This window comes from Anoplopoma fimbria, chromosome 8, assembly GCF_027596085.1.
Source record: "Anoplopoma fimbria isolate UVic2021 breed Golden Eagle Sablefish chromosome 8, Afim_UVic_2022, whole genome shotgun sequence".
NCBI classification, from domain to species: Eukaryota; Metazoa; Chordata; class Actinopteri; order Perciformes; family Anoplopomatidae; genus Anoplopoma; species Anoplopoma fimbria.
In genome coordinates this window covers 28,007,452-28,073,691 of record NC_072456.1, presented here as the reverse complement: position 1 = coordinate 28,073,691, position 66,240 = coordinate 28,007,452, and the positions used below count along the sequence as shown (strand labels likewise).

General features: G+C 39.0%; 1 protein-coding gene across 1 annotated transcript; it reads right to left on the bottom strand.

The window, feature by feature from the left end:
• Positions 1 to 8,684: 8,684 nt before the first annotated feature.
• On the bottom strand, positions 8,685 to 59,700 carry oca2 (oculocutaneous albinism II). The gene is given in 24 exon segments (XM_054603283.1): positions 8,685 to 8,772; positions 19,944 to 20,037; positions 22,256 to 22,349; positions 25,064 to 25,168; positions 26,667 to 26,726; positions 27,123 to 27,250; positions 31,010 to 31,118; positions 31,244 to 31,301; positions 32,211 to 32,358; positions 34,825 to 34,957; positions 40,865 to 41,003; positions 41,980 to 42,104; positions 43,906 to 43,962; positions 45,577 to 45,642; positions 46,638 to 46,709; positions 49,955 to 50,108; positions 50,684 to 50,766; positions 50,856 to 51,010; positions 51,850 to 51,922; positions 52,224 to 52,281; positions 53,628 to 53,825; positions 54,471 to 54,566; positions 59,469 to 59,598; positions 59,601 to 59,700. Coding segments are annotated over 24 exon segments (2,523 nt in total).
• Positions 59,701 to 66,240: the final 6,540 nt, after the last annotated feature.

Sequence of the window (66,240 nt, the reverse complement as noted above, 5' to 3'; positions counted from 1 at the left end):
CAAGTGTCTCTGGTTTGGAAACGATGAGCGTAACAGAAAATAATTAACCTAGATGTGTTTTTTTCACCCACAGTTCTATTATTTGTCTCACTAATTGTGAACTGATTGTATTCCAACAATGGTGAATCCTATATGTTTTTGTTGACATGTATTATCTCCCATATAACTCACTGTAAACTCTTCTTCTTCTTCTGTTTTGTGTTTTCATTCATGGCTTCAGTGTGACTTAGATACCTGATTGGTCCAGTCAGTGTTGGGATGTTCTCAGAAGTCTGGAGTTGTTTTTATTTATTTATTTATTCTTCAATCTGTTTATGATGCCTGTGCTATTTTCATACCTTTGGTTCTTTTGGAATAAAGTTTTCTTTATATAAATGTAAATCCTTGCAGTCATTTTAAATGTCTTTTCCTTTATTTAAATTGAAGCTAGATGTTTCCTCCTCCTGATAAACTATTTTAACTCAGCCGGTGTTTTGTCAAAATCTATTTTTGGACTGAGTGAGAAACATTATGGGACATTTTTATGGAACTAATTAATTCATAAACTGTTAACAACCCTCAACAAAAAAGACAAAATGTTTAAACCAAAATATTTTCTGCAGACCTGTGAGAGAAACATATTCAATTAACAATCCAAACAAAAGGTCTTTAAATGAAATCACTTTAAATCCAATAATGAATGTGTGTGTGTGTGTGTGTGTGTGTGTGTGTGTGTGTGTGTGTGTGTGTGTGTGTGTGTGTGTGTGCGTCCGTGAGTGAGTGACTGTGCATCTCTGTGTCTGTTTCCAAGGAGCCCCTCATAATTATAATACTGATAAAACATAATTACTACCATTTGCTCTCTTCTGCTACTCTAAAACCTTTCAACTTTAATTCTTCAGACCTGTTTCATTGTGATGAACGGAAACAATTTTGAATCATTCTTAATACAACTTATGTACTTTTAAACGGAGGATCATTTTAATCAAATTGCCCTTCAAGTATTAACCTTAACACTTTTAGAAATTTACAGTTGACGGTATAGTTCTGATAAATCATGATATTTAAATTGAGCAGTCTAAAGCTGACTTTTATTAAGTGCTTCATCTTGAAAATAATGAACTTATTGCTGTTTGTCACAATCATTTTAGAGTTTCTATTGGCCCAAAGCTAACATGGGAGTAACGGAAACAATATGTTTGTTTTATTTGAACAAATGGTCCCAATCTGTAGATATGCACTTTTTTATGATGAATGAATCACTGGTCTAGACGGGGTGTTTGCCAATAGCGGGTTGTATCTCTGTTTTTGTCTCTTCTTGCCAAAACGACCGGTCTTTTTGCAAAATGTTCCTCTACCTTCATCAATTACTAACATATTGTCTGACAGTTGTTAGGGGTGGAGGTAAAGGAGAGTAGATGGTGGAGCAGGTTTCCCTTTAAGGCATCATCAGCAGATGAAAGAGTTACAGGTCCTACAGAGGAGATCCAGGGGTCTCCTGTGTCAGGCGTCACAGAGCAGACTGTGGAAACAACCGAAGGTAGAGTAGGACCAGCTTCACTGGAGACACTGATAGATTCTTAAGTTCACACGTTCATTCCTTCAGGAGACGCTCTGACTGAGGAGTCATTAAGTCTGACGCTGCAGAATAAACCAAACATAAGTAAGTCCTTCTCATTCATAGATTGTTGTTCGTCCCCTTGGCTGCCTGTACTCGCCACTACAAATGGTCAGTTGCCACGGTAACCGTACTCTCTCTGACATAATGAAGTGTGACTAAAGACCTGAATTGCAGGCGGCGGTTGGGGGGGGGTTTGAGTCTGCTTTGTCAGCCGGCCTTCACAACATGTTGCCTTTTTAAGCAACTCCTCCTTCCATTGTTGTTCTAATGACTCTCACGTTCTCCTCCACTAATGCCTGAGGGTTACACAATATTGTTTTACATTTTCCAGCACAAAACAAAGCAGGTATCGGGCGCTATGATTCAAACTCTTAAGGTCGGGGTTTTATGAGTGGAGCTGATCGAAGTAAAAGCACAACTATGATAACTGGTGTTATTTTCGTGGCATACAGCTTCACTGTGATGTTTCTGTGGATGTCTCTCCATCAGATTGTTTTAATAACCAAAAAGAAAACAAAGTTTGGCCTAAAGAGTTGAAAGTAAAACTCTTTGCATGGATCATAACTTCAACATTCACACACAGTCTCCAGTTCATCATGCACACAATGCTTAGATAAGAAATCCAATTAAGTCGATGCTACACAGTCTTATTTCTCATTTTGCAATCATCTCATAGATGTCTATAAACAATAAGCCATTGAAAGTGTAATACATTTTTGTCATAGATATGCAAATGCTCTATTATTAGGAGATGTGACGGTAACAAGGCGAGTTTTTGATCAGCTGTGATGACAACCGCGTTTCAACCAGGAAGAGACGCTGCAGCCTTTTACTCCGTTAAATCTCTTGTCTGCTGCTCTGAAAGGAGAATAAAAGGCCCGACGGCTCCTGTTTGAACCGTTTGTGCCTTCAGATAATGATCGCATCCTAACCTGAACATAAAGGAGCTCTGCTCAGTCTGAATCGGGAGCGTGAGGCCTTTGTGCGTTAGTGGTCGGACAGTTTGTAGGTTTGAGCTCCAGCAGCTGATCTGTCTGATGACCTCCTCCTGTCTGGAGAAACCTGCTGTGTCTCGACCCTCCATGACAGCCGGCTTCTTACTGAACCGAGCGGACTCCCAGAAAGCCTCAACATGTAGCTGCTCCTTCAACCAAGGTTTTAACATTTATGTGTCTAATCACGTTACATATGCAGTATGAAATAACAGATTCACCATTGGTGGTAATACTGGAATTCTGGATCTTCTTTTGGGATTTGGGATCTGCAAAAACAACAGTGTCAAAGCTCCAGTTAACATAGACTCTCCATACATCACTGTATATATTCAGAACAGACGATGCGTTTAAAGACCAGATTTCATCAATAAAGCCCAGGACCCCACAGACAATTTCACACAGTTATACACCCCTGCAAATGTTTCTTTTAAGATAAGATAAAATAAGATAAGATTATGCTTTATTAGTCCCGCAGCGGGGAACTTTGCAGCATAGAGGATAGTGCAAACTAGAGACATTGTAAAAGAAACATGTATTATAAATAAGTAAATAAGTAATAACACAGTAAAGAATATTAAATAAATAAAAATGTTAGAAATCCATTATAACTAAAAATATTATATACATACAGACAGAGTAATTATTGTATAATTATTGTATTGCTCAGTTGATTGCACAGATTTTTGATATCAGTTTTTAGTGATGTTCACTTTGACACTTTAATTGTTTACTTGTTTTAACGTACTCTTATTTGTATGTTTATTACCATATTTTATTGTAAATTTTCATATTTCTATTTTTAAACGATGTTTTATACATGCACTGTCTACTGTTTACTGTTACGCATCAAATGATCACTTATCCAAATTCCTTGTATGTGTAACGTAGTTGTCAATAAACAGCTTCTGATTCTGATTGAAGAGTCCCTACAAAGTCATTCTGCACTAAATCCTTTAACACTGAGCAGCAGTTCAGACAGGTCCGTTCTTAAGTTCACCCAAAGAGAACGTTCTCTGCTGCACTGTGTTCCACTGAAGCCCTGCTCAGACCAGAACCAACACTCTGCCTGCTGCTGCAGCATCACCAGCCTCTTTCTAAGCATAGCTTAAAGTTCACTGGTACCCGTACGCTGCACAATACAGTCATTTATTCTTCTCTCTCATACTTTGTTTCAACTTGTTTTTCTTCTGTTTTTCATTCTGTTTTTAAAACGTTGTGTTTTTCACAGCTGTTACAGTTCCAATCATCTGTAAATGTTAATCCAACAACAAGATTTCACATAAAAGGCTTCTCCCATAACGTATTTAATAATGCACTGTGTAATTCTCCCTCTCGGACTAATTAAAAAAGAGAGTCCTTCTATGAGGTCAGTTCTGCTGTTAGAGTGATCAAAGAAAGAAGTGTTTCTATCACATGACTTTGTCTTGTAACGGGAGGATCAGGCTGTTTTTGTTTAAATAGCCTTTAGAGTGAATCCTCCTAAGCTCCCTCACTCCGGTTCTTAATTACAGAGGGCAGAACACATTTAATCCCTTCTTGATGAATAAGAGCATTAGCCGTGGAGAGAGCAGAATGAATTCTCATTGAACCGCTGTAATTAATTAGTTCATATGGTCACAGGAACACAGCCGGCTCAGAAATAAACAGATGATATTGATTGACCTATTTACCGCCATGAAAAGGGAGTTGTTGCTTCATAATCATCATATTTTCTATTACTGAATGCTAACATCTAAATTCTGAAATATCATGTTTTAGTACTAGTGCGCTGGCTTATTCAGAATCGGTTGGATGTATGAAACTGTGTGAAAGTTATGTCATGTTTAAATAAGAGCGTACATTTATGACAATTATGTAACACACGGAGACGAAAGCTTTCCTTTACAAGTTATGATATAGTATCCAGTAACTATCATCACAGTTGTTGGAATATTGAATGCTGATTACACAGTGTCATATAAAAAGCATTATTTAAAGCTGCTATAATCATCAATCTTCTTTTTTCAGTTCGTCTTTATTGTCACATGTGGTTCCCCTGTAACCTGCCTGCTGTTCCTGCCTGTTTTTTTACTTGTAATTTTGAGCCTAATATCAGTATTTTTACATCCCCCACAGCAGTTCTTTATGCTGGGGTTCCTGAGTCTGCAGACCAGCAGTCCTGGGCTGGCTCCGGACCCAAACCAGTTCCTGTGAACCTGCATGGCCCTGAGAGGTCCCAGGCTTTGTTTATAGAAACCCAGTGTTTCTTTTGGACATTTGCTTGCTTCAGATCTGCTGAGCCGAGGAACCCCAAGACAGTTTCTAGTCCATGCTCTGACATTTTTATGACATACTATACTAAGACTTCTTATAGATTTTTATGATATAATATACTTTTTTATCACTGTTTACGAGTAACGATTCTATGACATTTTTATAGCTTTCACTGACTTTTCATGATATACTATTAATTAACTTTTTTAACATACTATACTATGACATTATATGTTCATGACTTAGTATATTATGAGTTTTTATGACATAATATACTATGACTTTTTATGACTTTTTACGACAAACTATACTATGTATTTTTTATGGCTTTTTTTCGACATACTATACAAAGTCTTTTTTTATGACTTTTTTTTAAATTCTTTATTACTTTTTATGACTTTTTACAACATCGTACACACTTACTTTTTATGATGTTTTTCATGACATACTATACTATGACTTTACCATAACTTTTTATGACATACTATACTATGACGTTTTTTTACTTTTTGCGACATACTATTTTTATGACAAATAATACTATGACTTTTATGACATACCAACTATCACTTTTTACACCATGAATTATTTACGACTTTTTATGAAATACTATTCTATGACTTTTTTATGACATATAAAACAATGCATTAAGTGCAAAGGAAACTGATCGTTGACTGATCCTCATCACCTATGTCATGAAAAATCATGATTCATGTAACTTAAAAATCACTACAGCTTTTACGAAAGAGTTGGAAAAACAGGTCATTGTTGTTGTTTGAGTCTTTGTTGATTCCTAGAAACAAAGACTGAATATTCAGTGGACGGTCTTCAGGGAGGCGTCTGGGTCAGTGACCACCATAAATATTCTCCTAACTCTCACTGAGGATGGACAAAGGGAGCAGATAAGTGGCTCACAGAACTGTTGGATTAGCTCCAGCCCCAACAAAATGTCAGCAGTTATGCTAAAGAGCAAAGCAAACAAGGCAGAAAACTGTGCAGAAGCCAACTCATTTGTTTTTTCAGACTAAGTACAGAGACAGACAATATGGCAATCGTCAACAAAACAAGCCTCTGCAATGACAAGAAGCATTTAGAATATCAAATATGTCCTTTAACTACAAATGATTGTTCTATTTCTGTAAACAATAGAGAGCTGCAGGGATCTTCATGTTGGACTTTAGTAGACTTCAGTTTACAGGATTTGTAGGTTTGAATCATGAACGCACCTTTGCAGCTGTTGACCAGTGTGCTCTCAGGCCAGTGGGGCTCTGGGTGCTGAGACGTTATATATAAAGTCCATATAACTCTATGGAGTATCCACAATATAGAGTGTGGATCCGTTATGGAGAAGAAAAACCTTTACCTTTACTTTAAGTTACTTTTGTATGATATGAAGGCAGAAAACTGCCATTATTGAAATAAAAACATACATTATTTTACAATAAGAGGATTAAGTTTAATCGTTAAATCTCAAACATGTAAAATCTGAATTTTATAGTATAGTGCAAAAGATTTCCAACCTCCCAATTTGATAAGTTTTCAACGTATGGAATGAGAGTCACAGTTCATTTTACTGCAGAGGAACAATCGAGGGTTGAGGCTTCAGCCATAAATGACATTAAATACATTGATGATGTATAACGATGTGGACTGCCCTCAGGGTGGAAAGCGTCTTTAATAAATGAGCTGCTAATTAATGCTGCGTTCTGTAATGGCACAAACAGATCCCTGATGACTGGAACACACACGTTCTTCACTTCCAGCTGATCCACTGGGAGGAACGTTTTAATGTGAAACAACCCAACTACGAGAGCTTCACATCGATCTGTGCTGTTGGGTTCCAGCCGGCCTGGAGACGGACTCATTAAAGGGAACAGGAGAGTCAGTCACTCTCAGACTCTGACGATAAAAACAGGAGGAGAAGAGAAACAGAACAACAGAGCAACTTCAGAGGAAACAACGTGAAGAACCAGAAAGCTTTTAACATGAGAGGAGAACTCTAAACATCCTCAGTGAGAGTTTTTTTATCATGTTGTCCTTTGGTTGTGTTGAGGATCCACTGAACTCCGTCTCTTCTACTTTCCATTTACAGATTTTCAACATTTTTAAGATGTTGAGGACTCCCAAAGCTCCAGTGGGAAGGTGTAGGTGGACAGAGCAGTAATACAGCTGTCACAAGAGGTAGAAAATACAATGACTGTGTAAACTAATTTCTCAAAATGAACCATTTAGAAAGAGTTAATGCTTTATTAAAGACTAATAACGGCTTTATTAAAGACTAATAAATAATTTACTAATGCATCATAAATAAGGCCATTAACCAGAGATGTTGGGGTTCCCAGCTTGTATATATATTTACAAAATAAATAAATATAATTTAGTTTTGCTTTTTATTTCTTACTTTTGTTTGTCCTACTTGACTTTGTTCTTGTTTAAAGACTATTTTATTGTCTTATTCAAATTTAAATATCTTGAATATCTGTGTTTATATATTTTCTATATGTGTAGCGTGGAGGGAGATCCAATAAATAAATACAAATTAGGAATAAGGTGGATTTTTCTGAGCTTTCGCACCGTGAATAAAGTGATTTTAACTGTGTAGAATGGACATATTCAAAACGTACACTATAGTGTTCAACAGCACAGAGGCTACATAGTCTGAACCCCAACAGCAAGCCGTATTAATCCTATCAACCTTGACAAAGGCTGCACAGACCAGAGCCACCTTTCTCTTCTTACCTTTCACAATAAAAGCCCTAGACAATGTACAGTGAGGGAATTGTTCACTCAGAGCATTTAGCTAAAAGGAAAGTCAATAAAGTATCTTAGATTAGAGTAGATATATACCACTTTACCTCAGAGAGACTGCCAAACCTGGTCTGGTTCAATATGACCCAGGTAGTTAGTCCTCTGCCTGTAATAATCTTTTTACAATTTATTTTAAAAGTGTTGCAACTAAAAACTTACAAACCCTTCCTGAAGGGGACTTTATTAGAAAGTGGTATCCAATACTCATAAAGAACAACAAACTGAAACTGAGCCAAATGAAAAGCAGAAACATCACAACCTTTATTGTTCATGTTATAAACGACGCTGTACAATAAATACAGGCGATGTCCATCCATGTAACAGCATTTTCTACATTAAATGTGTTCGACTAAATCATTGTGTTTACATGACATCATTGTGTACACAGTACAATAGATAATATATAATATTTAAAATAACAGTCTACATCTGTTTTATTTAATCACTCCGCTACGCTCCAAGGTCATTCATGCCACGTTGAGATTTGGCCGTCTGACAGAAACATGAACACATTAACCGTTATAAAATAAAATCCCTTTCATGGGTATTATGGTTCCTTTAAAATGTCACCGTGAGTGAAACGTTTGTGAGGGACCGGTGTCCTAAATGTCTCTAAAAGCAAATCAGAGTAATACAATTAATCAGGGAATCGGTCATCGTTGTTGCTTTTTTGGTAAACAGGTAGGTTTCTAAAAGAATGAACGGTCCGACACCAAGGGAAGTAACTGGAAAGACACCAGTTACACCAGTAGAGGCACCAGTAGCACCATGTACAGCTTTACAGACCAGGACCATTTCCTCCAGGAGACTTCCCTTAGACTCTTGTGAGGACAAAAGGTTCGAGTTTGTGACCTTGTATTGTTGGGTGTTGGGTTCAAAGCTCCTAGCTGCTCTTTTTGAACTTAAGTCAAAGACGATTTTTTTTCCCAAAAAAATATGGCAGCTGTGCTTCATTTAGTGCCGTAATCTGATTGGTCGATCAGGTTACTCATCACATTGACAGCGAGCTGAATGTCTCTTTGGATGGATCACATGGTCCATCCGAGTCCGATGATGGTCGCCAGCAGGTAGCACATCCCGATCACACACGTCATGATCATCATCGGGAATCCCAACCTGTGAGGAGAAGAGACACAACAGATGTATAACATTCATTTAATGCCAGTCACCAAGCATGTGCTATCTATTAAACTTATAGAGGTTCATTGTCCCCAGACGATGAATCCTTTATGATCCACAGACTTTTCATAAAGTCACAACCAGCAGTTCTGAAAAGTGAAACCAGTTCTTCATGTGTTAAAGCTGCATTCTCTCTCCTGTCCACCAGGGGGCGACTCCTCTGGTTGTATAGAAGTCTATGAGAAAATGACTCTACTTCTCTCTTGATTTATTCCCTCAGTAAACATTGTAAACATGAGTTTATGGTCTCAATCTCTAGTTTCAAGTCTTCTTCAATACAGCATGATGTTCATTTAGTAAATGATGCTCCATTTAGAGTCAAACAGACCATAAAGCAGGGGATGCTTTAGGGCGGGGCTACACACTGATTGACAGGTCCACACCAGAGACGTATACGGCGTCTCTACGTCACTCCTCCTCAGTCCATATATGGTCACTTCCTGTTCACTGGTTGCTAAAAAAACAACATGGTGGCAGCCGTATACCAAGATAAAAGCATACCCTGGTTTATGGTCTGTTTGACTCTAAATGGACAAAAACATGTCTGCTTTTATTCTTTAGTCATTGATGCATTATAATGCAATGCAGACACACAAACCATATCATTACCATAACACGCAGTAGAAACAATATAAAGCCTTAAATGACTGCTGTACCTACACTTACTCCATAATGTGTTTGACAGAAAGATAATCAAATCTCCACCAATGGGCGACTGCAGACACATTTGACTCAGTTTCTCTACATCAGACAAATGGAGCTGACGGCCTGAAGCGACGTGTTGATGAATAAAGGTTTGATAAGGCTGGAGGGTACTTCACAACGTCAGCTCAAATCACAGCTCCCCTCTTCCAACATCTCAGTCAACCATTAAGACTGTGATAAATATATATATGTAAATATCTCGTTTCCTGTTCTTTGGACAACTCGTTAACTTCACTACAGAAATAACAAGTGGAGCAGAACTCCACGTCTCTACACAGCTGAGCTGACATTTACAAACAGTCATTTTCAGAAACTCATTCTCTGGTGTGAAGTTAAAAGAAATGACAAAGAGTGGGAAATAAAGGTTAATTTTAGAGAACATATGTCTTTGAATGCTACACCATGAAGAGACCTTTTGCCTCATGTTAACTCAACTAAAACGTCACCCGTCTGCTTCTCTTTATTGAACTAACTTCATTGACTTTCTTTGTGTTTGTCTTCTTTTTAACTGATGCAGACAGAGAAAACTTTCTTGGTCATTGACTTCATTAACATTGACACTTTCATTCCACTATTATCTGAATAAGACAATATTCTCGTGAAATGAAGTCAGTGGGCAAGAAAGTTTTCTCATATGAGGAGTTTGAGCGTATCTGTCTGCATCAGTTTAAAAGAGGACAAACACAAAGAAAGTCAAGGAAATTAGTTCAACAAAGATAAGCAGACGGGGGAAACTGAGTTGAGTTGAAATGAGACAAAAGCTTTATTCTTGGTGTAGCATACATTTACATCTACATGAACCAAATATTCAGTTTTTTTTGTGGGCTTTCTTTTTGGACATGCATCTCTGCTCCAGCTTTACAAACTGTTGGCTTGTTGGTTTGTGTTCAACGCACAGAGCTGCTGGTAAACAGGAAAGAGACGTAGAAACCTCTGTAGAGACTCTAAAGAATGATCCTAAAACCTGAAATATATCAACATATCACAAATGTTTTCATCTGGAAATGATCCCTTATGAATAGGAGCTAATTCAGAATATCTAAACAGAATTTGATGTATACATGATCCATATCAGATTAAGAATGTTGTCATATTTGGAATAATAGTGACGTGTAAACTACTGACTGGTCCGAAATGGACACATGTGACAGTAAAGTCTGTTGTGAGGCCTCAGGGAACATAGATATTTTAAAACGCCAGCCCAATTCTCATTATAACATCTGAAATCTAGTTAAATAAACAGCAATGATCGCTGCCATTTCAGTATTAGTAACCATGTAACACTGCAGACTGCAGGCACACTGCTCTCCATGTTTCTGGGTTCCACAGTTGGTGTCATATTTAAATGGTGTCCTTAGATGACTCCAGACCTGCAGATGGTCCGTCTCTTGGACGTCTACCATGTCCTATATGGACACATGGCTGCTCCCAAGGCCAGAGATCTGTTTGCCTCCAGTCTCTGACACAGATCCATGTTGGAGGACAAAATAATTTAATCTCAGTCAAAGCAGGAAAGAAGTATTTAAAATTATAGAACCCCTACTTAAAAAATGTAAGAGAATGCATATTGTTAAAATATTGTTTAGAGCAGATGTGTCTTACTAGACTAGAGTCCATGATCCACTTCATAAAGACGTCAGGACCAAATAAACCAGAAAATAACCACTAACCGACTGATGATGGTTCACATTATGCTAATAATTCATATTGAGATTAATGACCAAGTGATAACAGCGAGTCATTTCTAATACATGGCCGATTATTAAGGGTAATGTTTGTTTGTCCACTGGAAAACATAACTTAATCTTCTATCTTAAATGTAGTTTTACCAACAGACATTCCTTTATCTTGTCAGTGTTGTCATAACGATAACTGCTGTAGCACACTCCGGTCAGACAGGGCCTCCAAGACAATCATGTGAAATGACAAGAGCAACTGTGCAGCTCTGGTTCTGTGTGAGATCTAAAAGGTTAAATGTCTTTTTGCTGCGTGTTTTTTCTGTTTGCTGGAGCAGAATTCCTGCTCTGAGGATTGGTTCAGTAAGCATTGTTCAGTGTTCGATGGGCAGTGAGTCATAGGAGCCCACGACTTGTTTGATTGTATTCCATATGAATATGTATTTTTATGGAAATATGTTTTTACTACCAAAAATGTGACTTTTTGCATCATGATTGATAGCCAGATAGATAAATGTCAAATGAAATGCACTGACTAACCGATGTTTTGGTGATTGTGACCTGAATCCTGCACTAGAATCTAACTTCTATCCATCATCCATTTAACCTGGTATCCTGCTCAGGGTCTGTGGGGCGCTGGAGCCGATCCCAGCTGACACTGAGTGAAGACAGAGTTCACCCTGGACTGGTCCCCAGACTGTTACAGGGCTGACATATAGAGACAGACAGCCGTACACGCTATGGGTCATTTAGAGTCATGAATTAACGTAAAGCTGCATGTCTTTGGACTGTGGATGGACCAGGAGAGAACAGGCAGACTCCACACAGAAGGCCCATCCAGCCTGGGAATCGAACCCTGGCTCGTCTTGATGAGACCACACCAAAGTGAAGCACTAGAATCTAACTCGAGTCACTGAATTACTTCATACTTAGTGGTTAGTAAAACTATAGATGTATATTAAGGGACAGAGGGGAGATAATGATCTGATAACAACGCTGGCTAGTAGGTGTTGTTGGCTTGTTTTTTAAATGACCAGATTCTCTCGATACGTTCAGTCAGTCACTCTCCAGGACGGCAAGTTTTTCTTGAGAAACGTAACATGAACCAACACTAGGAACTACTACACCGAAACGAGAACAGACGGGTCATGGAGAGGACTGCTGGCTAGCTTGTACATCTCCAGAGCTGGCTAGTTAGCTAGTTAGTCTCTCGCTCTTCTTCTGGTGAAGTAGTGTCCAACAGGGGCATCAGACCACCGGCCTGCTGGGCTCATTTTCTGTAACCAATGTTAGCATGAAAGCATGGTGGAATTAGCAAGATAGCTAGTCAGTTGCTAAATTAGTAAAATATAACAAATGCTTCATCCACACACTCTTGTCCCAGTGTAGGATATCACGTTGCTATAGAAAGATTAGGGAGAAGTTTATTTGGATCATTTTCTCCAATCAGTGTTGCATGAAAGCATGGTGGAATTAGCAAGATAGCCAAGCAGCCAGTTCTCCACTAGTTAGTTCTCTCCATCTCTGAAATGTTTCACCATTACTGTAGCTCTCTTAAGCCCTGAACCACAGTAATGAATGTGATATTGATTCTGTCACCCAACAATACTTCAAGAGGACATTTTCAATGAGTAACTTTTATTTCAAAATGTATTTCATTGATTTTATCTGCATTATGTAATGTGCAAATTGGTCTAGAGACAAAACAGAACGAGTGAAAACATGTTGGCAAAATGAAAGAGAACACTCAGAGAATGTGAGCACCGAGCTTCACAACAGAGCTACTGACATTAATGTGGTCAAAGTCTGAGCTTTAATTAAAGATCACCCAAGTGACTAATTAAGGCGGTTTATCACAAGTTCCTTATGGAAGATGTTTCTGACAGCTGGGGAAAGTTAAATGTTTGGAGGATTTCATGAGAGTTTAGGCTCCTGTTGTTATTCTTTGTTATGCAACATCACAAACAAGCCAAATGAGAATTGTCTAATCAAATATCAATACCAGAAATGGAAAACAACAACAGATAATAAAGGCTTTGGTGCATTATTTTCTACACACACACAAATGACATTACAGATAATGGTTTCTATCAAAAGGCAATAAGGAATAAAAATCATTTGAAAAGCTATTTATGTGATTATGTGTTTCCTTTTCAAGTAGTTGGAGAGAGTTGCAGCTATCGTCCTGTTGTATCTCTCTCTCTCTCTCTCTCTCTCTCTCTCTCTCTCTTATATAAGTTCCTCTGAGCCGTTTCAAAGCCCTATTTTAAGATGACCTTCTCTACTGGAGAAGCTGCAGCATACAGGAAGTCCAGAGGACCTCAAATTAGACAGTAAATGTTGGAGGTGTGTGTGTATCTGATAATTGTGTGTTGATGTGTTACTCTTTATTGCTACAACTATTTAGTCATTCAGATGAATAAAATTATGCCGTTTCCATTTAATATGCATGTGGAAATGTCAAATTAGTACTTGAACTAAGGATTAATGAGGCTAGTCAAGCACTTAGGCTCATTAATAATGATTTCAGCGTGGCGTGGCGCTGCATTTAAATGGTGACAGAGTTGCACTCTTTCAGTGGCGCCTGAACGGAGTTGCAAAGGTCAGGGTGATTATCATTTTTATTTACACATCAAAGGTTTAAAACAGGATGTGAATAATGAGGTAAACCTCAGAGAACAAAACTCAGATAACAGAGAAAGGTAAACGTGTCAGCGACCTTTCACTTCCTGTTATTTAAGAGGTCTGTCCCATTCATCACCAAACCTCCTCTACTGAAACGTTTCAGACGTTTAGCCTCCTGTTAAGATTTGCAATTAACTCCATATTTCCACATTTACAATAATTCTAGACAACACATAGAGGGATATTTGAATCATAGACTGTTTATAAGAAGCGGACGTCACCCACATTGTGGACTGATGTTTAAAAGCCTTCAGTCCGTTGTTTTGGCGGTCACCATATTGTTGTTTTGCAACCAGTGAACAGGAAGTGACCATATATGGAGTGAGGAGGAGTGACGTAGAGACGCCGTATACGTCTCTGGTGTGGACCTGTCAATCAGTGTGTAGCCCCGCCCTAAAGCATCCCCTGCTTTATGGTCTGTTTGACTCTAAATGGAGCATCATTTACTAAATGAACATCATGCTGTATTGAAGAAGACTTGAAACTAGAGATTGAGACCATAAACTCATGTTTACAATGTTTACTGAGGGAATAAATCAAGAGAGAAGTAGAGTCATTTTCTCATAGACTTCTATACAACCAGAGGAGTCGCCCCCTGGTGGACAGGAGAGAGAATGCAGCTTTAACACGTGAAGCACTGACTTCACTTTTCAGGACCAGATGCTGGTTTGAAACTCGGTAAATGTGAAAAAGATTAACAATGCTCATATTGATGGACTTCAACCTCTTGAATTATTCTGCACCAGTTGTGTGAGAGCTTGTTAACAGATGTTTTATACAGTTGTTTTTATTTGAATCTTCGTTCACTGTGGAGGTGTGAAAGGAAAAGGTTTTCTTCAAGAGTTCAAGGTAAAACATTGAGAGTAACTGATGTACAGATGGTGATATAGTGGGTGAAGTATTCCTTTAAAACCCATCAACATGAGGCCGCTATGATTTTTATCTTTGTTGAATGAGTGTCAACGTTAAGATGGATGGAGGGGAGGAATCTCTAAACTCTTCTCAGAATCAGACGAGCTGAGGTCACCTCTACTGGAGGGACTCTGCTTCTGCTGAGCAGCATTTATTTCCCCGTCAGAGTCACAGCGTGACGGGACAGAGGGCAGAACACAGAGCTGTCATGATACGGCACAGAGAGGACCAGGGTTCACCTGTCAAAACATACCTTATAATGTACCACAGGGACTTAATTGAATGTGAAAGGAGCTCTTTGAAAGCACAGATACAATCTCAAAGACTTCCTTTAGATAAACGAGAGGGACGCTCCGGTCTGTCTGAGCAGAATGAATGTTTGATCCCAGACAGCACAGCTCTCTGTGACGGAGATCGACCTGTTCAACGAGCAGCAGGACAAACATGCAGCGTTTACGGATGGTACAGAAAACATTACACCATCTTTTCCCCCGATAACAGTACATGCTAGATTTCTTGCAAATAAAGGTAGAAACCATTGTTTTCAGCACAGGTCTCCTTTGCAGATGCAGAGAGCTGCATACGTGGGAATAGCATTCCTTCACATGTGGAAAAACAGAATAATGGTCCTCTCCTTCCAAACAGCTCACATAATTACAAATGGTGTCTGGTGGTAAATGCACAGTGAACGGCGGACCAGAAGCTCCACCAAAGTGAAATACAAAGTGAGTATTCAACGTATCCTCATACAACAGTTTGTATGATATCTTATGCAAAGTTTCTTCTCATTTTCCGTGTGTTTTTCTACTAAAGTCCAACAAACACGTGTTCATTTCCTCTTGTTATTTAAATACAGTCTTTTCAAAATAAACTTGTCTTCACAGGAAACAAAACTTCTTCGGTTAGCTAGGTTAGGTTTAGTAAAAGATGGTGAAATACTTAGTTAGGTTTAGGAAAATATATCTTTTTTGGGTTAAAACAACGATCAGAAGTGTCATTACTAAAGTACGTGTAAGTGAAAAATAAATCAACGATGAAAGATGGCTGCATGTTGGACCGATCCACCTCGCGTCCTACCGACTCTCTGTGTGCTACCTTTATACTTTCTTGTTCATTAATACGTGGATAACATATCGCGGGATATCTACGAATTAGGGCGAATTATTCTTCGTATAGAATATCTAGAAACGCTGGAGACCAGTCTGTGTTATCATATTTTTGGTGATTTTCTTCATGATTGTTTTACAAGACCCTGAAGGCATCCTGACACTGAAATGACCTCAACTAACGAGGGTTTCAGGTTGTTCCCCGTAATTAACAACTTCATATCTGAGGTGGACAGTACATTAAGTGTGAAGGAATTTTCCTTATTGTATGTTAAACTTCCCTCATGTAGGTTAAAGGTAACGGCCTGTAGGTCAGGTCAACTGTCTCTCTTTGCTTGTCTCACTCTATGTGCCTGATAAGGCCGAGCTGGCTATGGCAGCTGGTAGGCCAAGGTCAGCTGGAAACCTTCTGTATTCGGTTTAGACTCAGCAGTACTCTGTGATTCACACGTGGTGTTTCCCTGTTCTCCTCGATCGGGAAACAATAAATGTTACTGCTTAAGACATCCGGGTCTGCTGAAACTTCTTCTGTCTCGAGGGAACTAGCTCTAAGATTTCCATCACATTAAGTACTGAACTTTTGGAGGGAACTCTAAAATGTCTTTAGTCTATTTTGACAGTTGTAGAGTGGAGGAGGTGTCCCACATAATAAATCATTTAAGGAGAGGAGGATGACTCCCTCTCTCTCCTCTGTGATGGACGATCAAAAAGGCCTCCTCGTCTCTGTGGGCTCATCTGGACCCTGAATCTAACGCCGCAGACAGACAGTTACCTGTCTCACTGAACAGCTGTGACCCTTCGCCACAGACAGACAATTACAGGCTTCAGCTGAGAGCGACGCTTCCATCCAATAAACTGTAAACACATCTACAGCCAGAGACGAGGAGCTGGCAGGCTGCTTAAATCTGTTTCAGTGGAATCCCATGCAGATGGAAAATCTGGAGTCTTTTCAGTTTCATAACAAATTCGTAACAGCAGAAGAAATAACTGTGATGACATTTACCACTAATTATATCTTTTGTTTTTGCCTGAACAGAGTATAAAGGAAACACGTATAATCAGGTTCCTCTGTAATGGTGCGTTTGCTTATCTTTACCACACTAAAGGTCAGCGGTAGTTATTGTTTTCTCTCACAAACATCAGGAACAATCTCACTTCCTGTCCTCTGCGCCTCCTGCTTTAGATGGAGACGTGGAAAATCCTCAGCAACCAAAAAGTCCAAAAAGTCAAAATGTATTGAAAAAAGATTTTATAAATCTTTATAAATCTGTGCAATATAAAAATATTTGCAATACACTGTACAATACTACAATTATTCTGTCTGTTTATATAATATTTTAGTTTAGTTTTTTTTACTTTAATATTCTTTACTGTGTAATTACTTATTTATAATACTTGTTTTAATCTTGTTTTTTACTATGCCTCTAGTTTGCACTGTCCTCTCTGCTGCTGTAATCCTGCAAATTTCCCGCTGTGGGACTAATAAAGGATTATCTTATTTTATCTTAATTTCCAAATCATTTTTTTTCTAACTAAACAATCTGCTTTAATCTATATTTGTTGGCGTTTAGCCTTTCAATGAAGAGAGGACGCACTGACGAGTTATATTCATTAAAGAAAGTTGATTTATTCAAAAAAAGAATAACTACCTTAATCTGATTATTCATTTTATTCAATTTGAGGATTTTGTTTTAGGATTTTTTTATGATGGAAACTTTGATGAGAGACATTTGAAGCTTCATTAAAACCTCAAAAGCTTTGAACGTAAAAATAAATGGTATGAGCAACATTTCCTTCACTAAAGTCATACGGCTAAAAGAACTAAAAGACAGTAAATGGATGGAAAGGACGGCAGAATGGCAGAAAAAGAGACAGCTCATCCATGAGGACTCTCCATTAGCCAGCAGTGACCCTGTCACTCGGTCCAGTGGAAATGTTTTCAGGTAACCTTGACGTGATCCTTTAGTGTACATTTAGAGACAAACGGCCACAAAAGCTGCCTTAAATAATGAGCATCTTGCTGTGAGACGTTCTGTCTGCACACAGAGACACAGAGCTTCATGTGGAAGCCTCCTGCAGACGTTCACAGATATCATCTGCTGCAGGAACAAAAACTAAAAAGTGAAAGTCCTCCTCTCTCCTCACCATCACACACTGTACACTTTACATAAATAAAATGGAACGCTATTACCAAGCCGTCGCACGTTTAAGCCTAATCAGACAATCATCCGTCTTTCAACTATAGAGAGCATTTTGCACCACCAAACACATTTCTCAGAGTCAGTGGACACGAACTGAAACTACCGCCCAATCCAGAGGTCCACATGCTATAACAATCCAAAGAAAGGTCAGCTGGTCACCTTTAAAGAAACCTGGTCCTGCTCAGATAGATATCAAAGAGAGCAGCTTCTGCTACATTATGATACACATTGAGGTGTGTAAAATATCAAACAGCTTATCCTTAATTAATACCCAAGAATGTAACTTTATTAAAAATAAAATGTTGTCACATTTCCTCAAACTGTCACTTCATCCTGAAAGTAGAACATTTAAATATCAGGTTCCTCTTATTCCTTTTTCTTCTCCTAATGGCATCTGCAAGAATCGGCTGTGGCGTAGTGGAGAGCAAGGTAGTTCTCCAATCAGAGGGTCGGTGGTTCGATACCCGGCTTCGGCAGTCGATGTGTCCTTGGGCAAGACACTTAACCCCAAGTTGCTCCTGAAGGCCATCGGTGTGGACTGATGATGAATGTTAGTTAGAGTCTGATGGTGGCACCTTGATGGTAGCCTGTCATCAGTGTGTGAATGGGTGAATGATATGTAATATACTACTGACTGTAAGTCGCTTTGGAGAAAAGCGTCTGCTACATGACTCTAATGTAATGTAATGTAATGTAATCCATCGAACTTATAGAAAATGCCATCAGAGCATTAAGAGAGGGAGAGGAACCTGTTTGTTCACAGAGTCTCTGTCTCATGTACTACTGTCGGGATAAAGTGATAGTTTGAGTAAAATAACAATATATTATTAAAAGCTTATTTTTACTAACAGCTTAAACTTTAGTTTCAACGATTGGAAAAATTCTACTTGGAAGCAATCCTTAAACTCATGTCTGTGTCCTCAGACCTCTTATCTTAACTTAACTAAAGAAATATAAACTATAACTGCCAATTAGATTTGTCAATGGGCACTGTTCCTCTCATTCCTTTATCTGTGATTAGAACTAGAATTACATTACATTACATTACAGTCATTTAGCAGAAGTGACTACGAAAGATGGCAGACCATAATATCAATTATATCAATTTACTGGCGAGCTCACTATTATGGAAAACAACAACAAAAAGCTAGAGACAGAAGTTCTAATGTTGTCGGTGGAAGAGAGGAAACCATCTTTTATAACTAAGTTATTAATTAATGAATTAATCTTCTTGGCATTCGATATGTACACCCATCATTACATGGTCTGGTCAATTTAAAGCGTCATCATGTGATATAAGAAGCCTTTCAATCATTATATTTCTGAGCTCATGTTGTTCCTTCTTCATCCTCATCATCATACAGATCCAACAAGTTATTGTGAATGTACAACAGGCTCTACGTCGTTCTAATGTAGGATTCCTAACTGGGGAAATCACAAAGTTAGGACGGTTGTGAAATAAATGAATTCCCATCCGAAGATAAGAAAAGATTTATTTTTCCTAGTGCAGTTATGAAACATCCTAAACTGAGATAAGGTGGATATTTAGACCTGGTTCCTGTTATAAGGCCCTTCAATCTGAATTGTGAGACGTTTGTCTTTTCTCTAAATGTTCTCAGGCGACTCGATTCTCACTGTTGGCGTCTCGTGTTGCAGCATATGAGACATTAACATGTAAGTAGCCCTGTGGGCAGCTCAGCCTATAGGACAGCGTTCACAGTGATGAGAAGTGTAGAGCAACTAATCAGACTGGAAAACACGTTGTTTATGACTTTATTTATATGGTTCATATGTTTAGTGTAGTAAAGGAAGGGAGAGCTTACTTGAAGAACTCGATGAAGGAGAAGCCGTATCCGTGTTGTTCAGCTATCCCTGCACACACAACGTTGGCCGACGCTCCGATCAATGTTCCGTTTCCTAAACAGACGAGAAAAACAACATTAATTCAAAATATATTTAAGAAACCATGAGCTTATTTAGCGGAATATTTAACCTTCAAAATGATCATTTTTATATCAGTTACTCTCTCGGTGTCACCTTGAATTCACTAAAACACCAAATGGTCTCATGCAACAGTGTATCAATATTCAGGTTTTAGTGAACATGCATGTGTTTGTGAGCACACGACTGTTCTGGATTATTCTGCATCAGTTGTGTGAGAGTTTGTAAACTGATAGTTTTGATTTGTTAAATTTTCACTTTAATTCAACAAGACTTTTCTCTGTTTTTTTATCCTCCGTTCAGCAGGAGACATGAGAGATAAACAATGTTTTCTGCAGGAATTCAATGTAACACATGGTGAGTAACTGATATACACATGGTTATCTGTGTTCACATCAGGATGCTTGGTGCTCAAACACAGTCCGAGTTCATGGACAGTGTTTTTCCTGATGTTGAGTTTTTAGTGTGAAGATGTCGGCCATATTATCTGATCAGAGAATTGTTTTTGTTGCTGCTGTTTACATTGATTATGAAGCAAATTCAATAAATGCACTACAGGAATGTTCTACTGTTTGTGTCTGTTTGTCAGGTATTTCGATGTGAATCCCTGTGTTGCAGTACAACAATAAATTATCCTTAAATCCTTGAATCCTTGAATAAAACACAGTTATGAAGAGCAGAATCACAAAGGCCACATATCCAACATTTAGTAACCCTCTCTCAGCGTCTCTCACAGCCTGAATCCAGTTTAAAGTTCTCCTCTTTCTCCTCCACTGAAGGCGGTGTTTTGACAGTCAGGCTGCGTCTCCATCCCTCCGTTCGATACGGCTCACATCTCAAAAAGGTGTCAGCGTTGGAGGATGGAGCTGTGCGGTGGGTGACATCATACCGCCGATCGATACGAGCCGTCACAGAGCAGTTGATTAAAAGCCAAACACAATGACAGCTCTCTAACTCTCTTTGTGTGTCCTTCTCCGCCCAAACGGAGCGGAGCGGAGCCTGAACGAGGCCAGATCTGAGGGGCCTCGGGCGGCAAAGAGCCAGGGCTCCCCAGGGTCTGGGGGGGGCACAGCTGCTCAAAATGTGACTGTCACCTGGATCACATGACCCTCCTTCTGACAGAGGCCATCCATAAAGACAAACATCTTTCAAACAGTGACTGTGAGGGTCCTTTGTTGTGTGATTTTAGAGCAAAAACAAACATTATAGGGTGACACCATCGACACTTTAGGAACCCAGAAAGCCTCAAAAATATATATGTGTCACTTGCAATTGTCACCTATGTATTTTAAACGTTTACTTATGGTGTGAATAGGGAGTGCAAGAGACAATTCTCACAGCCATCAGAGCTGAAAACAGGTTTAGCGAAAAAGAGACATTCTTCACTTCTGTTTGTGGATCATTGGACAAATTTGACCCAATGTCCTTCTTGAGAACCTGAATTAAAGCAGAACTCTGTCTCTCTTTCTGTTTGACACCAGGAGAGGAAGCCAAGCCAAAGTCTTAGTGTGTCCATCTACAGAGAGGGAGGATAGTATGTTGTGTGGATTCTGTTGCAGGGAATAGTTGTTTAGACTTTGTTTAAGTTAAACCTTGAATCCATTGAATCCTGTATATTGCGTATTGAATACGTGTAAGACTTCCAACACAGTCTGGATACAGGTTGTGAAATAGTCAGAAAAAGATTTCTATTGGTTTCATGTACAGGGACACAAATTGTGTTTTTTGTGTCTTTCGGAACTTTTTTTCAGGACGACATAATGATTCAAACCAACAAAACCAACAAAACCAACAATTTAATACAAAACCAAAAAGCGGTATTCAACACCAGTCTCCTGATTAAAGATCTTGTTGGTTGAACCCATCCATCTCACCCCCCGCCCACCAAAAGTCATATTTTTGGATATTATAAAGTCCCTCACTTCCTCTGACTGTTGCTTAGTCACATGGATGCATTTCATTTGAATGTTAACCCTGAAAAAGAATCCTGAATTGACTTTACATTGGTATTATTTTCGTCCTGAGCAACACGATCATCATACTGGGCTGAGATGTCCACTGGTTATTTTATTTGCTGCATGTCTTCCCCTCAGTCTCTTTCCTCACATGTCCCGTCTTTCTTCACTATCATTATCAAATAAAGACATTAAATGCCTCAAGAACTGTCTCATTTTTATGAAGAAGAACATCTTACCCCCGAGACAGGCTCCCATGGCCAACGCGAAGATGAGCGGTTTCACCGGCAGGTTCACATCTGCGTCCTGACTGAGGTTGATGAGAACTGGAATCTGTGAAAACAAATAGAGATTGGAAATTATTAAAAATATACACAGATATTAGTGTTTGGCAGAAAATCTGTTTTATATGCAATGCTTTTCCAAAAATAATTTTAACAAGAAAATTAACGCATATCTTTTTACATTATTTGGGTTGAGTTTGGTGTCTGAAACACAGTAAGTAGTCTCCGATACTCATACATATACATATACACAGGGGGCTCCGTCTATGATGTGATATGTGATGGGTTTTACACACAACATACAGCAGGTGATGAGCCGGATCAGAGCCCAACATGAAAGAACACAACAGTGGGTTCTCAACCACGAACAAACCGATTTATTTCTTGGAGATTGTTGGATTATTTTCTGAGGAATTCACTTTAAATTCCTGCATCTCCTCTGAATATGAGTCTAGGAGTTAAACATTAAAGCTTTCACGTGCAGCGCAGCATTGATGCTTCTACTGGTTCCTGCTGGTGTGACCAGATGTTGCATGACTGAATACTGGTGTGCATGCCACGTTAACAAACGCATGCAAACACTATACATATACATACACACACTTATATATCAATCAAAAGGTCTTCCTCTGGTTGGGGACCAAACCCTCGTTAAGTATTTACAGGAACGACGAAATAGATACAAATACGATGATAAACCACATCTATTGTAACTTCTTGCTAAGAGTTACAGATGTTATTGACAACTGCTGTTAATTTAGCTTGGTACAAAGACTGGGAATACCAACTTTGACTGGTTATTTTCAAAGGTAACTGAATATGGCGATTCAATAAACAAGATATAACCATAGACTGGATATAAGAAGTGGTTGTTCTGAAGCCTCTAGTTTGGAGATTTTGCCATCACCATCTTGTTTTTTTTGCAACTAATCAACAGGAAGTGACCATATATGGACTGAGGAGGAGTGACGTAGAGACGCCGTATACGTCTCTGGTGTGGACCTGTCAATCAGTGTGTAGCCCCGCCCTAAAGCATCCCCTGCTTTATGGTCTGTTTGACTCTAAATGGAGCATCATTTACTAAATGAACATCATGCTGTATTGAAGAAGACTTGAAACTAGGTGATTTAAAGGGTTGAGGTGATGACATTTCTACCAATGTAGAGATCCAGGCTAGCTGTTGGCTTGCTTATCTATGCTAACCGCTATTTACTGTACAAACATAAAAGAGGAATCAATCTTCTAATCTCACTGAGAGAGAAAGCAATTAAACATACTACCCAAACTATCTTTTTTTCAAAATTTGATTTTTGATTGATTCATAAATTGTTCTTTTCTGGTCTGAATGTGGGAAAACAAGTATTTTCTCAGCTTCAGTCTATTGTGACAATCACAGGACAATTCTTATCAGCTGTGCACTGAATTGAAAATAGATGCTTTTTGAAGTCTTTTTTAATGGAAAACAAATCTTGCATTGGCCTGAAAATATGAAAAAATACTCAGAGAAAATAACATCTTCAAAAGTCCTGTACACACTGGTTGAATAGTCAACACCCTGGCTGTTTAATTCATTCTGTCAGAGGGAATAACATCTTCTGCTGTTCTCACTGTCATTTTAATTGAGCAGAAACATTGATCTCTGCACAATCTATTGATTTTCAGCCAAACAGACAGCTGACAACAAAAGTGGCGAAAAGTTGGTCTGCTAGTTTTAACAGAATGAATTGAAAAATATTGTCCTCACAGCTGAAGGAGATAATTCACGAGTGTATGAGAGTCTTCGTGTATCCTGCTGTTGTAACAGTTATTTTATATTAAACAGTACATAAACAGTAGGGTTAGCGGTAGTTAGTAGGTTACTGGTTAGTTACTAACCAGCACATTGTTCACTCTCAATTTTGACTTTAAAGGTGCAACGTGCAAAATGTGGCCGAGGTTTTTGCTTAGAACATTCAAATTGAACTAACATTACAAACAGAATGTGAAGAGTTTAAATATGGAGATATCTACTGAAATTAGCATGCTAACCAGTTAGCCGCGGCCGGTCCTGTCTTGTAATATCATATGTAACCTGGAGAGGCGATAGTGAGTCACTGTAGCGTCCAGTCTGTCCTTAGTCGACCATGTTAGGACGAAAAAGTAGAGCTGCACTGAGCGCTTGTCAATCACATTGAAAGTTCAGAGTCTATGTGCATTTTCCATTTTATTTGATTGAATTAAAGTGTCATAATCAAAAAAAAAAATTTTAGGTAAGTCCCCCCTCCACCCCCCGCCACCAGGAGACGATCTCGCCGGTAGGAAAGCTTGGTAGGAATACACATTTATAGTCAAACAGACCATAAAGCAGGGGATGCTTTAGGGCGGGGCTACACACTGATTGACAGGTCGACACCAGAGACGTATACGGCGTCTCTACGTCACTCCTACTCAGTCCATATATGGTCACTTCCTGTTCACTGGTTGCAAAAAAACAAGATGGCGACGACCAATCGCCAAACTCCAGGCTTCACAACATCAGTCTATATGCTGATGACTCTATATTTAGATTGTATTGATGCAGTAGTAGAGGAGAAATGCTGGAGGATGTGTTACATCGTTGACGGATAATGCAGCCAGTAATGATGATATTTAATAACATATGATGGAACCACAAACATAACGTCAAGGCAAAAGTCTGTCCCGATACTTCAAAATCAAGAATTTCTTAGAATCAAGCATTATTGATGTCCTGATATGTTGGAGAGATAAATCAAAGCGTCTCACCATGGTGGCAGTGAAGGGAATGTTGTCAATGAGAGAAGAAGCCAGAGCCGAGACCCACATCACCAAGATGATGGCGATAGCCAAGCGCTGGTCATCGGGCACCGCCTGAGAGGAGACATAACACCATAATAACTTAGTACTGTCATCGGCACTCAGATGCACACAAACCCCCTTAACACATCACTGATTTGACCGTTTGAATGCCTGACACGACCACATGTGGTGTCTTTGAGTTTTATCTCTGAGCTCACAGGAAGGTTGGTTCTTCATGATGGTCCTCCTCTGAGGTTTGCATGGACAGGTGAAAGGAGGATTTTTCATAGTTTCCCGATTTTGTGCCTCCTCGATTCCTTTCCTCGCCTGGCGTCTTAGTCCCGCCCATGAGAGATGCGAGCGTAGGAGAGGAGGAGGAGTCACGAGGAGTGGAGGAAACAGAGACATCCTCGCCTCAGACTGTCAGAGTGTCACAGCTGATCATCTGTTCATTTTTCAGTTATAACTCTGTATTTTATGATCTCTTTAAGAATAGCATAACGGTGTTCATGACAACTTATATACTTACTATTTATTCAAATCAAAACGTGGCATCATGTGACTAGAAAGATCGGATGTCACACAATTGTATTAAACACACACACATAGGCTTTATGTAATAACGACTTTATATATTTTATTGTGTGAAGTTTAGATGCTTATACGAATAGTACTATATGATTAATGAGTGACATTTTTTATTTATGACTGATTGATATTTATTATAAACACACAAACACAGTCTTGTCTTTCTACATGACGATATGAATGTGAGAGAATGTTCTTATCGATATAATGTTTGCTCTTGTAAACATTATGTCAGGATTATAGTTGAATTAGATGAAGCTTCATTAAATATAAAAACATAAGTATCAGGTGAATGTCGTTAATGAATGAGGTTAACAGAGTCTGATGAGGAGCTACACAAACTGTGATCTGATCATCTTAAATAAATAGAGTTTATGAATACAAAAAGGAATGTTTACATTTGTGGAACCATTACAGCTGTGTGTCACGCCTCTTTTATTTGTTTCCATGTGCTGAAAACACTTCCTCAAAGGACACACCGGTGTTTCCTTGTTCCTTAAGATACATTTTATGAATTGGGGCTTTCTTCAAGATGGAGAGATTGATCTCCGGGTCACAAACCGGAGGATCGAGGACAAACAAAATGGTGAAATGAGAACGACCCCTTGTGTCAGGAGAGAAATGCACTTCTACCCAGCATGCACTCTTTCGTTCTTTGAAAGGCTGAGCAGGTGAAAACCACGAATGGCCCCCACCTGTCATGTGTGATTATTAGCCTCCTGGAGGCCGGCTGTCTAAACACCAGCTGACGTCTCTATCAGCGCTGCCATCCTCCGCTCCAACACCAGCAGAGATTACCTCCGACCGCCGACGGGAGTCAGAGGAAAACTAAGTAATTGAACTGCACAGAGCAAAAAGGATCAATATGCATGAAATGCAATATCACATCACCTGTTCCCAATTATCAATTATGCCAGTTGTGTGGAGCCTCGAGAGACGTCTGTTTTCGTTTGAGAATCAAAGGGGAGAAAAAATAACTCACTTTTATTAGCAGAGCCGTCTGTTCTCCAATATAGTCGATGAGCTGCAGCTGAGCTAGAGCCTGAAAGATGAAGAGCAGAAGATTAATATGAGTCGGAAAAAAGATCTGAGGAGGATTAGTTATAGGTGGGATTAAACCACCAGAAGAAAAGCAATTTGGTTTTTATTTAGGCGACATTAAGGCGACAGAGACAAATCTATTCTGGTTACGGGTATCGACACAGAGAACAGTCACACCGGGGGTTTGATCCCGATGCTCACTGGGTTCAATGTGTTCAGAGTTTAACCATCAGAGGACGCAAACAACAAACCAGTTGATAATACGATGTGTTTTTTCATCCTTTCACTTTCAGATTGTAAACCCATTGACTCCTCAGTTGAGCATCCTGTTTTCTCTTTTAAAAACCATGAACACTTTTTAATTGAATGCCAGAAACACAGGCTGAGTGTTAAATACCTCCATCAGAACGAAGAGGCCAGCGAAGAAGAGTAACGTGGCCCACTCCACCCGATGGAGGATGATCTCAAAGTCCTGGATGTCGGCCAGAACCAGAAGCCACAGAGAACCCAGGATAGCGATCCAACCTGAGAGACAAGAAGAAACATCACATGACACCTCCGCTCAGAAGAAACACAAGCGATTACTTTATGGTCTCATCGTCGTTTTCACAGAGAACAGCAACCTTTATTAAATGTTTCAGATGACAGGCTGTGTTTTACATCCTGGTCTCGTTTTACACTTTTTGTCGTCTTTTCTGCCCCATAATGCTTCATTTATGTTTATAACTTTATGTCTGCTTTTGGATCTTTATGTTTGCTTGTTTGTTTTATTTAAGTAGATTATATGACTTTTGTATTGCTTATAATGTTTTTCTTTTAAATCTCACCAGCAAAACTTGCTTCTTTTCTTTTGTTCTTGTGTTTCTGCTGCTTTGTTTTATTGTGCAAACAAATACATCTCCAATAAATCCATGATCAAATAATATATCAAACAAATGATGTCTGTGTGAAAATGAAAACAACAGAAACTCAACATGTGAGAATGGAATCTGGTGCAGCGGTCAACCCTCTCTATTATCTAATAAACAGATCATAGCATGGAGTCCTTGTTTGAAATGATATTTGATATGGTATTTGCTGTGTCTTTCTGGGTGTGATGTCTTTTTAACACATTCCAGTCTAGAGGACGGAGGTTCGGCAGCAGCCGGCTCATATTTACATCCACAGAGTGTTTTTGAACGAGTGTGCATCCACTTGGAGAAAATGAGATTAAACAGGTGAGCAGCGGTGATTGTCTCGGCCGAGGCCTTTGGGGAAATAATTTCACAACTGATGGGAACTGGTGACGAAAAAGAAGAAGAGAGGAGACGGGCAGAGAGGAGATCAGGGACGAAGAGAGACGCTGGATGTTTCTGCAGCTTCACAGCCGGTTGGAGTTTCTGCTGTTTGTGTTTTTAACAGAGAACTCCAGCATTGACTTGAACCTCTAGATGATGATTCAGGTATATTTTTGGGGGAAATGTCGGTCAAAGTTTGCTGGAAATGGTCAAAGAGAATAAACATCTGGATGATGGGAAAGGTGAGGAACAGAGAAGGTGAATGAATACTGAAAATCAATTCATAAAGATCATACATTTCCATATTAGAACATGTTTTATAAGGGTCTTGTTATATTAATATTGTATGTTGTTTACTGTTGTTAATGAACAGTTGATTAGGCTCCAGTCAACTTTAAACTAAGACTATTTTTACACCATACAGTTCAATGAATTTACTTTAAACCTGCATTAGTTCATGTTTGAGGTGACTTGGGGTGAACATAGACTTTACGTCAATATTATTTTCCACTTTTTATTGAGTTACATTTTTTGACCAACCATCAGTCCTGATCATAATTACCAAATATGCATTCATTTTCAATCATTTTCATCCTTTAAATGCCAAAAACAAAAAAAAAAAAATGAGTCATAAAAGCTCATGTAATGTCAATATCTTTTTAACAAATTGCAAAAAGCAGATAACTCAGATAAAGTGTCTGCAAAGGTCTGTGGTTCCTTCAAGCTACAGAGGACAAATATAACAAACAGAAATATGACACCTTTGATTTCTACACTAGAGCGAGGAGCAAGACGCAGATAACAAACCCAAATAGCTCTCCAATTAAAAAGAGCTTTTAGTCTGAGTCGTTTATGATCGACTTATCTCGAACACGACAACAGTGTGACCAGGAGACGTTCTGTGAAAAGGAACACAGAACAAAGTAAATAGAAACAAGGACTAAAGATAAAGAGATTTGTTCTCCGGCTTGACTCTCTTGTACATTCCTATAAGCTTATGGGGAGATAAGAAGCTGTGATGTTTCAGGTATTCTGTATTTCCAAAGATTCAAGGTAATTTAAATGTTGGAAAAATACCAAAGTAAGAATTTATATTGTATTCTTTAGAAAGACAAATAAGCAAAATAATAATTCATATCTCTTATATTCATATGAAAAATATGTTTCAATCAGCCGTGTGCACGCTTGCAGAAACACAAATTGCCAAATGGTTAACGCTCTGAAACCAGTGGTTAGGTTTAGAAAACCAACGTGGTGAATGTTAGATAAAACAAGGTGAAGTAAAAAGGTAACAATAAAACAGTGCAGCAGAACAACGGAAAAACCAAAACAAGGTATCTTAACAAGGTAACATACCATCATAACATAACAACATGACATCACACCGTAACATAACAATGTAACAATAACACAACGTAACAAAACAACGTAACAAAACAACGTAACGGAACAACGTAACGGAACAATGTTTATACTGTATATAAATTACAACAACATAACGTAAAAATGTTGAGTAACAACGTTTCAACCGAAACTATCATGAATAAATTACAACTGCCTTTAGCAGACTTTCTTACGTTATGTTATATAACAAGTTAAAAGTCCACGTTTATATTTTTAAGCTATGTAACTTTAACTAACAGTAGCTGGATAAACTACTTCATTTGCTGTGGCAGAATGTAAAATCGTCCACATTCAACGTATCAGTGGTTTGCAGAAACGTACAATGAAAATTTTTTTCAACAAACTAAAGTATTTTAATGTATTTCTTATACTCCTCATTTAACAATCTACATGGTGTTGTGAGCTTTTTTCAACAACTTTCCCTGCTTCAGTCTCCTGATTTCTGCACAGGTATCAATAAAGTTTCATCCAAACCACAGTTGTAACTTAAACGACCACAGACACATTAGAGGGATCAAATGACCAGGTTGTATTTAGACTGAAATTAAATCTTACCCTGTGAAGTAAATGAAACTTTAATGAGGCTCATTATTTTAAAGCAGGTGTGAATGAACCGAGCGGGCTGTGACCTGCATTCATTAATGAGTCGTGTTTGGACAGACGTCCATCCGTCCTCAGGGACAGAACCCCTCTGCCGTGGGTCAGTCCCATTTAATAAATGTCACAGAGAGGTAACCGGAGCGGCGGCTGTAATTAACCGAGCGTGTTTGGTGACTGAGCGGCGAGACGACCATGAACAGCCGTCTTCATTTAGGGAATCGTGTTAGCATTAATGAGATGCTGTTAGAGTCATCCACTGACACACAGCAGAGATCAAACCCTCACCCTAACACACAGATACACATCCACTGACCCAATACTAAATATGCAAGCAGAACAATCAGCTGACTGGTGGCATCCAATCATATTCATACAGGTGTACTCTCCACATGCTACTGCTACATGTTATGCTAATCATTGACATCTCCCAGACTGTTCCCTAACTTTTAATATACAGAAAATAATTCAATTTCCTGTAGTTCATAGGGCCACAACTGCAAATTTCATCATCTATTCAACTTTCTAGATAAATGGATTAATTATTAGGTCTATGAAATAGTGTTTATTGTCATATCTTTAAAGGTCCTGTGTGTAGGATTAGAGGGGATCTACTGGCAGATTAGAATGTAAAATGTTTTTATTCTTGTAAAATCACCTGAAAATAAGAACCGTTGTGTTTTCGTTTCTTAGAATGAGACGTTTATATCATATATCAGCAATGTTGGGTTCTAGTGCTGTACTTAAAAACACAATTTCAGGTCAAATGTGCATTCAGTAGTTTTGCCTGAACCCTGTTTATCACCACAGCTTTGAAATTAAATTACAGTCACATGATCAGAGTCAAAGTGACGGGTCTAAAAGCAGCTCCGTATCCATGTAATCTGTGGGATGCTTTTTGCTCGTCAGCCCATTATTTGGGCTCATTTCACATGTGAGGACGGAGGAAGCTGTGTTTCATAATTACATGACAGAACCTATCAAAGCCCGGGGGGGCAGTGCTCACCGAGCTCCAGATGAATGCTGGTAACGAAGGAGTTGAGGAAGAACATGAAGATCACAACGGTGAGGACGGACACACACTTCACCAGCAGCACCGTGTCCGTTATTCTGTGCTGTGAGGAGACAGAAACATCAAGCATGTGTCTGAATGCAGTTTTATCATCTCACACACTGAAGGTATTTGTCTCAAAGTGAAGACGGCTTCTTCTTCCAGAGGACGTGACGTATGAACGCTCACCTTCTTCTGCAGCTCTTGGATGTTTTGCTCCCAGTTCTTGTCCTCTTGAGATATTTCTCTGTCGGATGAAGCAACATTTTAATGAGTGTTAAAGACAGAGACAAACATTTAAATATAGACTAATAACTCTCTTAAGAGTTTCAAAAAGTTGGTTAAATGATGTGTGATGGTGCCTCTATTAGCTGTTTATGAACACACTGAGTGTTGTGCTGTTTTTAGGTATTTGAGTGTTGCTTCAGTATTTCCCAGTGCTATGAAATTATATTTGTGCTATAATGGCTATGCCTGTCTGGAAAACATCTTGGACAAAGAGGACAAAAATAGAAACTATTCTTGGACTTCCTTGAGCTTTTCCGTCGTCGATTGTTTTTGAGCAAAACATGAATAAACACAAAGTACCATGTTGTGTTTAAACAATGAAATAATCTGAATAAACTCAACTAAATGTGCATTAATGAGCACAAATTAAATGTCTCATCCAAAAGTCATCAACAATATTATAATAAATACAGAATTATTTGTGTCTGATTTATTTGTCTGATAATAAATTCAGCCTGATCGTCTAAAAAACATTCCTATACAACAAAACTGAGAATTTTCTTCCGTTTTACGCTTTCACAAATAGGTTTCCAATCAAACTAATCAAACAAACACTGGATTTATTCGAATTTACATCTGTAGTTTAAATAACATAGCAAACATACTTATTTTAAACCAAACCATGGTACACAAATTTTTGTCGCGTTTTTTTGTTTTGTTTCGTTTCAATAAACAACATTAACGTATTTTAAAATGCGACCGTAATCTAGAATAAGAAATGTTTCCCTCGAAATGTAATTGCATGTGTTCATGTGTGTGTGTGTGCCGACTATAAGCAGCAAAACATATACTGCTTCATGAAAGAAGTGTTTTCTGTGAGAGGCTATAAAAGCATCCTCAGCTCTGTGTTCAGTGTTTTTCTGTTAACCTCTGGAAGGTCTTCATCATCTTGCGGAGCAGATACTCCAGGTTGAGGACTTTCTGCATCAGGAGGCATTTCACCGCCGTCTCCTCTCGGCTGGCCGAGTTAATGCGCTGAGCCGTCTGCCTCCAGACCAGGATCTCATGCTTCAGTTCTGCAGGAGACGGAACAGAGCAGGAGAGAGCTTAGTGCGTGTTAAACTGTACAGTATGGTGTAGCGTGTTTCCAGTGGGGGGTGGGGGTTTGGTTGGTAATAGCTCCTTCAGCTGAGAGGATATTAAGATGATCCAGTCAATATGCTGCGAGCCCCCATCGAGGGACTAATGCAGCCGCGACGGGCACATTGGCCAGCAGAGAACAGAAGCAGAGAAACAGCCTGAGGGAGCCGGACGCCTGTGGAGAGACCAGGAGGTGTTTCTCCTTTTAGAGGGAGGTTAGAAAAAAGACATTCCCGTAAGCCAATCTGCTCAATAACCAGTGGTGGTGGAGGCTTGGTGCTGATTGAGCAGCGTGTTCTCACAGGTAGGAACAGGGTGGTGGTGAAGGGAAGAGGCTCCACAGGGGGTCGGGGGTCTGCATCGATACAGTCACCATGTGGATCCGTCTGCTGAGGCTCAGTAACAGCCGGTCTTCTTCTTCCTCCTTGAATGTGAGCACTGGGGTTCTTAGGTGTTCTCTGCTCTAATGATCTCCTCCTGAGGTTCTCTCTCTGCTCTAATGATCTCCTCCTGAGGTTCTCTCTCTGCTCTAATGATCTCCTCCTGAGGTTCTCTCTCTGCTCTAATGATCTCCTCCTGAGGTTCTCTCTCTGCTCTAATGATCTCCTCCTGAGGTTCTCTCTCTGCTCTAATGATCTCCTCCTGAGGTTCTCTCTCTGCTCTAATGATCTCCTCCTGAGGTTCTCTCTCTGCTCTAATGATCTCCTCCTGAGGTTCTCTCTCTGCTCTAATGATCTCCTCCTGAGGTTCTCTCTCTGCTCTAATGATCTCCTCCTGAGGTTCTCTCTCTGCACTAGTGTGCGTTACTGGGAGAACTGCACAAAAAAACAATTTCACACAAATAAGCCCTTGTTTTTTATTACTTTGCCCATTATCTGCATCCCCAGGGTGTCGTGTGCAAAGATCTACAGCAGCAGAGAACAAATTCCAGGAAGGAGGTTTTTTATTGTTATTCAATGATGTTACTCTGGACGATGTGGATAGTTTAAAGTCTGCAGGGACGGACAAATCCTGTTCTCCTCTTTTAATGGATACTTAATAAGATATATTTATAAAAGAAGATTAGCTGAAGGGTGGAACCCAGACTGGATTTGGTGAATGAAGAAGTCAAATCCAGCAGCTGACCATCAGAGTAAAGTGTGTTTTCTGAGATGAACCATGAGGTGTTTGACTCATCGGACTCCTGATGGAGCCGAGCTGCTGAAAGAGGTTAAAGGTGAACGTGCTCCACCCAGTAAATGATGCTGAACTTTAATCAATCATCTTTATATTAAAGTTATACATGTTCACCACCATTTAGTGGCTTTGGTCTTTCTAGTCTTTTCATGTTTCCTTGCAGGCATTTTGCCCCTTTAAATAGTTGTTGTGAGTCTCTGTCTCTTTGTAGTCGTTTTATGTTTCTTTGAGGTTGTTTTGAGTCTCTTCCTGGTTTCTTTGAGTGACATTTTGAAGGTGAAGGCCATGCTTATTGATAGGAAGTTGTTGTGCTTGAATTACTATTACCATTACTATAACATTAATAGTCATGCTCCCTAAAATAAAACACATTTAGACAACAAAACTACATGTGTTTGAAAATCTCTGAAGTGGACGATTAATTGAGGAGATATTTCTATTCATAAAAAAACTGACTTCACTCTTCTACCACTGAATGAGAATAAAACCTTTTCATCTCAATGAACTTCCATTTTAGTAACCCATCACTAAAGAACAGCTTCGGTTATTTTGTGTTCTTTAATGGATTTACTAAGTGTGAAGAGGAAGCAACTTTAAATAGGGGTTAACAAATGTTAAACTATGTGAATTAGTTATGAGATATTCTGACTTCATTAAGAGTATATTTAACACTTAACACTAACAAGCAGTAATCAGGAAGTTATTGAAGGGGGAAACTCAATGTTAATGGCTGAGTAGTTGTAGAATATGCTCAAGCAGAATAAGGCTTTAATAAGTGCTTTATAATGACTAATAAAGATCAAAATATGCATGCCAATTAGCAACTAGTTAATGGTAAATATGTCCATCTTAATATAAAGAGTTATGACTTTATTGGGCTTGAAGGTCCTAAAAGTAGCTGGTTATAAACTCTGTCATTTATTACATTGTGACCACAGAGGGGTCTTCTCAGGGTCATCTGCTGAGGACATTAATACGACACTGTCTTAATTCAGAGGCCACTATAAAGATCCTGAGTGGGCGTTAGAGTTAATGAAGTTCTTTATGAGAAGGTGAGTATCTGCAGTGAGGAGGTACTATGAGCACAGCGCGGGGTTAATATACTTCATACTCATCATCAGAAGACATCATAATTGATTTTTAGATTGTTCCACATCCAGAACAATCCCTCAATTTACATTTCATCCCCCGTGACAACATGATAACTCCCCTTCGTCTTAACTCACCGACTATTTCAATGGACTCTTTGTTGTAGAGCTTTTTGTTCCAGTAGAGCAGCCGGAGGAACGGGAAGGAGGTGAGGAGAACGAGGCATATTCCCAGAAACATGTAGCCCGTGAAACTGGCAAAATCAATCCCCTGTGAGGGAAAGAACAACAACGTGTTAGTGCTCAGAGGTTTCATTTAGACACATTAGTGCATCAGCTCTGGAGAGGAAACAGAAGGACAACCATGATTATCTCATGTGACAAAGAGCCTCAAGTTCAGACTGTTCATTGTCTGAGACAAAGAGGAGCTCTGCCAAACGTAGGCACTGATCTAAAGGCTCACCGTCATACAGTCATTAAAATAATTACAGTTTGGTGTGTTGGGCGAAGAATAGAGGTGCTCAGGTGCATTCAGAAGCTTCATGTGGGTTTATATTTGAGAGCTGCCTGAGACAATGATATGAAAAATGAAAAATCAAGGAGTTTTATTATTGTACACAAAAGGGGGCGTTGATAACTGCATCCTTAGGATGTTTTCGGCTCTAGTTTGGCACAAGACTCATCTGATTTACTGAAACAGAAAGAAACAAGTTGTCCTCAGAATAACACTGTTTTATCAAACGTGTCTTTGTATGACATCACCTTCATAATTTACCATTTTTTAAGCCTCTTAATTTAACGTCATTAAGATGCTGTGAGTGATTCATGCTGCCTTTTTTCTACAGAATGAAGAATTCAATTGCAGATAATCAGAAAGTGGTTAATAGTGACCTCTACAGGATTTACAAGACGCAGCAAAAACCTCAGATTAAAGGAAGAGGAAGGCTGAAAGTAAACATCCATCCATCCATCCATCTTCCATAACCTGCTTATCCAGTTAAGGGTCGCAGGGTGCTGGAGCCGATTCCAGCTGTCATTGGGTGAAGGCAGGGTTCACCTGGACAGGGTTCACCTGGACAGGTCTCCAGTCTGTCACAGGGCTGACATATAGAGACAGACAACCACTCACACTCACATCCACACCTACGGGCAATTTAGAGTCTTCAATGCACCTAAGCTGCATGTCTTTGGACTGTGGGAGGAAGCCGGAGAACCCGGAGAGAACCCACGCTGACACGGGGAGAACATGCAAACTCCTCACAGAAGGTTGTCTAGCCCGGGAATTGAACCCGGGCCCCTCTTGCTGTGAGGCGACAGAGCTAACCACTACACCACCGTGCAGCCTGGAAGTAAACATTCAACAGGATAAACCAGCAAACGACAAATTTAGATATTCTGACACGTATGATAAATATCTGAAACACACAGGTATCAAGCCTACAATCAATAAAGATTGAATGCTTGACCTCAAGTAAAATTTCAGTTGTGGGAGATGATATGATGTATATAGATATAATGCCAGAGATTTACTGTAATACAGGAAATCTCTGGCTGCTCCTTTATTTCTTTATTCATGCTTCAACAGACGGCATATAAGTGACGTCACCCGTTGGTTTGTGGACTGATGTTTTGAAGCCACAAGATCATAAATTTGTTGCCGTTGCCATTTAGGGTTTTTGCAACCAGAAGGGACACGAGAGGGCAACTGACCGATAGTTAACATAATACACTCTAATGAAGCGAAAACCAACTGTAAAAGGGTTAAAGACCAAAACAACAAATATAATATATGTAGAAATAGTTAGCTAGTGCTTTAATACTGTTAACAATTTTTTGACACTTAAAAGGAGAATAAACTCACTGAGCATGCTCAGAATCTTCTTCTCTGGTATTTTACGTATCGTTGTCGTACACATCACCACCTACTGGTCCGTTGAGCAATTGCAGTTGTTTTTTAGCGTTTTAGTGTGGACGTAGATATTTTGTTAAACGAAGGTTGTATGGACAGAATTTTTTTTGAAACGTAGAATAAAACATCTGTTTTAAAAAATATCTGTATACGTGTAGACATATGATGTCCTGTATCTGAGTCCAACAAATCTCTGCAACGTATCCTCATACAACGGTCCGTATGATATCTTATGAAAAGTAACTAACAACACGTGTCAATTTCTGCTTGTTACATTAATAAAGTTTTTTCAAAATAAATGTCTGTCTTCACAGGAAACTCAGTTTGGTTTAGGCAAAATATGGTGCATCTGAATTGCGGCATATTATTTTTCGTAGGTATTGCAAGTTGAGAGCAACCTGATCTCTGTCACATATTTCCAATAGTTCCAACTGTTCAATGGCAAGACACAAGAGAGCAAACCACCAAAGAAGAAGAAATGTTTGCCGCTGTAATGTTTCTCTGTTTACAGACATAAACTGTGACCCCGCTGTGTCCACAACTCCAGAGCCAAAGTCAACTCCTCTTCTGACCAGTTGGACCAGATCCATTTGGCAACGAGAGTCACTAAAGTCCCTCAATGAATTTATACCAAAAAGGAGGTATGAGGGTTTTGTATGCACCATGCTTCCTTTGCTCTCCAACAAATCAAACACAAGGACACTCTGATTGGAGGGGCCGGAATCGCCAAAACACACACCCCTCAGCTGGTGCCATTCATTCTATCTCTGGACAAACAAGCAAGCATGCAAACAAACAAACATGCAAGCAAACCGTGCATGCACACACAAGCTGTCCTTATCAAGAGGCCAGACATGGACTGAACGAGCTCGGACGCTGTGGCCCCCATCGTTCTGTCTCCTGGGACACAAAGAGACAACACAAACCCAGAAGGTGGAGCCCGGTGTGGCAGCAGCCGTACCGTACACCGGAGGAGACCACACACTGCTGCACCCACAACGGGCTAAAATGTCAACACACAGCGAACTGATGTCACATCAAGCAGCTGTGAAAATGTCATGTCTTCTAGGGATGCAGCATGGCTCCCCCTCCGAGTATGAGGAGAGGGAAGGTTATGAGACAGCTACAGGCTGCAAAGCAAAACGTTCTTCCTGTTTACTGAAGTCACGATCTGGACAACTTCTCCCTCTCAATGTTTGTCCATGATATCAAGAGTGAAGAACAAGGTGTGTCCACTAGGCTGACAAATATTCAAATACAGGGATGATGTGTCTCAGCAGTGTGATTGACGGTGTATAGAGGCTCTTGTTTTTCAGGACCAAACTTACAATCAGGAAAGTAATGATTTGTATTAAAATGACTGAACATTGACCGCTTTTTGTAGATTCTATTCAAGTAGACCTTTCAGAAGTAAAGTTTAGGAAGGGACAATTATATTTCAGTGAGCGGCCAAACACAGCCCACAAGCAAAATGCATGACAGGAAAAGAGCTGGACATGCTTTCAAACATTCATAGAAGGGTCAAGCTGCAGAGCTGCAAAGCTTCGAAGCATTCTTTCCCTATGCAGTCATGCTAAGGTCGACGTAAGTTTGCAAACTACATTAGTTTTGGATTAGCTAGCTATGCAAATGTCATTAGCAACATTAGCTGATATGATTACGTTTAGCTTCTGGCATTTATTTTCCTGTTGTTGTTGTGCTGACGTTAGTTTAATAACCGCATTAGCATAGCTAGCTAACTTTAGCTAAAGATAGCAAAGAAATAAGGTTAGCATAAGTTATTTTCTGCTTAACTTTATGTTACCTAACTTTAAAAGTTTACATTAATGTTTTTGGTGGAGGTCGTTCTGCATGGACATGATACAAATAATTATATATGCACTCAAAAGGCAAATTTATTAACGATAAGTGCAATTAAACTATACACTGCAATATAATACAGTGGCATGTAAACAATAATTATTGATAAGGGGGTCTGAAACGCTTGTCCTGGTGATGGAGATGAGCCTGAAGTACATTATTGCATCAGGATTGACAATGTCTCCTTCACAAGTCTAATCAGACTCTAATCCCAAAGCCAGGGTCTCCAGTGGGGCCAAACATGGCTCTTATAGAAGACTAGAGCCAGACAGATACAGCTGCTGTAAAGGGGGGAAGGTGTTACTCTACATGTGTCAGAAATAATTAAATGTACTATAAGAGGAGACTCTTTGAGCAGCTCTGTTGCTTAGAATGACTGTGTGCTGGACTGTATGACATGGTAATATATATGCTAAAAATAGTATGAAGGAGGAGGTACTAATTCAAAGTCAGGTGTTATGAACAGGACAACAGCTAGAGCAGCCGTCTGCTCTGTAACACTGGGCGGGTTTCTTTAAAAATGGATGGTGTTTCGGTTTCTTCCTCCAGTGTTTTGACACGTTTAATTCCCCTGATTTATGATGGCACCAGCAAAAATAGAAATTGGTTTCACTGCCACTAAATCTCCATTCACCACCTGCACATCAACATGAATGAGGGTCACAGCTCACGATTGTTTGGATACATGGAGAGATTGTGCTGAACAGAGAAAGCAGATGTACAACCCAGCAAACACAGATGATCGAATTTACCCACAGTGCATCCCAATGAAACACCTGCAAATGTCCGTTTGTGCACTATAATGTGTATGCACTGTGAAAGCTATATTAGGTCATGAACGTCAGGGATTATTGGAGGTAAATGCAGTAAACTCTCCCCTTAAAGGATACAGTGAGTGCTACCAAACACACGTTTCTGGTTCTGTAGGATGTTTTATTTAACTTGTTGTCTCCTTTAGTAACTTAAAAGAACAGCTCTGCAAATAAAATGTATTATTATTATTATATTTATATGTATTGGGTGTGTCCAATGTTATTGCATTTACCCACTCAGAAGTTTTAATAAATGGAAAATAAACTAAGTTAAACTGGGCCTGTTGGTGTATTCAAGTAAAACTGATATTAATTGTTTTTGTTAAAGGGGCAGTGTGATAGATTTAGTGACATCTAGTGGGAAGGTTTCAAATTGCAACCAACTGAATACCTCTCCGCTCACTTCTTTCTTTCCAAATATGTCGGGGAACAACGGTGGCCTTCAGGTGAAATATAACAAATAAAAAGTCTCTCTCCAGAGTCGGTGTTTGTTGAGTCCGTTCTGGACTACTGTAGAAACATGGCAGACTCCGCCTCCAGCTCCCTATGTAATTAGGAAAGGCTCATTCTAAGCCAATGAAAACACAACGATTCTTAGTTTCAGGTGATTGTACACTAATTGTACTAATGGAAACATATTATATTCCATTTCTGCCAGTAAACATTGTAAACATGAGTTTATGGTCTCAATCTCTAGTTTCAAGTCTTCTTCAATACAGCATGATGTTCATTTAGTAAATGATGCTCCATTTAGAGTCAGACAGACCATAAATCACTTACTGTCCACTGGTTTAAAAAACAACAACATGGCGACGGCCTTAATCAAAGATGGCGGCGGCGAGGCTTCAAAACGTCAGTCCACTCACCAATGTGTCCACTGCTTATATACATTCTATGGGACGGACTAAAAAAACATAACTATTAACTACAAGTGGCTAAAAACTGTACGAAGCTGCAGATTGAATGTTAATATCAAAGTTGTATCATTAGAGTTTTAAAGTGGTGCTGTAGTCACTATCTGTTGTTTGGAATAATACCTGTCAGCTCTGTTTCTCAATGTGCATTTTTTACTGTTGCTGCAGTGATGCTCCGTTCATAATTACCCAAACATCTTGTCATAAAGTGACACTTTCAAAACACTTAACTGCAGTCTTTACAGACCGAAAAGTAAAGAGACATATCAGAGATGTGGACTGGAGTCACTGTTTTCATCTCTTGTATCTTGACAGAAAATGAAAAGCTTGAGTTACGCATGCAGACAGGGATTGAGATTCTTTATGATTTGATGGTGGTCTATGATCAGATCAGAGATCCTCACGATACCTGGGCCAAGAGTCACCACTTTAGGATTCAAGAGTTTCACAAGTAAAACTTCTAGATCAAAGTTTTGTGAAAGCCAGACATTAGCATCAAACTTTGTGAGTCTTCAGGCTGTTTACATGCAGCGTTCAAAGCTATAACTACGCTGAAATAATGAGCCGTATTTTGTAGATATCCCACTTTTTGTGCTGATCCGTTACTACGGTAAAGAGAGCCAGATTACATCCATCTGATCCGTTACTACATCCACATTACATCCAGTTGTGAAAGTGCCTACTTCTTTACGCAGCTCCTGATTTGAGACTATGATCACGTTGGGTGGATCTCCGACAGCTGTGGCCGCCCCTCCGATGTTGGTGAAGATTACTTCTGCAATCAGGACATGTCTGGGGTCCAGATTAAGCACCTCGCACAACCTGCAAAAATCAGACAGAAAAGCCCTTTAGCCCTGATGGGATTGTGACGAGAGGGAGAATGAATACAGGAGAATGAAAAGGATGTTGGAGGATAAAAGGCATTGGTCCTTTAACATGGTGGATGAACAGGATTTACACCCTGCTGGACTGGGAACTAATTAGAGCACAGTTTCATCCGGATCTGTGTTATTTTAATATTTTCAGTCAAGTCAAATATCATCTGTATGCTGACCTTCTGGAGGAAAAAAGCCATGTTGAGAACTTAATAATGGTTTAAGAGCTGGAAACAGAGACACTAATAATGATGTAGAGCCAGAGGAGGGCGGCTCACACACAGCTGATAGTACTCTAAATTATAGCTTCTGAGTCGTTCTTCTGTTTTCCACATCTGGAATATATTCAGGTTTCTTTAAGAGAGGAAGTTGTAATCTATCAGCTGATGTGACAATTTTAAACACTCACTAATTAACACATTATATCTGGTCTGTTTAATAACAACACAACAACCAATTTGGCTTTTCAGGCTCACAATGTCCCTCACATCTCCTGTCTTTGTGCTAAGCTAATATAAGCTAACCAGCTGCACGCTAAGGCTTCATATTTATAGCGTGGTATCAATTGTCTCATCTAACTCTACGCAACAATGCAAATAAATACCCATAGTATCAAACTAAAAGAAAGTAAATTAATTAATACTTAACGTAATAACAGTTTGATTACTATACTATAATGTCTGAAGGTATAATCCTGCTTTTTTTTTATTCATAGAGCACTATTCAGACACAAGGCCATTCAATTAAATATATATTAAACATAAGACAGGATGAAAACATTCAAATTGCATCTCAAATCAAATCAAAAAGCAATAACAAGGAAATAAGATTAGTAAGAAATTGCTTTTTAGAAAGAAATAAAAACAAAAAGCCTATTAATTTAAAGAAGTTTTGTATCTAATCAACAATAAAGAAGACTGTACCTGATGGTGACCGGGGTGAAAAGCATCATCGTGGTCACATTGTCCAGAAAAGCAGAGAGGATGGCGGCGATGAGACAGAGGATGATGATCATCGGCCACACTCGTCCTCTGGAGAGCTGGTAGGCCTTCAGAGAGAACAATGAGTCCATGTTCATGAGAGTGGAATGATTAAGTGGAAGGCTTTAATCGCTCCCGTTAAGAGTTCAGAAACCTCTGCGTTTCAGCCGTTTAAAGCATCAAGAAAGTCAAAGTGAAACTTCATAGTAGCACTAATAATGGTGGATTATGAGACAACCGACTCCATCAATACCTCTGGAAGAAGACACCAGACTTCATGGTTGTTAAGTCTCTTTTTGTGCTGTTTTCTGTCTCTTATTAGTTGTCTTGAGTCTCTATGTAGTCAATTTGTGTTAGTTTTCAGGCATTTTGTGTCTCTTTGTAGTCGTTTTGTGTGTTTTGTAGTCATGTTGTGTCTCTTTGAAGTCATTTTGCGTCTCTTTGAAGTTGTTTTATGATTCTTTGTGGTAATTTTGTTTCTCTTTGAAGTCATTGTGAGTCTCTTTGTGTCTCTTTGAAGTTGTTTTATGATTCTTTGTGGTAATTTTGTGTCTTTTTGTAGTCATTTTAGTTGTGTCTCTTTGTTGCTATTCTGTGTCTTCGTAGTCATTTTGTGCCCCTTTGTGGGGTTTTTTAATAGTTGTCGTGTGTCTCTTTTTGTCTCTTTGTATTGTTTATTGTTTCTTTGTGGACATTTTGAGTCTCATTTGTTGTAATTTGGGGTCTTTTTGTGGTTGTTATGCCCCTTTTTATAGTCATTGTGAGTCTCTATGTTGTCATTTTTTGTTTCTTTGTGGTCATTTTAAGTCTCTTCCTGGTTGGTACTTGTCTCTTTGGGTGACATTATGTATGTGAAGGCCAGGGGAGCCCCTGTTAGGCCCGTTCAGTAATCCAGCCATGAGCACCAGAAGAAGTAGTGTACTAAGATTCCAGAAATAGCCTTAAATATAAGATTACACTCCTTCATGCTAATAAAACAGTCTTAACCCCCCGGGAGTCGCCAGCTCTTCTGTGTAATAGCCCGACGTGTCAGATAGCTGAGCTGTTCTCAGAGAAGCTGTTTTAATTTGGAGTGCCTGTCCTTGTCTGACTCACACTGTATATTCATGAGCCTGTATGATCCCTCTGTTCTCAGGTCTGAGTGCTACTGGACCTGAAGGACGAAGGCATGCCCTCTTTCACCGTCCACGGAGAATATTCAGGATTAAAACTGAGCTGGTTTCCTGATGGGAGGAAACCTTGAGAGAGGATGAAGGTCTTATCTTCTACTGTAGACTCACTCATCTGAGAATACGTAATCTGTTATTATTTGTAGGATGCATCTGGATCTAAGTTAAGAAATAGGGAGTTTAAAGGTGATGTCTATCAGAAAGCATTAATAAAATAATACGATCCATTCTTCTCTAAATATTAAACCAGTTTGGCTCATTTCAATAAGCAGCACTCGACCCAGTTTTCTGACCTTTCCCACCAAAACAAAGCAGATGTGGCTCTTGTCAGCCCGTTATAGAGAGGTACTGTTGAGTCAGGGTGTAAAGATAGAAATCAAAACGTGTGAGGTCATCTCACATTACAGAGGTCGTCCCAAATCCTGCTCATGTCAGATAAGTCGAGGTATAAACTATAGGCTTGTCATGTATCCGAGTTAAATTCAGAAATAGCTCAAAGCCTGTCGCCTTGGAGACGACTCTAAAATACCAGAGTGCTTCTATTTTCACAGACGTGTCACTCAGCGTCCCAAAGGCAAACATGCACATGGTATATCTCTAAAGGATATGTAACTGTAATACGGCAGACCTTCATGTTCAAAAAACCACGATGTTCTCGATTGACACTTCTAATTTGGTTGTTTTCTGTGTGACGACTCACCTTCACAGCACAGTAATCAAAGAAGCCCGTGTCTGAAAAGATGGCCACCAGCACCATCTGGAACAAACGGGACACATTCGTTAAAGAAATTAATAAAAAGAACATTTCCACTTATGTAACAGGATTCATATGTCACACTGATATATTTAAAAAACAACAAGATGGTGCTCACATAAGAGGTTGTGGTCAGTGAGAAAGATATTTCCAATGTGCTAAACTTTCAGGAGTTCAGGATTTCTTTTCACGCATACTTTATTATCATAGCAGGTTTTTTTAACGATCTACTCACCCAAACTCATGTTGTTTTATTTATAGGCAGTTATGTAATAACAACAAAGACCCGAATTGTAATGTTGAATCTTGAAAAAAATGAAACTCTAGTTTTGCCAACATCCTTTAACTTTAACCAACTAAACACATTTTCAAGATATTTAAATAGCTCATTTTTGCTTAATCTAATAATCTTAAACCGCGTTTTCAAATCTCATATTTTTTTTTGTACATTCTACAGCTGCCCTTAAAAAGTACCGACTGTTTCACGCAGTATGCATTGATTTGGGACAAATGACTTCCTCATAACATCCTGAACTTTGACCCTCTTGCTCATATATCCACTGTGCAAAGGATTGTGGGTCAGAATAGTCAGAAAAGCTTGCTGGCTTCATACTGCATAATGAGAACAGATGTTGTAGAACATCCTGGTATTTTTGACATACTACATATTGGGACACACTAAATCTTTATTTTTTGGCATACTAAATAGTAGTTTGGGTATTTAAACGCACAGTTTGTCTTTAACTGCCAGCGAGATGAATCACTGTTTGATACTTTAATTTTACTTTCTCCGAGCAATCCCTATTTTTGAGCTCTTTATTTTTTATTAAATTCAGACTAACGATAGTTTAGAGAATATTATAGATTCTAAGCCAGAACTGAAATAAATGTGGGACTCAGAGAAAATGTCGCAATTACAAATCTATCTGTGACTTCAGCTCCAGGGAGAGCTCCATGGGTTTCTCAATGCACAGTGCAGTCAGGCTGATCGGGGCCATTGATTCTAAATGACTGATATTTAGAATCAATGGCCCCACCGCACAAAACAGGATAGTATAACATTTGTGCAAAATCCAAGAACACAATCCAAAAACATCAATTTTTAAGAAGAATCTAAGCTTGATAACAACCCCAAACTGTTTATAAATCAATCAGATTTTTTATCGAGAAACTGTTTTTTTACTTTTCATAAAGTATACTGTAGCACATTTAAATACATGGTTTGTTTTTTTGGTTTGGAATATTTTCAGAAGCTCCCTCTGTTGTATTTTCTCTCAGAATGAGATGAGTTTCAGTGGCAGCTGTTGACGGTGGAAGTCGTCCAACCATCTGTGGTCGTGCATCAATATGACATTTAGATACCACTGATCTGGCAGAATGATCTGGTATGTGAATAATGAGTTGTTCTAGATGTGATCTGCTGTAAAGTTATAAAGTGTCAGAGGAGAACAGGTTAAAGCAATTCTTTAACTTTTATATTAAAGATTCAGTAATTGAGAAGACAACGGATCCAGTGAAGTAAAATCTTCCAGAAATATGAAATAAAGCTTTTTGTAAAACCGTCCAAAAGGAGATTTGATGAGTAAACGAACATATACATAAAGTTTAGAGTCTCACCATGCCAAAGAGGAGCGCCAGAGTCTCGTAGTCGATCCACTCGACCACAGTAACCAGACTGGGCCGCTGTGAGGAACACAAAGAAAGAATTAGATTTCAGTTCTGTGAAGAAGAAGCCAAAAGAAAAGATTGAATACATAAATGTCGGATCCATTAATCTCTAGTTGAGAACTTCCTCTTCCTTTCAGTGCAGAACTAAACTTCCTGACATCTTTAACAAATGTCTCGTTAACGGCATCGTCTAGAACTCGTCCTGGCCCAGATCCTTCCTCCGGGTCCTTTAGCTCTTTTTCTGCAGACGACATTTTGACTCGTTGCAGGAGAAGCACAGGTGGAACTTATAAATCTAACTGGAGTGTTGAAGCGTCCCAGTGAGCCGCAAAGGTTCCCTCACACTGGAACCCATAATCAACGTTATTAATTACTGTGTTTTCTGTCTGTGCAAACGATTTTACAAGTTGTGATTTCTAACTTTTCCAGAATATGTTGTTGCAGTAGATTATGAATGCTGTTCAAGCAACATTTACAGCCGTCCATTTTTTACTTAAAGACATATTCATTGCTGGTAAATAGAAGCTTTTGATGAGTTTGTGAACACAGAGGAACGACAAACAAGAAACTATAAATTCCTTTGGCAACAAAAATGAAGACCAACTGGCCAAATCGTCAACTGGCAGCCATGTTTAATCCCTCACTGGGGAAACTCTACCAGGAAGAAGAAGGCTTTAGATAGCAGCTCTGTTCATCATGCACATCACATAGCATCATTCCTGTTTTTTTAGAACATGAAGGACATTTTCACAGATAATAATCATATCACTTGGCCAATACGATCAATCTGTCTTTATGCAAGTTATCAACTAGAGAAGTTTCATCTCTGGATATAGAACTATCCGAGGAGCACCTGTATGCACCTTAACTTTCTTGCTAATTCCAAGCTGTCCTTATTGTTCCCTAAAATTGCTGGCTGGATTTCCAACTCATATTTTTGTCTAAAATATACAGTTCGGATCAGCTAGGTAGCTATTTATTTTTTAGCTGAAGAGAGAAAAGAGACTTACATCTCCGATGACGGCCAGAGCGGCTAAAGCTGCCAGAGATCCCAACATGGCCGCTAGAGCACGATGAACAATCTGAAAATACAAAAGATTCACCATGAACATTAACATTAAAAACACAAAGAATGCTGCATTATGTAAATACCAACATTTAAATATGAAACCGATCACTTTCACTGTCATTGTCATTGTCCCTGAACACTTTAAACAGACACATTAAATCAAATATATTTTCATTTGCAGCTTTTCATTCATTTATAATATTCATTTTACATTATGTTCTTTCGTGGTATATTAGATTAGAGTTATAACTTTGTATCTTTCTCATGGAGCCAATTATTTTCACCATATTTGCATCAGTCATTAAATAAACCTGCATCTCAAACTGTATTTTAAAGAAATATTCTCCAAAAATCCAGTAATTCTGAGAAGTCACAGTAAAGGTGAGTACGTTCCATTAGTTCTATGATATTTATGTTGTTTTCTTCTGTCTGAATATGAATAAATGCAGAACTTGAAGGTGATATTACAGAAGAGCTGCCTCCTCATCTCCTCTCTCATGTATGATGCATCACATTATTAATCTGCAGCCTGTGATAAGCATGTTATCAGACATCTGAGCGGCTCCTCTGACGTTCATGCCACCGCAATAAACTGCAGGAAAGTAGGTCACTGTTCGTTTATGAGCAAACGCAGAGGAAGTTCCTGATGAAGAAACTGGGACCTGAGGGCCTCTGTGTTAAATGAGATGAGCTTATTTATAATAAATTATAATAAATATCATTACTTAGGCAGGCTGTTCGTAGCTAAATGAAAATGAATTTGCTGAAATTCATAGATATCTAACTAAATCTATTCGTATTTAATCCAACAAAAAAAATTATGTTTAATCCAGAAAACAGTGTGAAAAAAGAAGTCAATGTTGATTTATTTGTCACGTAACTTGCGTAATTAATATCAGCTCTTTCTTAGTTATTTTAACCCTAACAAGGATCTTTTTCTAAACCTTTCACCAAGCTGTTCCCAAGCTGTTTCCTGTGAAGACAGAAGTTTATTTTGAAAAGACCGTATTCGTGTAACAAGCATAAATGGAAATGTGTTAGTGGACTTTTCTATGAAAACTCAAGATAACTGAGGAGTCATTTTTTGTCAGATATCATATAATCTGTATGAGGATATGTGGACATCAATCACGATTCCTGTCACAGTAACGTTGTAAAAGAACTCTCTTTGATGAGAAGAGTCGTCTTCAATGCATGTCGACCTCGTTGAACTGCTCAACCGTGAACTGGGTCTCATCCGGATGGAGAAGAACTCAGAAACTCAGAAACGTGTCTTTGTCTGAGTTCATGTGTTCAGATTAAAGAGAACTAAAGCTTCCTCTTTTTTCGCCTCAGTCTTTGTCAAGAATGACGAAAGGAAAGCTTCACTTTGGACCTCTGAGTGAACATTTCACCAAAGAGCCCGTTAAAAATAAGAAGATTGGTGTCCAACTACCAACAGGAAGTGAACTCCCTTTGTCTGAACTCATCGTTAATCCTCGACAGAGGAGTGACACCTGACAGAGCTGGAGTCAGAGCAGAACATCTGCTGAATGAAACAGGAAAGAAAAGGTGTGTTTGTGTCCGTCAGGACATTGGAAATGTTGTTTTTTTCATAAATTTGTGATTTTTTTCTCGTAAAAACATAAAACGACTACAAAGACACAGAAAACGACTGCAAAGACACAAACAGACTCACAACGACTATGAAAAGGTTTTAAAAGACTACAAAGCGACACAAAGAAACTACAAAGATTCACAAAAGGACTACAAAAAGGGGAATTCAAACACAGGAAAAGATGAATACTAAAATACCAAAAAAATGACAAAGTAAAACAACAAAGAGACTCACAGCGATGCTTAACTTCGCTTCTCACTTTGTATGAACATTTCACAAAAGTGCCCATTATAATATTATATTTAAATTATAATTAAATGTAATGTAATACATAATGTAATATTTAATTTACTTTAATATTATTATATTTCCCGGGTGCTTCTCAGCAGCCTACTGTTCCTTAGGATGGGTTCATTGCAGAGGCTAAATTTCATATATATATATATATATATATATATATATATATATATATATATATATATATATATAAATGTATGTACAATGACCAATAAAGAGTATTATTATTAATATTATTATATAAATAATAAAAATTGTTGTTTGGCTATTAAAACCAAATACGAGACACATAAAGATTAAAAATGTCGATCCAGAGATCTCCCATGTAAAGGTTTTGTGTGAAATGACAAGCAGGTGAGTAACGATCACTAATATCTGGGCAAATCATAATTAATTAATGTCTAATATTCCATTAATTACAGGTGAATCATTAAGCATCAACTCTTTGATTATCACACTTTATGCATGTAGGTAAATAAATGACTTTTTAGTCCTAATGTTAGTCTGGATTGTTGGTAAAATAGAGACCATGATGATGATGAAGATTGAGTCCAGATTTAGTCGTGTTTAGGTTTAAAAATGACATTACATCAGACATTTCCAAACACTGGGTCGGGACCCTCAGGAGGGTCACAGGGGATTTTATTCAGGTCGCCATATAAATTAGCAGAATCCAGTCTTTTATTTAACTTTTCTATCTGCAGCTCAACTCTGAGCCACACGATGGAGCCTGGATGTTGGAATTGATCTGATAATTGTGTTCTACTTATTGAATACATTCCTTTTGCTTTAGTGATGAGAGGAAATTAAGAGAATGCATTTATTCTGTCTCAGTTATAAAGTATTTAATATGTGTGCACAGTTACTGTGGTTTCACTATAGACTGTTTATAAGAAGTGGATGTCGTCATCCAGACGTCACTCATTGGTTTGTTGATGTTTTGAAGCCTCGAGTTCAGCTTTTTTTTATGGTCTGTTTGACTCTAAATGGAGCATCATTTACTAAATGAACATCATGCTGTATTGAAGAAGACTTGAAACTAGAGATTGAGACCATAAACTCATGTTTACAATGTTTACTGAGGGAATAAATCAAGAGAGAAGTAGAGTCATTTTCTCATAGACTTCTATACAACCAGAGGAGTCGCCCCCTGGTGGACAGCAGAGAGAATGCAGCTTTAAGACAGGAAGCTTTTGCTTCACTCTAAGAACCGGAGGTTAAGGTCTGGTTTTCATTTAAAAGGAAATTCTAAATCAACCAGGACTGAAATCTTAAGGATGCCTCTCATTTCATATTTCTCTGCTGTAATATCTGTTTCCTAAAAGCAGCACCTCTGCATTAGAGCGGAGCGAGAGGATGTTTACCTCAAAGATGATGAGAACGTAGACTCCGGTCAGGATGACTCCAGCGATGGCCACCTGCGTCTCCACGTTGACGTAGAGCGACTGGTGGGTCATGGATAACGGCACCACCTCGTTATCCTGCAGGAAGGCCTGGAAGGTGATGACGATGGGGTCACTGTGTGGAGACGGAGGCAACACGATGACCTGCATGTTTCTCATTCAACATTCATCAGTCCATTAAATTATGTCAGGAACCTGTGATGTTTGTTATGTTGGAGTCTGGCAGCGGAGACAAAGTCTGATTTGATGCTGAGCAAGAAAACAACACCACAAACTCAACAATGTGGAACAGATATGATGTTATGTGGCTTAAAGTCACATATTGCAGGATTTAATAAAAAAAATGAATACTACAAACAACCACAGAAAAAGATTACTACGAAAAGACCAAATTAAATACAAAGTGGAACAAAACCAGTGAGAGATACAAAGAAACGACAAAGAGACTCAAAACCACATAACACCTAAGGACTACAAAGAGACACAAAGAAACTACAAAAAGACACAAAACAATAACAAAGAGAGGCTCATCATCTAAATGAATCTGGAAAAAGAAAACAGAAATAAAATTGAAATCTGAGATAAAACAAAAATACTTTTTCCCATTTTTTTCTGACGTTCAATAATATTCATATATTCTCTTAAGAGGCAACGTTAAAACAGTGTTTTAAAGAATGAAAATGAAATGACCTGCTGAGCATCTCAAAGGTTTTGGTCAACAGTATCTGGTCGCTCCGTTCTGCATGCAGAGGGATGGTCCAGTTATACAGAACCTGATCACAAACAGCAGGAGATCAATGAGGTTATTGATCAGCCCTTCACATATGATGATGAAGATGATGATGAAGATGATGATGATCACCTGACTCCTCCTCCTCCGCTGCCCCCCCTGCTCCGTCTGCTCCACCTGGACCAGGATGTAGTCCTGGTTCTCCAGGTCCAGCTTCCCCCCGGTGAACGGCCCCCCCACCTGGAGCTTCAGCAGAGCGTTGTCTCTGAAGTCCGTCAGGTTCATCGCTGAGGGACGAGACCGTCAAGAGAAAAAACATCTGCTGGAGCTGAGAGTGAGGTTGTGTTTTTAAAGAGGACACTGTTATTTTGCATCTTTTTTATCCCCTTTCAGTAATTTAGCGTCTAATATTTTTACCTTTGTGGTGGTTTAGTGTTCCCTTGTAGTCCTTGTGTGTCTCGTTTACAGATGTTTTACTTTTCTACGTGTTTGTTTTGTGTCTCTTGGTCGTCATTTTGAGTCATTTGAAGTTGTTTCGTGTCTCTTTTGTGGATGTTTTGAATCTATTTTTAGTCTTATTACATCTTGTGGTGATTTTCAAGTTGTTTTGTTGTTTTTTTTGTTATTTTTGGGCTGTTTTGCAAATTTCTTTAGATGTTTTAAGTTTCTATATGGTCCTTTTGTGTGTCTTTGTAGTCAATTTGGGTCATTTTTGTAATAGTGAGACTCATAGTTGTTTTAAATCTAGTTTGTTGTGATTTAGGATCACTTTGTGCTTGTTTTGTGTTCATTCGAAGAAGCTTTATGCTTCTAAATGGTTGTTTTGTGTCTGTTTGAAGCCATTATCTGTCATTTGTAGCTGTTTCACATCTATTTCTAGTCATTTTAGGTCTCCTTGTAGTCATTTTGGGTCATTTTGTACGTTTGTTTTCATTTAACGTCTCTTTGTGTCCGACCCCTTGACCTGTTGGGCCCCTTCAGTAACACATCATGGTTCCACTTCTCTCCTTGTCGGTTAAAGGCCTGCTGGGTCTTTGGCAGAGCTCATTTTTTTGTTTCTAATTTCAGAACACATCATAAAATACCAATAAGCAGCAGCAACGATGGAAGCCTTCAGAAAGGATACAGAAACTGTCTGTAGAGGAGACGGCCAACATCCTCCAGGGGTTGTCTCTGTCTGGATACATGCTGAAGAACAGCTGAAACCAGAACACATCATTCATTCATCAACTGTTCTACAAGACGTAACGAGATGCACTGAGAAACACTGGATATCGTAAACACAGTCCAATGTGTGTGATTTCATTTAAACTCAGTGCTGATTCTGTTTAGACATGAAACAAATCAAATAAGCATAGCTCCCAAAAAGGGAATCATATATTACTTTCACAGGAATAGGGACATAATCAAAATTAGTAAATAAAATATAAAATGTGTAGATGTATTTAAGCACTTTCGACTAAAACACAATAGTTAAATCAGAGGTACACGTCCACTTACACTGCAGAGGACGACGATAGTAAATATTGTGGCAATTTTGGAGACATTGAAGCAGCATCTGAAAAGACAGAAGAAGAAGAAGGTCAGAAGAATGAAATAAAATAGAGTTCAGTATAATAGTTTATATTAGGGGATTCCAACCTGACGAAAGCATCCGAGATGAAAATATCTCGTCCTGAAATTATTACCAGTGTAGGAAATAATGAAAAGCTAAATTCCCATATCTATTTGAAGGAGAGGTTTTCTCTGATTTTTGATTGTTTTTTTCTTTTTAAATATTGAATAGTTTTACCTATTCAGATTATTATTATAGATATTAAAATTAAACACATTGTTTTCTCCAGTCAATTTATAGATTTTGGTCTGTTTTTCTTCCATAAAACTAGTGGAAATAAAACATTTATTTTACTCTTTTGTCTATTTGCATCTGTAGATATCTCCTAAATACACCAACAGTTTCCATTAGATAAAACCTCATTATAAAACATCTGTTTCATAATAAACATCTGTATCATGTTAAACATCTGTATCATATAACACATCTGTATCATGTTAAACATCTGTATCATGTTAAACATCTGTATCATGTTAACCATCTGTATCATAATAAACATCTGTATCATAATAAACATCTGTATCATATTAAACATCTGTATCATATTAAACATCTGTATCATATAACACATCTGTATCATGTTAAACATCTGTATCATATAACACATCTGTATCATGTTAAACATCTGTATCATATAAACATCTGTATCATATAACACATCTGTATCATATTAAACATCTGTATCATATAAACATCTGTATCATATTAAACATCTGTATCATATCAAACATCTGTATCATAATAAACATCTGTATCATATAATCTGTACATCTGTATCATATAACATCTGTATCATATAACACATCTGTATCATATTAAACATCATATAACACATCTGTATCATGATAAACATCTGTATCATATAACACATCTGTATCATATAAACATCTGTATCATATAACACATCTGTATCATATCATATAAACATCTGTATCATATTAAACATCATATATCATAAACATCTGTATCATATTAAACATCTGTATCATATAACACATCTGTATCATATAAACATCTGTATCATATAACACATCTGTATCATATAACACATCTGTATCATATAACACATCTGTATCATATTAAACATCTGTATCATATAACACATCTGTATCATATAAACATCTGTATCATATAACACATCTGTATCATATAACACATCTGTATCATATTAAACATCTGTATCATATAACACATCTGTATCATATAAACATCTGTATCATATAACACATCTGTATCATATAACACATCTGTATCATATAACACATCTGTCCCCGGCCTCCTGCTCTCACTTCATGCTGCTGGTGAGTCTGAAGTTGAGGTTGCGGTTGTCCCGAGCGTCGCTCTTCTCCGAGGAGCTGGACCGGGACAGCGACAGACTGGTGACCTCGCTGCCCAGCCGGTACCTCCTCTCCAGGTCCAAAGAACCCCCGTCACACGGCTCCTCCCCCCCCATGAAGCCGGGGTCGTGTAAGGTCATGTAGGTCAGACTGGAGAAAGAAAAGTGTCACCGCTGTCAGACATGAAGAACTACACTGTGGACGTAAGCTCTTATTCTGAAAAACGTCTCTAAATACACAAGCATCCCATAATCACAATGTCACTACATGAAGTCCTCCGTGTTACAATGATGTTACAAGTAGAGATGTTTTATTAAATGAAAGTCATTCTGCCAAACATGAGATATTATGAATAAAAATAGAATTAAAAAAACATTAGTTAAATAAATAAAAAAAAGTCATTAATAAACGAGTAATTAAATTGTTTAAAATAAGAAAACGAGCAAATAAATTGTGAAATATTTTAGGAAATTATAATAACTTCCAACGTTCAATTTTTCTGTTCTGGTAATATATGAAAATTTGCACAAATTGAATAAGAAAATGCCTCATGTGCTTATTTAAATATAACATTTCAGAAAATAATTGTCCTAATGTCAGTAATTAAAATAAATATACATTTAGTTTTTGGATGTTTTGAAGTCAAATTTGATCATAATTCATTTACTTATTACATAACTTATTGGTTTGTTCATTTTACTCATTATTTTCCTGGTTTATATATTAAATATTGGATGCTTTAACTGAATATTGGATGCCATAACTGATCAATAATGTAAAAAGTGAGAAACCAACCTGTCGTCCTGAGAGAACCTCAGCAGAGGAGACCTCTCTGTGAGGTTGGCTGATTTTGTTTTTGCTCTGAGGAAGTTCACCACGCTGAAGCTCTGCCTGAGGAGAAAATAAAAACAAATATCAACGAGTTTAAAGTATTTTCTAAGAACAGAGTGATATTTGAACTTTGACCCCGGCGTTGAGGCCTCCAGCTGTGCCGGTTAGAGCCGGTCGTCAGAACCTTTGTAACCCAGCGGAGGTGGAGAGCAGCTGGTGACTCGAGACCCGAGGAGATCATTACTGTGTCTTTTGACATCCGCTGCTGCACCGCGTCCCCTGAGCCTCACACACACACACACACACACACACACACACACACACACACACACACACACACACACACACACACACACACACACACACACACACACACACTTTCTTTATCCGTCCTCACAGGCTACACACACATTTAAAGATGAGAATTTTTATTTTTGTATCTGAAAAGTGGCTAAAAAGCTGAATGACAGAGTGGAATGAGTCCTTAAAGCAGACATGAGTCAACATTTTTTCCCTTCCTGTTCCCTCATCTAGAAGTCAGTATGTTTGACGTAGAGACGCCGTATACGTCTCTGGTGTGGACCTGTCAATCAGTGTGTAGCCCCGCCCTAAAGCATCCCCTGCTTTATGGTCTGTTTGACTCTAAATGGAGCATCATTTACTAAATGAACATCATGCTGTATTGAAGAAGACTTGAAACTAGAGATTGAGACCATAAACTCATGTTTACAATGTTTACTGAGGGAATAAATCAAGAGAGAAGTAGAGTCATTTTCTCATAGACTTCTATACAACCAGAGGAGTCGCCCCCTGGTGGACAGCAGAGAGAATGCAGCTTTAACACATGAAGCTTTGACTTCACTCTGCAGAACCGAAGGTTGCCTCCTGGAGTTAACCAGTGATGCTATAACTTCCTGTTGGGCTCATCCCTGCAGCAGTTTATTAAAAGAAAAAACCCAATCCACTATTTCATTAAGCCCACTGTCATCTCATTCCTTTGGCAACAGAAGAAACGTCATGGGAGTCGTTATGCAACGGAAAACCAACCCACTGAGCCGACCAAAACATTCTTTCTGCAGAGTCAAGGTCCCCCTCGGCTTATCTTCTAATCCTGAAGGGTTTTCACCCTTCGGCTGTCAAAGGGCGCTTAAACACAGTGTGTGCACGTCCTTAAACACAGCAGTTAGCATTCATTCTTATAAAGTATTTTGGGTTAATTAATGTTTTCTGAGGCGTAGTAACGGAGTTAGTAACCTCTCTATTGTATCGGGGAGGTATTATAGTGTCTTTGTCATTGTTACCGATCACGCTGCACACTGTTGGGTGCTTTGAATCTATGAACGTGGTGGAGTAGATTACATTATCTGCAGCACTAATCCTCTTCTACACTCTTATAAAACGATAAAGAGATTTACTGCTCGTCTACGAATGTTTTGTCCGCTCTTCGTCCGTCTAACACGACTCTGATCTCGTCCTCCGCAGCCCATTACAGAGTCTTAAAAGGAAACTGAGTCAAGAAAAAACACAAACTGAAAATGTGTCTTTTCAGGTCAATGGGATTAATATCAACCAAAGGAAAATAGGTCATATTTTACAGGAGTTATTCTTCATTTCTTCGGATTAATCCTCTAATATATGTTATTTACTATTTTATATTCTATGTCTCATAATATGAAAGTAAGTCCTATTTTATGTTATCCTGCCTTGATTAATGAGGTTGTTTCTTTATATTAAAGGCATCAATTACCTCATCTTTTGGGCCACTTGGGGGCAGCAGAAACAAGCTGTGTTACAGTTTTGACATGATATCCAACTCTGTCTACTAAAAAACATGTTCCCAGACAATTAAACTGCATTCTTAATTTGTGTAAGGAGAGAAAAATATTTTCTCCAGATTACTGTTGCAGTTTTAAATTAAAACAAAGCAAACGTGCAACAAAACTACAAGGTTAGGGGTTTGTAGGAGACCAGGATCCAACTTCAAATAAGTTTGTTTATTAAGTAGGACTAGAAAAACTCTATACACGTTCAAGTCCATTTACCATTAACACAAAATAAAGTTAACAAGTGAATAACGTTAAAATAAGACGACGTTGGACATGAACTGCAGCCTCCTGGGTGAAAGTCCTGTGTTTGTTTGACCCAAACATACATTTGATTAAAAGCATATTTGTGATACATCAAAAACAAACGTAATCTGATGAGAAATACATTTCCCTCAAAGTGTTATTGACAATATAATTTCATTGTACCAGAGCGTAATTGTGTCAAAGTGTACGGTCTGTGTTTCTTTTCTTTTTATTTAATGCAGTGAACTTGTTGGCAAACATCTGTTTATTCATACACACAGCAGCAGATATACTTAACATCATTAGCTTTTATTTGGAGCCGAGTTTCTGGACACCTGATGAATTTAAGTCCAATATTATGTCCCCTTTTAGCTCCGTTTTTGGTCTCCACCGCCTCCATTCTAGCTGCTAAATATTCCACTAAGTTAATCTTTTAGTCTCTAACTGTCTGTTTGTCATTTGGTGATAAGCTGGTAGCTTTAAGTGGTTTCAGCAGAGCTTTTCCCCCAAAATCAGCTAAAAATGAAGCTGACAAGAGGAGAGAGTCAACCAGAGCAGGAAGTAGCTGTCTGTAAAACCAAAACAATGCGCTAAAAGATGCTCTTATCTCATTCTTTTTTCAGTGGGTTTCATTTTCCATCTTTTGTAATGCATTCTATGTTCTATTTCATCTTATGTTTATAAGTGTGTTTTAGTTTTCATCTTATTTCCCCTGTTGTTATGTTCATTCTTTGTTTATTTTTCTTTATTGTAATTAATGATAATAATAATAATAATAATTTATAATATATTTATAATTTATAATTTATAATTTATAATTTATAATTTATAATTTATAATTTATAAATAATAATATATATTTATATTATTATTATTATTATTATTATTATTATTATTATTATTATTATTATCATTATTATAAAGAGGGGCATCTGATACAAAAATGTAAAGACTTTATATCTATCATGCTTGAGTTGTTAAATAAAAAGTGAAGAAATGTGTCTCCGTTATTTTCTAACAAAGCTGCAGAAATAAATGAACCAATTATCCGTTTAGTGACCTTTACGCCTCTTTTTCTTTCACACTACGATTCCTTTGTTCAAAGAGCCAGACAGAAAACCTGACAAATGTACCGACCACTGCAGCATTCTTTCTTCTGAGGTTTGAGCTAATTGGCTGGAAAAATATTGCCAACACGTCAAATCCAATTATGTTCAAACTTAACAGCAGCTCTGCCTCACAGCTTTTATTACTGTAAACAGGAAACATGACTTCAGTAACTCTGTCTGCTCATTCAAACATCTTCTGTCTGTTTATGTCATTTTGTGTTGTGTCTTTACTTTCTGTTATGTATTTGTTTTCTAATTATTGAATCCATATTTTACGTCCCTGCATCCTCACGTACATGTTTGATCTGTTCACGGTTGATTTGTCACTCAAACATGAAAAATGATTCATTACAAGAAACACAAACCGCTAATCCGACCTGCAGGAGACGCACATGTCAGAGCTGTAGTACGCTCTTCATCACGTGCATCGTTGGACTGAATCCACAAAGCAAAAGATCCTTCAGTTTAATCCCAATAACGTCACAGCCATGAGTTTGAGATTAGCAGCCCCCCCGAATCACTGAGACACACAAACCCACTTTAAGTCTCTGTGTGTGAATGATGCCACATTCATAAGGTCCAGTGTTTTCCTGGTATGTCATACGTCCACTTGAAGCTTTAACCAACCGGGCGAGTGTAACGTTCTTCTGTACGTGTGGTTCAGATTGTCTTTACTCCAGAAAACCCAGTGAGAAGAGAGAACGAGTGATAATCCTTCTCTAAACGAGAACCTTGTGTACGAATTTGAAAACGCTTAACCAATTATTCATGAACACAAACTTTAACCTAAATTAGCTCAATTTAAAACTGAATATTTTGACCTATTTTTTAAAGTTGAAACTGTGAACTTGTTTGCAAACACTTGCTTATTGACACGTCCAGCAGATAAAGAGGATGACTGATTTGGAGTCGTCTTTCCTGATGCATTTAGTCTCGTTTTAGCTCAGTTTTTGGTCTCCACCACCTCTTCAAATAAACATCTGGCTCTTTAGCTGCTAAATGTTCCACTTTGTTCTCAAGCTTTTTTTTGTCTCACTAAACCAAGGCTTTAACATCATCAGTCTTTTACCCAGGAGACCGCATGCTCGTCTACTTTATGAAACGACAAGTTGATTTATTTGTCTCTTCAGTTCAATACTGAAGTAACGCCAATTATTTTTAACCCAAACCACAATCTTTTCTTAAACTTAACTAAGTAGTTTTATTGCCTAAACCAAACTTAGTTGTTTCCTGTGAAGTTTATTTTGTAAAGATGTATGTATGTAACAAGTGGAAAATGTACACGTGTTGCTGGACATTTGAATAAGAAATGTCAGCTAACTAAATTATTGCTGTATAAGCGTAATTTGCACAAATACGTTTAATCAAAGTCTACGTAGGGAGGAGGTCAGAGTCGGTTAATGGGTCAATAAGACAAACACAGGACTTTCACCCAGGAGATCACTGTTAATGTTCCATGTGAAGCCAAAAGTAACAAACTTATTTTAACCCAAAATCATGATCTCCCGAATAAACCTAATAAACCCACGTCGCTTTGTTGCCTAAACCTTAAACCCAATTAAGAGTGCAGTTTAATAGAGTGTACACGTATGTAGAGATGTTGATATGAAACTTATTTTTTGGTTTCGGAAACATTGAGATTCAACCAATAAGTGGTTTGTCAGAAACGTATAAAACCAACAGAGCAGCTTTTCCACCAATAATGCTCATGAATAATCACTTAAACTCCAATAAAAGACCTATCTTGACATAGTGAGAGAGCAGAAACACTTTGAGCGTCATACCCGTCCTCCTGTCGAACCGGGACGAAGCCCTCGGTGTGGATGACGCACTGTCCCGACGGCAGGACGGCCGACTGCTGCAGCTTCTCGGCGTCCCTCCGCTCAGAGATTCCCTGCAGCAGACGGAGCTCCCGAAGTTCCCGGCGACGGCCTCCGGTGACCTCAGGCTGCCCCGGCCCTGGTGGCCCTGGGCCGACGCCTCCATCTCCATGTTGTTTTTGTTCTCCAGATACATGATGAGGCTGATGGAGGGGAGAAGGAAGTGTGGATTTAGTAAAAATCTCAAGTTCAACATTCAAACCTGCTGTAACTTATTAATTTTTGGGGGGCCAGTGGAAACAAACACCGTCGTATTATAACCTTTTGAGTTGAAAATGTTAGCAAACAGTAAGCGTATTTACTCATCCAGCAGTTACAGAGCAACAGTTTTAATAATTTATAGTCCTGTTTCTGACCACCTGGCAAAAGTAAGTCCAATATTCTCTCTCTTTTTGCTCTGTTTTTGGTCTCCACCAACTACTAAAGGGAAAATATATGTCTCTTTAGCTCCTTGTCTCTACAATTAAACTAGCTTTTTGGTGTTTTTTCACTGACAACATCTTCCTGCTTCCACTGATGCTATGAGAGCCATGAGAGTGAACCAAAACAATGAAAAATGAACAGATGGAAAAACCAAAACAATGAGCTGAAAAACGCCAAAACACTAAATAGAACTAAGAGGAGCCGTAGAGTCAGGTGATACAAGTCTGTGAGAGTCATGTGATCCACTGGTAATGTGGAAATGTTGATTATAGCAGTTTTAAAGTTACAATACAGACTCTTTTGTTTTCTTCTTGTTGTCCTCTTTTTCATTACTGTTACCAAAAAATACCAAAAACCTTTTTTTTTAATACTTTACTCATCACCTGATTTCCATAAAGCAATTAACTGGTACACCAAAGTTTTAAAGTAAGAGTAGAAGTTGTTATCTATGCTCTCTACAAAGACACCAGACTACATTCACACAAACAGAGATTTAACCTCTCAGAACACAGGAGCTACTGCTCTACTGCTGCCTCCACCTGTTAGTCTGTTTGTGTTGTTGTGTGACTTTGGTGAATCTAAATTAACACTTTAAAACACAAAAGTTTCACAATAACACAAATAAACTAACAGATGGAGGCGGCAGTAGAGCAGTAGCTCCAGTGCTCTAAATCACTGTTTTTGTGAATGGAGTCTGGTGCCTGAAGATACGTCCACAGCAGAACATTGATCTGCTCCGTGCTGGTTCTCCTGTCTGTTTCTACAAACATCTACTGTAGTGAAACACTGACTGTGGAGGAGAACCTCATAAAAACACATTTCTAAACATAATTTCTGTCACTTTAAGACGGATCACTAACTCTCTTCCCCCCCGGGCGAAAAGGAGAACAAGGTGCTCTGTCTCATCTTTTACTTCTGGTCAAACCAAAGGCCACAAAGAGCCACAGCTTGTGTTTGAGCTGAACACTGATCACATAGATCCTCTTACATTACATTACATTACATTACATTACAGTCATTTAGCAGACGCTTTTATCCAAAGCGACTTACAGGAAGTGTATTCAACATAGGTATTCAAGAGAACTACTAGTCACCAGAAGTCATAAGTGCATCTCCTTTCTTAAACAAGCATCTTAAAGCATAAACCAGAGCAAAAGTATAGTGCAGAGGCAGATTACTACGAAAACAATAATTGCAACAGACTAATACGAATATAATAAGTGCTACAAACTACTACGAATAGGATAAGTGCAGTAAACAAATAGAATATCAATAAGTGCTACGAGGAAGGCTCTTTAGGGTAGTACTTCTAGTACTTCTAGTTATCAGTAGTAGTACTTCTTTATCAGGTAGTACTTTATTTATCAGGTAGTACTTCTTTATCAGGTAGGTAGTACTTCTTTATCACTTAAAAGTATTTTTCAAAAAATACTTCTTTATCAGGTAGTACCGTGAAGCGGTTCTTTATCATGTTTTAGTACTTTATCAGGTAGTACGGAGTAATACACACTTTATCTTCTTTATCAGGTAGTACTTCTTTATCTTCTTTATCAGGTAGTACTTCTTTACAGGTAGTCTCTTTATCAGGTAGTACTTCTTTATCATGGCTCCTGTCAAGAGTAGTACTTCTTTATCAGTAGTACTTCTTCATCAGGTAGTACTTCTTTATCAGGTAGTACTTCTTTATCAGGTAGTACTTCTTTATCAGGTAGTATTCATTGACAGTCTTTATCAGGTAGTGCGGAAAATACTTCTTGAAGAGGTGAGGTTAAAGATGGGCAGTGACTCTGCTGTCCTGAGGTCAGTGGGGAGTTCATTCCTCCACTGAGGGGCCAGGACAGGAAGAAGCTGTGACCGGGTGGATCGGCTGCAGGGACCTCTGAGCGACGGGGCAACCAGTCACCCCGAGGCAGCAGAGAGGAGTGGTGGGGGGTGTAGGGCTTCATGGCCTGGAGATAGGAAGGAGCTGTTCCTCTCACTGCCCTGTAGGCACCAGAGTCTGTAACTGGATGCTCCTACAGGGAGCCAGTGTAGAGAACGGAGAAGGGAAGTTGTGTGGGAGAACTTGGGTCATTGAACACCAGACGAGCTGCAGCTTTCTGGACGAGCTCCAGAGGTCTGATGGCCGACGCCGGGGCTCCAGTAGTGAGTTGCAGTAGTCCAGGCGGGAGATGACCAGAGCCTGTAGAGCACCTGCACCGTCTCCTCAGGGAGGAAGGGGAGAATCCTCCTGATGTTGTAGAGGAGGAATCTGCAGGAGCCTGTGACCGATGCAATGTTTGCTGAGAGCGACAGTTGGTCGTCCAGGGTCACACCCAGATTCCTCACAGTCCGAGTTGGCGTCACCACGGCATCATCAATGGTGATGGACAGGTCTCGGTGCGGGCAGCCCTTCCCCGGGAGGAACAGTAGCTCGGTTTTGTCCAGGTTGAGCTTCAGGTGGTGTGTCGCCATCCACTTCGAGATGTCAGCCAAGCACGCAGCAATGCGTGCCTCCACTTGGGTGTCACCGGGAGGAAATGACAAGACCAGCTGGGTGTCATCGGCATAACAATGGTAAGAGAAGTCATGCGAGCGAATAACAGAACCCAGAGATGTTGTGTAGAGCGAGAAGAGAAGGGGGCCCAGAACTGAACCTTGTGGATAAATGTGAATACTTTGTCATGTCGACTCAGCCCCTTGAGTGAACACACGTTATAACAGCTGAGAGAATCATGACGCCCACAATGCACATAAGCTTGAGGTCAGACATGTGGTTCTCGCCACCACAAAGGATTGCGTGAATCCGGCGGATTATTGCTCACATGAAAAGGCAACAGGAACTCACGTGAGACATCTGAACCCTCTGAGATTATTCCTCTGTGAGGAGGTGGTACGTCTGAGAGCCGATCCTTCTAGAGAGTTTTCAGGAAAAGCTAACGGCTTCATAACACATGACGATGTGATCCTTTGTTACGTAAAAGATATTCATTAAAGCAGCTTTAAAGTTACAGCATGGATTTCTTATTTACAGAAAAAACAACTCTTCAATGAAGCACAATTTATTCTCCATTTGTTTGGCTTTCACATTAAAGTGTGCGGCTGTTACGCCTCACATAACATCCTCATCCAGTGCTGCTGATGGGAGAAGAATGCTTCTTTTGATTGGGCCGGCCTGCCTCTGGGCCGACGACAAAGACAAGCTGCTTTCTTAATTTCTCCACCCTTCGTTCACAGCAATTAATATTTGGAGATGGATATCTTTCACCACCAACGTGAAGAAGGAAACAGACGCATTTTATGGGATTATTCTGTAGCTGTTGGACACAGATTTTTTTTCCTGTCTTTTAATTTTCAGGATCAGGTAAATGTCTGAAAACATAAAACTAAATATGTGATGCTAATTACATATTTCTTTACTTTTTTTTGACTGTTGTAATTTCATCTCCTGGCCTCGTTTATATTGTTTTTACCATGTAAAGTTCCTTTGTGTACCTTTTAATACGCTATACAAATCAAATGTATGATTAAATATTATAAAAATATGAAATACATATGCTCCATCTGTCCACCACTCATCCATCTTCATCCCCCCCTCCTATAGTCCATCTCTGTACCTTCAGTGGCATTTTGCATGGTAGCCTCTCTCATCAGTGTATGAATGGGTGTAAAGTACCCATTAGTCTATTTATCATATTAGTGGGATTAGAGGGATTTAAAAAACAACAAAAAACAAAGCTCTGTTCTGTTCAGCAGTGTTTGGGTGTATTGTTTAAAAAGATGTAAAACAAAGCGCACTAGTGTCACAGAGAAGGAACGTAAAGGAACGTAAAGGAACGTAAAGGAACGTAAAGGAACGTAAAGGAACGTAAAGGAACCGCTGAGACGGCAAATTACATTCAAACTTTTATTTTGGCGAATAAATGAGAAAGAGACGGGGATGAAAGTTATCAGCCTTACCTTTAAAGATGATGATGATGATGATGATGATGATGATGATGATGATGATGATGATGATGATGGAGTTTGTGATGTTAAACAATGAACATCCAACAGTCAAAATCACAAGAAAAAAGAAACAGACAGACAATCCAATCAAAGCTTCTGATGATGATGATGGACTGTGATGAAGACGAGGGAGGCCGAGGGGATTCCTTCTCCTCTCCGTGCTCCCTGGTCCTGGAGGATGTGAGCAGTCCTGGTCCTGGAGGATGTGAGCAGTCCTGGTCCTGGAGGATGTGAGCAGTCCTGGTCCTGGAGGATGTGAGCAGTCCTGGTCCTGGAGGATGTGAGCAGTGGAGGAGTGGCTCAGTTTGCTCTGCACTAATAGCAGAAAACGTTTCCCCGTTCAGTCCACTCTCTCTCCCCTTTTTACAAGCAAACCCGCCCCCAACAGCCCCAACGCCCGATCCATCCTCCTCATTAAAGTTTCTAGAACTAAATAAAAAATAAATAAAATGCCACATAAATGTTTATGTTAATCAGGGTCGTCAAAGCATCCAGATCTTTTCCTCAATAGTTGATATTAATGATTTAAATGTTGTTATTTTAAGGAATTACCAGCTTTTCTTTTGTGTGTTTTTTTGTGGGAGGGCGAGCTGTCAGAGCGACTTTAAGGTGTAGGAAGGTCAGATGATGAAATGATCCCTGACGTTTAAATGTGTGTGTGTGTGTGTGTGTGTGTGTGTGTGTGTGTGTGTGTGTGTGTGTGTGTGTGTGTGTGTGTGTGTGTGTGTGTGTGTGTGTGTGTGTGAGGCAGATAAAACGACTCCAAAGGTCAGAGGGAACGTGTGAACGCCGCCCGGTTCTCTCCGGTCCACGTCTCCTCCATCCTCAAGTGAAATGTAATAAACTGTTCAGCTCATCATCAGATGACCATCGGATTGAGGTTTAATGAGGAAGCAGCAGAGCTAAAGGTGGACCACTGATCCGCGAGGGTTGTGAGAAAGTGACGTCACGCCTTCACACTCGTCCCTGCGGCGGCTTTTTTCTTCTCTTCCTGCATATCCAACATTTTTCTAACTACGCAGACGCAGATGGGCGGAGGACATGAGGATCTTTGAGGAGCGTTGAGAGTCTTTGACGGCCTCGAGGGGAAGTTTCCTCATCACGATTCCCTCTTCAGCTCGTCTCCGTTTGACGGTCCTCAGAAAAAAGTATAACCGAAGCTGAAAACTACAAATGTGAATTTTCTTTTTTTATCCGCTCTAAAAATTGCTTTTAAATCACAACATTCTCTGTAGCGAACATAAAACTCAAACTTTTGGATTCCAATGTTGAACTTGGGGGCGCTATGACAAACCCAGGGACTAATCTGTGAACTAATGTGTTAATACATTAACCTTTGACCCGACACAAATGAGAAGATTAGGATTTCATGAGGTGAAGCCAGTGAACCTCACTAACAGGGCTCAGTCACCAGGCACTCCCTCCACTATCTGCCCTGTGAACTGAATAAAGTTTGTTTCATTTTCTCCTCCTGCAGATAAAGAACTGATCTCTGAGTGATGACAGTCGCTTGACTTCCAGGTTCCTCCCTCTCCATTCTCAGAAACCAGTGAGGACAATGTCTCCCATTGAGGAGGGAGTCACCTGGTCCAGACTCCCCTGATGCCGGAGAGAGGAGAGGAGGCGGCGCTCTGGTCTTGTGGGCTGATGGTAGCGAGAGCAGAGCGATCACATGGACGGTGAGGAGAGAGAGGAGAGCCAGAGGCTTTGATTCCAGATACCGACTCCTGGATGAATGAGTCCTCTCTGCTGAGCGTCATCATCATCATCATCATCATCCTCCTCCTCCTCCTCCTCCTGAGGTGCATTGAAGAAGAACGCTGATGGTCATCTACAGCTGCTGCTACACCCGTGACTAACTGTGACTTTTCTTTTCACAACCGAGCGTCAGTGAGCTGATCTGGAGAACAAATCAAAAAGAAAACTGAAGAGAAAAGTCAGACAAAACATCTTTAAACTGTCAAATAACAGATCAAGCAAAATAAAGACACAAACATAACAGGGCTGGATGATTTACTGCAGCCTCCCTTCACATTTAAAGGTTCAACAACCTCCAGCGACCCTGACGTCACCTATCGGGTTTATAGACGCCCTCTTGGTTTGTTGGAGCCAGAGAAGGTGGAGCAGTCGATGGATGTGCCTCCTTCCTGATATCAGTGTGTAGCCCCGCCCTAAAGCATCCCCTGCTTTATGGTCTGTTTGACTCTAAATGGAGCATCATTTACTAAATGAACATCATGCTGTATTGAAGAAGACTTGAAACTAG